This window comes from Hyperoodon ampullatus, assembly GCF_949752795.1.
Source record: "Hyperoodon ampullatus genome assembly, chromosome: 6".
Taxonomy (NCBI): domain Eukaryota; kingdom Metazoa; phylum Chordata; class Mammalia; order Artiodactyla; family Ziphiidae; genus Hyperoodon; species Hyperoodon ampullatus.
Window position 1 is genome coordinate 115,327,802 of NC_136919.1, and position 72,089 is coordinate 115,399,890.

The 72,089-nt window shown below is 42.7% G+C and overlaps 1 protein-coding gene across 1 annotated transcript; it reads right to left on the bottom strand.

Annotated features, from left to right (window-relative positions):
- Positions 1 to 20,621: 20,621 nt before the first annotated feature.
- Positions 20,622 to 24,574, bottom strand: NEFL (neurofilament light chain; the record flags this gene model as incomplete). The annotated part of the gene is made up of 4 exons (XM_079706452.1): positions 23,285 to 24,574; positions 22,140 to 22,264; positions 21,384 to 21,748; positions 20,622 to 20,764 (listed from the first exon to the last, which is right to left on the bottom strand). The coding sequence occupies exons 1-4, from the start codon at positions 24,329 to 24,331 to the stop codon at positions 20,622 to 20,624; spliced, it is 1,680 nt and encodes a 559-aa protein (XP_079562578.1). The 5' UTR covers positions 24,332 to 24,574.
- Positions 24,575 to 72,089: the final 47,515 nt, after the last annotated feature.

The window sequence follows — 72,089 nt, forward strand, 5'->3', positions numbered from 1 at the left end:
AGTCGGCTTGTTTATTACAGATAACAAAATAACATAGACTGGCGACTTCGGAAACAGAAATTTATTTTCTCACAGTTCTAGAGGCTAGAAATCCAAGAGCAGGGTGCCAGCGTGCTCAGGTTCTGGTAAGAGCTCCCTTGCTGGCTTCCTTACAGACAGACACTTTCTCACTGTGTCCTTACATGGCAGGGAGAGAGAGAGAGCTAGCTCTTTCCAGTCTCTTTTTTTTTTTTAAACATCTTTATTGGGGTATAATTGCTTTACAATGGTGTGTTAGTATCTGCTTTATAACAAAGTGAATCAGCTATACATATACATCTGTTCCCATATCTCCTCCCTCTTGCATCTTCCCCCCTCCCACCATTCCTGTCCCACCCCTCGAGGTGGTCACAAAGCACCGAGCTGATCTCCCTGTGCTATGCGGCTGCTTCCCACTAGCTATCTATTTTGCATTTGGTAGTGTATATATGTCCATGCCACTCTCTCGTTTCGTCCCAGCTTACCCTTCCCCCTCCCCGTGTCCTCAAGTCCATTCTCTACGTCTGTGTCTTTATTCCTGTCCTCCCCCTAGGTTCTTCAGAACCATTTTTTTTTGATTCCATATATATGTGTTATAAGGACTCTAATTCTACCAGGTCAGGGCACCACTCTTACAGCCTTAATTACTTACATAAACCCCTCTCTCCAAATGCAATCACATTCAGGGGTTAAGGCTTCAACATATGTATTTGGAGGTGACACAATTTGGTCCACAGTGGAGACAACGAGGCAACCCAGAAATTAGCAACAGAAAGAAACCATTATCACCCCTGGGATTGGAGGGACACCAGAAGCAAATATTGTTACAGGAGCCCAGGAGGCAGGGCCATCCAGTAGGAGCTAGAACCATGGCAGCAGAGGCAGCCTGGTAAGAACTGAGACCCTGGAGGGAGGAGCAGTCCAAGGAAGATAGATTCAAGAAGGAGATGCAGCCACCTGCAGGGCCAGGATGGCAGGGAGAACTTCTCTGATTCTCCCCTCCCCTCATGCTCCACTTTTTCACTAGTACCTCCTATTGGCCAGTGCTACCTGGAATCTAGTCATCAAGGGAGCCTGGGACATGTACTTTCCTGCCATACAGAATAGAGGGGACATATATGGAGCTGAGAACAAACTGACACAGGAATGGCGCACTCACTGTGTGACCTTGGACAACTCACTTCTCTGAACGTCAGTTTTCTCATCTGTAAAATGGGGCCAATAATAAGACAGTTATTTTGAGGATTGAGGAATATAATTCTTGTGAAGTATTTAGGACAGTATAAATTCACCATGATAAGAGCTCAATAAATGCTGTTTATCATTAGTCAGGGGACGTTTACTTTAGCTCTTGTGTTAACAATGACTCTGACCAATCAGGAAGCTATGGTCAATAGAACAGGATCAATAAACCAGAAAGATCCAAAAGTTGGTTTGAACCAAGCCATTTGTAAAGCAAAACTTCTAGGAAGGTGATAACGTCTGCAAAGTGTCCGTCCCAGCTTCCCTTCTGCATTCTACTTCTTTTCTCCTTCTTACACACGTCCATTTGATGCCCCTGTCTTCCTCTTCCCTTCTTGTCCAAAGGCTGCATGATTGTGAACATGTGTGCCTGTGTGTGACTGTCAAGATCATTCATTGCTGGATCAATGGATCATTCATCTATTCAGATTCTTCCCCACTTGCAGTCTCAGACGAAGAGAATGCATAGGCTCTATGTGTAGATAATCTTCTTTATTAAATGGTTCACCTAACTCAGGAATGAGGGATTAGCAGATGTCCTTTGGTGATGAAGGACAAATAATGGACATTAGGAGCTACTCAGCGTATGCCTTGTCAGCAGGCACTGCTTGTCAAGGGGAAGGTCATGTCATTCTGCCAAGGTCACATCCCTCCCTACAAGGAAGAGACAGTGCAGCAAAGATGGCAAATGTAACGGACCTCAAGTAGTTTGTGTCTCACTCTCTGGACAATTCTCAGACCAAAAGAGGCCCAAGGCAGAATGCCACCGGCCAAGCAGAGGCTCCCAGGGTAGGCACAGGGTATTCCCCACATGAATCAAGGTGAGGGCACCTGATCAGCTTTGGAACTAGAGCAATGGTAGGAACTGGAGGCAAATGTAGTAAGTAATCAGGACACAGCAGGATCGTCAGGCACAGAAGGTCCCTAGTTAACAGATTTAAAATTCAGTTTTTACCTACTTGAAAGTGATGCTCAAGCAGGAATCCTTTCAGGACTTCCATTCCAGGAAAACCAGAATCTTGTTGAAACCAATGGTGTTTTCTTACTCCAGGCCTTCCTTTTTCACATGAGCACATGTAGTGTGGTCACCCGAGAGGCAAATGAGGCCTGAGTATTTCTGCCCCCAAAAACCACAGAAGGTCAGAAGGTATTCTGGGGAAGAGCCACACCAAAGATAGCTGTTCACGTGCATCCTCACAGCAAGGCCAATGATTAAATCACCTGAAACGCATACATTTCTCTACAGGTTAGAAAGCAGTTTCAGATACATCACCTGCTTAAGCCTCACAATATGTAGAACAAATGTTATGATTTCTCTGCAATTTGCAGAAAACAGAAGCTCAGAGAAGTGATTTATATCCATGAGAGAAAAGCTATGCAGGACATTTTTTAATGAAAAGATATTTTAATTTTTAAATTTTTTTTTCTTTTTTTTTTTGCGGTACGCAGGCCTCTCACTGTTGTGGCCTCTCCCGTTGCGGAGCACAGGCTCCGGACGCGCAGGCTCAGCGGCCATGGCTCACGGGCCCAGCTGCTCCGCGGCATGTGGGATCTTCCCGGACCTGGACACGAACCCGTGTCCCCTGCATCGGCAGGCAGACCCTCAACCACTGTGCCACCAGGGAAGCCCTAATTTTTAAATTTTAAGTGTAACAAATAGTCCTTATAAACAGTCACCCGTCTTCCTGCCATCTTAGATAACTGTTTTATTTCAATGTGTTTCCAACTTTTCCTATGCGCAAATTTGATATGGCTGTGATCATTCTGAAAATACCATTCAGCAACCCACATTTCCAGTAAAAATATGTTATAAATGTTTTCCCATTTTAAGTTCATCATCATGACAAGGTATTTCATGGACCCCTGGCATTCATCATATCCCCCCATCCTTCTGCAAACACCTCCCCCCGTCTATGGCCACTGTAACCCATTTATTCCAGTTAATTCAATAGTCTCAAAACCATAACACTACAGCCCCAAAATATTCAGATTATGAAAATAAACATGTTCGGTTAACAATAATAATCTTTACTATGATATTTATTGTTACACTTGACCCTTTCTTGAAGACCAAGCCACCAGTGTACAATCAACAGATGTTTACTGAGCATCCAGTTTATGCAGGAGACATATCAGCTCTAGGAGTGAATGAGATGATATTCGATTCATCCAACTTAACTATGAGTCAGTGTAAAGCAATCTGGGGTGAGATTGTTTTCCGTTTACAAATTGGCATTAGGCAAAATAAATATAAGCAGCAAAGGCTGAAATGTAGGCAAGATGGGTTTGAGGAAAAAACTTCAAAATAGAGAGCAATCCAAGAGACCAAAGGAGGATCAGGAGAGGCACAGAAAGCAGTTTCAGATACATCACCCTGCTTAAGCCTCACAATATGTAGAACAGATGCTATGATTTCTCTGCAATTTGCAGAAAACAGAAGCACAGACAAGTGATTTATCTCCATGTGAGAAAAGCCATGCAGGACATTGCATGTCATCATCCCCAAGGCCACATCACACCGTTAAAGCCAACACATTCATTTGACATCTACCCGCCATCAGGCTTGTTTTCTCCTCTGTTCTCATCCTACTACCCGTATGGGGACAAATTCCCCTTCTGTGCATTCCTTTCATTCTTCACTGTTGAGATTTTAATTTCAATGATTATAAAAAATTATCATCAGTATCAAGTTTTGGTTTGATCATGTGTTTTACTTTCGAAAGCACTCACACCTTTTCTCCTAACACTGAGAGCTGGGAGGACGTGTATTCCACACACTTTACAGGTAAAATAAGAGCACAGGCTTTATAGCAATGGGTTTCCTATGAGCTGCCATCTGCACTTTAATGTCTCACAGCAGTCAACTTCCCATGACACAGCCAATGTCCCATTTCCCGTCCTCTTCCTTAAGCCCCCTGAGCTTTTCTAGTCTTCTCCAATCATTCCCACCTCAATAGATGGAACCTCCATCCTTCGCATTTCCCAGGCCCAACACCCTGGCATCATCTTTGATTTCCCTTTCCTCCTACTCTCTCTAATTCTCCATCGGCAAATCACATGGAATTTACACAACTAAGGAAGGAGTCCTGAAGGGAAGAAACTGACACTGTAGTTTGGTGGGAAAAGCATGACCCAACTAGAGTCAAGGAATACAGTCATCGCTTGGGTGGCCTTGGGCAGGTCCCTTCACAGCTTCTCAGAATCCCAAGGCTGGAAGAGACATTATCATCATCCTAGATTACATTTGCTATGCATTTATTAAGTGTCAGGAACCAGGCCAAATGCTTTACATAGATTATTTTGTTTAGTTTCATCGTCATAACCAACTTATGAGAAAGGAAGTATAAAGTCCCTCCTAAGAGATAAGGGATTGAGGGTAGGAGAAGTTAAATAAATCATCCAATGTCACAGACGCAGTAAATATCAGGGAAAAGACTCAAACCAGTCCTCTCTGACACACGCTTTCTGCTCTACACTCTGATTTCCATGAAGGACATCTAATTTGGTCAAACTCCTGTGATCGTCAGTCCAGTTTATATCAAACTGCCAATATGGGAAATCCTCCAGGGATGGGGTCTACTGACTACCAAGGCAGCCCATTCCATCTTTGAATACCTCTCAACTCATTAACTCATTCATTCATTCAACAAGTATTTGTAAGCACAAATATTTTATGGGACAAGCATAGCTCCAGGCCCAGGCAATATAGGAGCGAACAAACTAAGTCCCTGCCTTCATGGAGTTTGTATCCCTGTAGGAGAAAGAAGGAAAAAAACAAAAAGAAAATATAAAGGGTTTAGAGGGTGATAATTGTTTTGGAAAAAAATTAAGAAGAGTAAGGAGGTTAGGGAGTGCAGAGTGGGGAGAAAGAGGCTGTTATTTCATACAGCGAAGTTAAGGAAGGCCTCTCTAATAAATGCATGGGGTATTTATGAGGTAACATGCACCTATCTATGAGAGCTATGCCAATATATATGAGAGAATCCATTCCCGGCAAAAGAAAAACAGCAAGTGCAAAGGCTCTAAGGCCAAACCTTGTTTGGCATACGGTAAATTCCCTACACACGAACCTTCAAGTTGTGAACTTTTAAAGATGCGAACCTGCGTTCCATCCATATCAGGCGTGAGTGACATTGCAGCTGGTCCTCCATCTCCTATTGCTGACCATCCTTCAGCTCTACCATCTCCCACCTCCTCTCCCTCCTCCAGTCAGTAACTCTTCTTGCCTGTTCACTCCATGCCAGCCCCTGGATGCCACCTGTTGTACTGTACTACTGTCCTTTCCAAGGTACTGTCCTGTATGATTAAAAATATTTTCTTTATTTTTGTGTTTGTTTTTTATGTATTATTTATGTGAAAAGTATTATAAACCTATTACAGTACAGTACTATATAGCCGACTGTGTCAGTTGGGTACCTAGGCTAATTTGGTTGGACTTAGGAAGAAACTGGACTTACAAGTGCAATCTCAGAACAGAACTCGTTCGTATGTAGGGGACTTACTGTATTTGCAGAATAATAAGGCGTCAGGGCGGTGGAAACAGAATGGGTAAGAGGGAAGCAGGGGTCATGGAGAGGTGGGACCTGATCAGTGAGGCCCTTGTAGCCACAGTCAGTGCAAAGCTTTGGAAGGTTTCTAGCAAAGAAGTGACACAGGTACATGTAGAAAGAATCACTCTGGCTACTATGTTGAGTATAGATTGGGGAACGGGTGGAGTAGAGGACAAAGGGCCAGCTCGGAAGCTATTACAATCATCTAGGCAACAGGGCTTCCCTGGTGGCGCAGGGGTTGAGAGTCCGCCTACCGATGCAGGGGACGCGGGTTCGTGCCCCGGTCCGGGAAGATCCCACATGCCACGGAGCGGCTGGGCCCGTGAGCCATGGCCGCTGAGCCTGTGCGTCCGGAGCCTGTGCTCCGCAACGGGAGAGGCCACAACAGTGAGAGGCCCGCGTACCGCAAAAAAAAAAAAATAAATAATAATAATAATAAAAATAATCTAGGCAAGAGATTTTGGTACCTAGAATCCAAAAGTAGCATGGTGATGCTGAGAAGTGCCAGGCCACGGGCCATATTTTGAAGGTAAATTCCATGTGATTTGCTGATAGAGAATTAGAGAGAGTAGGAAAAAAGGGAAATCAAAGATGATGCCAGGGTGTTGGGCCTGGGAAATGGGAAGGATGGAGGTTCCATCTATTGATGTGGGCATGACTGGAGAAGACTTTAGAGAAGCTCAGGGGGGTTAAGGAAGAGGACGGGAAATGGGACGTTGGCTGTGTCATGGGAAGTTGACTGCTGTGAGACATTAAAGTGCAGATGGCAGCTCATGGGAAACCCATTGCTATAAAGCCTGTGCTCTTATTTTACCTGTAAAATGTGTGGAATACACGTCCTCCCAGCTCTCAGTGTTAGGAGAAAAGGTGTGAGTGCTTTCGAAAGTAAAACACATGATCAAACCAAAACTTGATACTGATGATAATTTTTTTTTTTTTTTTTTTTTTTTTTTTTTTGTGGTATGCGGGTCTCTCACTGTTGCGGCCTCTCCCGTTGCGGAGCACAGGCTCCGGACGCACAGGCTCAGCGGCCATGGCTCACGGGCCCAGCCGCTCCGCGGCATATGGGATCCTCCCACACCGGGGCACGAACCCGTATCCCCTGCATCGGCAGGCGGACTCTCAACCACTGCGCCACCAGGGAGGCCCTGATGATAATTTTTTATAATCATTGAAATTAAAATCTCAACAGTGAAGAATGAAAGGAATGCACAGAAGGGGAATTTGTCCCCATACGGGTAGTAGGATGAGAACAGAGGAGAAAACAAGCCTGATGGCGGGTAGATGTCAAATGAATGTGTTGGCTTTAACGGTGTGATGTGGCCTTGGAGGTGATGACAAGCTTGGGCTACGTGCAATCTCCAAGTGATTAGTTTAAGTCTTTCAAAGCCATTTTGTTATTCTGATGCTTCATGATCAAGTAATTCCTGGCAAAAAAGATCTGCTTTTATTCCTCAGGAATTGTGATCATCTATTTGATTTCTCTAAAAGGAAATGGCTGGCTTTATTTCATGGTCCTTTCATGGACCTTATTTCATGGTCCACGGAGCCTCATGCTCCAACTCCACGTACCACATGTCTTGGGAGAAAGGGACTCTCACAGCAGACAGATCTCCAGACTCCATGTTGCTAGAGTGGCAGCTACGTCCTTCCAAGATGACAGCATTGCATGGGTATCACCACCTCGCTCTCCGGGCTGGAATGCCGGCTTCCCCTCTCTAGGGGAAAGAGCACAAAGTGAATTCTCAGTGTGTACGTTCTGATTTACTCAACTTAGTTGAGCGAATTGAAAACTAGGCAGTTAAATTCAGCTTGTGTATTTCAAAGGCAAGTATTGGTTAAAAAGAAGAAAAATTCAAGTGGTTTCTCAAACTGTGCATTTTTTTTTTACATGAACTATTCATTGTTGATCTGAAGAGCAAAAGAAGAGAGATGAGATTCACAACACTTGCAGCTGACCTGATTTTTTTTTTTTTTTTTTTTTTTTTTTTGGCTGCACCGTGCAGCTTGTGGGATCTTAGTTCCCCGACCAGGGATTGAACCTGGGCCCTCGGCAGTGAGGGCGTGGAGTCCTAACCACTGGGCTGCCAGGGAATTCCCAGAGCTGGCCTGATTCATACACTTACTTCCATTTGAATTAAGGTGACCTTTGATAGAACCATCTTATGCAGTAGCTATTAAATAATCAGTAATAAAGCCAAAAATCCCCAAAAGAGAGGAAGAAGAAAGAAAAGAATCCCAGAAAGAGAAGGAGGAAGAAAATTCCATGTTAAAAATGGTACTGATCTGTCCTTTGTTATCACTGGTGTTGCTGTAACCAAACAAGACTATTTTTCACTAAGCTACACAGTCTACTAAAATCTGGGCCATCAAAAAGAGCAGGAGTAATAATAAAAACAGTATTTCTGAGGATGCAGCACTGTACAGGGCAGGGAAAATACACTGGGATCTTAGAATCTAGTTCCGGCTCTGCTAAAATCAATATCATGTTTGGCAAGTGAATTTACCCCTCTGAATCTCAGTTTCCTTGTATTTAAAACAAGAAATGATTTCTTAGGTAGCTTCACACTTTGGAGTTCTATCATCCTACGATATTTTGCACTCATGGAGATCTTTGTTATACAGGCTTAGAGTATTGAAGGGGAAACTTCAAAACATTGGCAAGGTTTGTATCTCAAGCATTGAACTTCAGACACACATATCTCACCCTAAGCCTAATCCTAACCCTCAAACACAGCATGGCAAAACTGACCCTTGGTGTTGCCTCTCATCCAAAACCTCTTGCATCTTCAATCTCCCCCCACCTCCATTTCATTAAGTGAAAACTCCATTCTCCCAGTTTCTCAGATTAAAAACTGTAGCGCCATCCTTGACTCCACTCTCATCTTCCCACACTCAGTCTTCCAGCAAATTCTTTTGGCTCTACCTTCCAAATATATGCAGAATTCTACCCTGACTCACCACCCCCCGCACAATCCCCCAAGAACAAACCACCGTCATGACTCACCTACCTTACGTCCATAACCTCCACACTTGCCCCTACAGTTACCTTCAGCAAAACAGCCCGTGATTCTTTATTTATTTATTTTTAATGTTTATTTATTTATTTCTTTTTTTTTTTTTTGGCCGTGCTGTGCGACATGCAGGATCTTAGTTCCCCGACTAGGGATCGAACCCGTGCCCCCTGCAGTGGAAGCGTGGAGTCCTCACCCAGAGTGATTCTTGTAAAACACAAGTCACACCACGTCACTGCTCTGCCGGAAACCCACCAGAGGCTCCTCACGGCTTTCCATCTCCCCCACGGTAAAATTGCAAAGTCCTCCGCAGGCCTGCAAGGCCCCACCTTGCCTACCCACTACCTTTCTGCCCTCCCAAGAATTCCCAACGTGTCCACTTTCTTCTGGCTACACTGGCCTCTTTATTCTTATTCGAACCCACTGAACATGCTTCCACCTCAGGGCCCCTGGATCGTTTTACCGTTTACCTGGAAGGCTTTTTCCCTTGCTTGTTTCAGGTCTCTGCCCAAATGCTGCGTTCCTTGATCCACAAGATAAAATCACACCCTCCTGTCAAACTCTGTCTCGCTTACCCTGCTTCATTTATCATTATAAACTCATCACCTGACACAGCATATACTTTAAAAAAATCATCTGCCTTTGTGAAAATAGGACATTTTTATTGTAAATGCTGCACCTTTAAAGGACCTAAGCAAAGTGTCTGGCCCATAATAGGTACTTAGAAAGTATTGGTTGAGTGAAGGAGTGAATGAATGGTCTAAACTTCCTGGAACCCTCGCTAGCAGATCTGGCCCTACCATGAGCCCCTACAACCGGCATCCAGCTCCAGCATGAAGACTGGCCCAGCGGGTGAGCTCTGAGGCCTGGAGCTCTCTAGGGCCCCTTGCCTTTGTCCTCACATTGGGCCTCCCATACACCAGGGCTGCCAAGTCTGCCTGGCTCCCAGCCAGGCTAAAGCTCTTCCTGGGACAGACATGGGGGCCAGGGTGTTAAAAAAAAAAAATTTCAACTGAGTAAACTTTAAATTTCTTATTGGCTTTATAGAACGCTTCATGAATCAGGCAGCATCCCATCTAGCTGGTAGAGAGGAGCTCTGAGGGGCTGTACAACAATGAAAGATTTTTATAGGCAGAAGGGAGCAGGGACAAGGAAGGTACACTAGCAAAAAGCAGATCAGCTCTGACAAGGCCACTTTCCTTTAGGGCATGGTAGGGGGTCCATCAGGCAGATGACCTCACTTGCAGACCAGACGAATCCTGATTGACTGATTTAAGATCCCATATCTGGGAGAGGCCAAAACTATAATTGTCTCAGTTTGGTGACATGGGACTTAGCATAAGTGACTCAATTTGGGGGCCTGTTGTCTTGTTTTTTGTTTTGTTTTTTATTTATTTATTTATTTATTTATGGCTGTGTTGGGTCTTCGTTTCTGTGCGAGGGCTTTCTCTAGTTGCGGCGAGCGGGGGCCACTCTTCATCGCGGTGCGCGGGCCTCTCACTATCGCGGCCTCTCTTGATGCGGAGCACAGGCTCCAGACGCGCAGTCTCAGTAGTTGTGGCTCACGGGCCTAGTTGCTCTGCGGCATGTGGGATCTTCCCAGACCAGGGCTCGAACCCGTGTCCCCTGCATTGGCAGGCGGATTCTCAACCACTGTGCCACCAGGGAAGCCCTGTCTTGTTTTTAACAAGAGAAATTTCCTGTGCATTTTCTAACCACCACTGTCCCCCACCCCTCAATTCTGGAGAGAGGGCAAGAGAACACTCTACTGGTAACTTTTATTTGGGTTCCCCTCTGAGTTCGCATCTCTCCTCCACAGGGGCCTGGGCAGCCTCTACCAGTCAGGGTAGGTAGGCTCCAGAACATCACAAAGGCAGGAGCCAAATGGCCTTGACTCAGCAGGCCTTCAGATGGCAGTGCATGCTGGCCCTCAATATTCCCCACTGGATCTTCTGCCTAAAGTCTGTCTGGGGTACTGAGTGGATGTTTAGAAGACCAGGACAGGACGTGAGATGAATCTCTTGCCCTGCCCAGTACTTCCCTTGTTATAAGCAAAGGAAGAACACTGAGCCTCTCCTTGCTTTTGTTATGCAGCAGTGACCTACTGCCTTCTCCGCCTCCCCGCTCCACACCCACATGCATGTAGCGGCGGGGAGGGGGTTGGGGGGAGCTGCAGACCTAAACTATTTTCCTTACTAGAGCTTCTCACCACCCGCTCCTGAATCACTTGAGTATCTGGTTAAAATGTAGATTCTAGTTCAGCAGGCCTGGCGCGGGGCTAAGACTGCCTTTCTCACAAGCATCCAAGCGCTGCAAACGCAGCTGGTCCACGCTCTACTAAGGAGTCTGGACCACGCGGCTCCAGGCGCGCCTGTGCTGCGGTACCTTCTGCGTGGTACCCTCTCCCCAGCTGCCACACCTACTGCAGCATGGCCACCGCCTCAGCGTCCGGCTTCTTAACCTTAAAATCCGATTTCAGAACGCCTTGAGCTCCAGGCCAGGTCTCAGTGGGGAGGGGCCCCTGCTTAGAAGGACCGCGAGTGCCCCCTTCCTTGTTCGCGCCTGGGCTTCCGGAGACCCCCTGCCTCCCACGATCTCTCCGCTCGCAGAGAAAAACCGGCGATAGAAGCTTCCCGAAAGAACCGCCCCCCACCACCCCTCCAACCAGCCCCGCGCCCCTCCTGGCCGGGGCCGGAGCCCGGAGGCGCGCGCTGAGTTTCTGGCGATGCTCCGGGTGGCGCCCGCCCGGGGACGCAGTGGGCGCGGCGCCGCAGCGGACCTTTCTGCCGCGTCCTCCGGGCGGGGCGACCTGGGGAAAGATCTAGCAAAAAAGAGGATTCCGGGCGCCTCCCCCCTTCTTTTCCCCGCTCCATCCCCAAATGACTAGGCTTCCTGATGGGAAAAAAAAAAAAAAAAATGTGTCACCCAGTCTGCTGGAAAGTATTTTAAGTCTCCGAACCTTACTATTTACAGGGGTGGCGTGGAGGTGAGGGTCTTAATTGCGAAATACTTGGCCGCCCCGGCTTTTTGCACTTTTGCAGAGATCGCGTTCTGCAGGGTGATGCAGGCTGTCCGCAGGGCAAAGTTTCCCGCAGAAAGAGCATCCTTGGGCTCCGCCTGTTTACAAGGCGGCAGAAGCAGCTTTTCAGGCCTTTCCCCTACAGCTCCCCCGCCTCTAGCTCAGCCGGGAAGAAACTGGACCAGCGGCGTCAGGAGGCTGCGGTGGCTCCAAGGCAGAAATGAATGTGCAGAAACCCGAGGAAAATCAATGCTGTTAAAAAAAAAAGAAAGAAAGAAAGAAAAAAGTGATAGCAAAACGTTTTGATTTTTCAAAGCCCTTCAACTCAGCTCATTAGATTCTCACAGGCTAGGGAGGTTTGTTGTTGTTGTAAAAATGTTTTAATGTTACACATTTCCAGTGTAATCCTAAAACACCATCAGATGCTCACAATCCTGTCTGGAAGCACCCCCAACTCTCCACAGAGGGGGCCCCAGCTTGGGCTGGCAGGAGTCCCTGGCGAGGAAGAAATGGGGGCCGATCCTGGAGGCCTTTCTTCTTCCCACCACACCGCAGGCAGGGGTGGGAGTGTCAGCGCATCTTGCTGCCAAGGGGGTCCGTCCTGGGACGATGAGAAAGATACCTTAATCTACAAACAGACCTCCATCTCCTCAGGAAATTGTTTTGCCAGTGGGTTAAAGGAAACACTCTTCTGCTCATTTTGTTTCAATTCTCCCTGAGTTTGAGCAGCGTTGTTTTACAGGTGGGCAGGGGAGGGGTGCAGGGCTGCAAGGCTCTGAGTGCAACCCCAAGATGTCTGTCTTGCCCCTCTCAGAATAACAAGCTGAGGATACCGGGTCCAAATAATATCCACCCCCCCTCAATAAAAACGGCCTAGTGATGGCTTTGCCTGAGGAGGGGCCATTTGTTGAAGGGCTGTGCCCCCCACCCCCAGAAGTGCCCCATGGATGCTGTGGAAGCTGAAATCAGCTGACTCCCCATCCTCTGGAGACTTCGGAGCGTTCTCGGTGGTTAAAACACTTGCAGAAATCACACTTCCTGGCTTCTGCTATTCAGGTGGGGTTGGGAGGAATTGAGGGCAGGACAGAAGGGAAACAGAACAAGCTGAGTCTCTGGCTCCTATAGCCTTCCTTACCAGGTGCTCTAAGTCACCAACGTGGCCCTGGTTCACTTTTCAGATCCCTCCCGTGGGCATAGGACATCAAGTAGAGTGTTGCCAGGGCTCTTGGTCTTCAGAACCCGGCCAACCCTGGAGGCCAGCTGACAAACACTGAGCGTCTGTGTCCTGAGAAGGTGGTGCATTTTACTCTCATCTCAGAATCGCCCTCTGATTTCACACTTCTGACACCAATTTTTCTGTCTTAAACTGAGAATGATTTGTGACTTACAGTTGAGATTCTCTCTCACACATATTCTCTTGTGTGTGTGTCTAGGCGGGGAGGAGAAAAAAAGGAGGGGGGGCAATCTCTCTCCTGTGTTTTTTAACCTCTGAAGTAAAAAGGTGAGATTCTCCAGTGAATAAATGACTTGAAACAAACCAGCAAGTCAGAATGAACAGATTATTCCTTCTTCTCAAGCCATGATTAGGTAAGATGCAGTTAGAGTTTTTAATGTAGGGTTCCTGTCTTTACTAGTGCACTAGATATAGAGCAAAAAGGGAATATTCATTGTGCTGCATCAAAGCATACTGCTAGTTGCTTTTTTTTAATAGTCATATCAGGAAATGGTCTATACTCCACATGAAATTAATACGGATGTGGGGCGGTTATAGACTGAAAGAATGACACTTAGCTAAAAGCAAAGAGATTAATGGCCATCAATACACAAATGAAAATGTCTTTAGTAGCTACCAGAAACCTGAGCCTCATGTACAGCATTTCAGTTTTTTTATAAAGGCATTTCGTATTTAAGACTACTTGTAATCCATATAACTTTTGTTTATTAGACGTGTCCCGTTTAAACTCATGTGTGTATTAGAAGCTAAGGTATTCAAAAAAATCTAAGGTGCCAACTTGGATGGGTTTGACTATCTGACAGAACAGAAAACACTTTTATTTTCTATCATAACTTACCTTAAGTCATATATTAGCTGCCACTATATTTATCCCAATTAACTAGAATAATATAATACATATTTCAAATGAATTAATGCGGGAAAGCTAAGGCCTTGAAGTATACTATGAAGCTTTACAGAAAAAAAAAATGTGGGGATACATATCAGGAACTATTAAAATGTACATAATACCCTTTGAACATATAATTCCACTCGGGGAATTACTAAAGAAATCCTTCATTAGAAGGACAAACCAAAGGTATCCATTAACGAAGATATTCATTGCCAGGCTGTCTATAATTTTCACAAACATATTTTTAAACTTAAATTGGGACACATGATCAAGTAAGAATGAGTACACAGATGAGAACAATGGGGAAGAATATTTGAAGCTTAAATGGTTTCAGAATCTTTTGAGTGGATTATTGCTGTTCATAAAAGAAATAATCACATGCCCACGATCTTATGGTAGCCTCCAGTGATCTTCATACTTGATGTTCATATCCCTGTGTAGTTCCCTCCCACAAAGAATCAGACAGACTGGTCTCTATGACAAGTAGAATACAGTGGTACTGATGGTGTGGGTCTTTCTACACTAGGTCATCAGAGACATTGCAACTTCTGCCGTGCTTTCTTGGATGCCTCACTCCAGGGGAGGCCAGCTGCCATGTTGTAAGGATCCTCAAGCAGCTCCATGAAAAGGCTCACATGGAGAAGAAATTACCAGTCCAATGGGTGAGCCACCTTGAAGTAGTTTCTGCAGGCCTAACCAAGCCTTAGGATAACAGTAACCTCACACAGCATCTGACTGCAACCCCTTTAGAGACCCAGAGCCAGAACATCCCAACCAAGCCACCCCCAAATTCCTGATCTGTGGAAACTAAGAAATAAGCAATTGGGATTGTTTTAAGCCACTAAGCTTTGGAGTTATTTGTTATGCAGCACTAGGTAACTAACACATGCTGCATGTTAATTTCATGAAGTTATGTAGTTTTCAAAAAAAAATACTGTTTACACCTTCCCCCCTCCATGCGTTCATTCTGTCAGTAAAAAAAATACCTCAAAAATTTTCTAAATCATCCCACATCATGCCATCTCTACTGCTACTGCTCTAAGTCATCACACCATCTTCTCTTATTGGGACTAAAACAGGCTTTCAGTTAGTCTCTCTGCTCTGATGCTTGCTTCTCTAAAGTCCATTCTCTGCACAGGAGCCAGAGTGGTCTTTATAAAACAGAAATCAGATCATGTCACCATCTGCTGCTTAACCCTTTCAAATTGCACAAGGAATAGGACCTAAACCCCTTGACCTATAAACCCCTGCAAAATATGTCCTTTGCCTGCCTTTCTCAGTTCTATCTCCTACTCTCTCATTCTTAATGCTCACCAATGAGCTTAAGGCATTTTTCTGGGTTCAAACAAGCCAAGCTTCCACACTTGCTGTTCCGTCTACCTGGAGCGTTCTTTCCCCAGATCATTGCATGTCTGGTTCAGAGCTAACGTCACTTATTTATTTGTTTATTTGTTCATTGCCTGTTCACACACACACACACACACACACACACACACCCCACTTTAGTCCCTGAAAGCTGGGATATTGTCTGCCTTATTCTTTGTGCCTAGAACAGTGCCTGGCACATAGTACATGATTAACACGTGTGAAATGAAAGGACAAGCTATGTCAAATATACATAAATAGAAATAAAGTCTAAAGAAGAACATATAAATGAAAATAGTGATGACTGAATGGAGAAAATATGATTTTTTCCTTTTAAAATTTGTTTTTAATGTTGACGTTTTATTTATTTTTTAACCCTCCATATACAAATAATTATCTATGTGGAAGTAGAATTAAAAGGCTACCAATAGTCACCTTCTGGGGCTGCTGAAAATTTTTTACTTCTCATGATGCTTTACCTTTTATTTTTTTAGCTCTCATATAAGATTCTTCACTGGGAATTTTCTAGGGGATCTTAAACTGAAAATGCCAGTTCTGATGAACATTTTCCCAAGAGGAAAACATCCTGAATTCTGCACTGGAAGACCTTTCAAATATGAATCATGGCTGGAGCAATTCTGATCATTTACACCCAAGGGAGAAAGAATAAATTGTTCATCCTGGCCATGTGCATGGAAAGTTCTCACAAATATTAAACCTTTGCCATTCTTGAAATATTTATTAAGATTCCCACTAAATGCAAGGCACTTTGCTAGGTATGGTGGGAGGAAACAAAGACACTTATTTGTTTAGTCACTCTTTACTCCCTTCCCAAAATGACTTGAAATATCTTACAACAAGAAGATATGCAAGAAGGAGTATGAGGAGAAGGAAGGAGGAGGAAGGAAAGGAAAAGGAGAAGAAGAAACCATTGAGGACCAGTTAAATGTGAACACAACTAGAAAATTGTAACCAGGTAGAAGAATAACACCATGAGAACTGTTACCAAACCAAACTTGGGTCTGCTCTCCCAAGTTTTGCAGCAAAGCCAATCTACTCACACCAAGTTGTGGTGAAGGAAAGTATAGCGTTTATTGCAGGGACAAGCAAGGAGAATGGCAGCTAATGTTCAAAAGACCTGAACTCCCCAGTGGCTTTCAGGAAATGGTTTTTAAAGACAGTGTGAGGGAGACGGTTATAGAATGCATGATCCACTCGTGGACCTTCTTTTGATTGGGTGCTGGTGAGGTAACAGGGTGATGTTTTGGGGACCTCAATCATCAACCTTCTGGTTCCAACTGATCTGGGGTCTACAGGCTGGTGGTCAGCAGTTAACTTCTTCCACATGGTGGGGGTTTTAGTGTCTGCAAAACAACTTAAGGATATGGCTCAGGATATTATCTGTTTTCCTTGAGGAGGTACTTAAAGTCTTTGACTTTGTTTTATGGCTAAACTATTATATTTTGTCTTGTTTGACTGCTTTCCTTTGTTTCTGCATTTTCTCACTTCTCTGATTAAATTTGTTCTTTGGAGCTCAGGGGAGACCAAGGAGGCTAAAGCTTTTCTACAAACAAGAGGTGGGGGGCAAGAAGCTCTGTCCCCCAGGAAGGCCCCACAGGGTCCTGCACAGTTTGAGAAGCACATCCTGAATATTGGTGGTCCTTGAAGGTAAATTTCAAATACATCTCTGTTTAAAATTTTTGCAGAGAAATTTACAGGGACATAAATAATCAAAGGAACTAAAGAAAAACTTAAGCATTCTAAGTAACTTCAATGGAACACGGTGAATGTAGAGGTGTCCTTGAATTGTACAAAGACTGTAAGAATTCCAATAATTGTGTGAAAATCCCCAGGCTGCTGTCACAACACAAGCCTGTGAAAATATGCTCTGATTCCATGAGGATGCCTCCCAAGCTGGACTGCAAAGGAGAGTCAATGCAATATTTGGTTAAGAGCATGGACTTTAGAGCCATCCATCCTGGGAGGTTTGAATCTCATCCTGCCACAAACTAGCTATGTGACCTTGGTCAAGTCACCTAAAAATTCCTCATCCATAAAATGGGGATGATAATCATACTGGACTGATAACATTGTCATAAGAAAGAAATTGATGAGATAATAGGTATAATGCACTTAGATTAGTGCCTAGGACACAGCAACTATTCTGACAGCACTAGAATCTCCATATAGGGAAAAAAGCTATCAAATTAATTGCTTATCAATTTAATGCTAGGAATGAAACTTTACACGAAGCTTAGCAATTCCCTTTAAGTGATGGACTTTAGTGTGGACATAATAGTGATATGCATATTTCCTATTCAGCCATTTAGCCTGATCTTCTAAAAGTTTTTCAGTAAATTTTGAATCATGAATCTAGAGTGGATTTGAGAACTCAAGTGCTAAAGCCTTATGTAGCTAAGAAGATTGAAGCCAGAATGGGCATGGGGGTGGGAATGGCCAGCCCTCCATAACAAACAACACTAGAATCCAGAATAGACACTTGATTTTTGGTTCTCTGCCTTTTCCACAAAGTGTTGACTAGACCAGGACTGATTATTGAACACTCTTGGCTTTCTAGTCATCCCGAAGGCATTTTAGTCTATCAAGAAGTTATTCATTCAGTCGACATTTATTGTGCTCTACCATGGTAGGAACAATGCTAGATGCTGGGAAGCAGGAGGTCTGATTGCCATGCTTCTGAGGATCACTCTACAGCAGGGGACGCAGACACTAAATGATCATGGAAACAGATGCCGATTCTGACTGTGTAAAGGTTTACATGTTCTTCTAAACACATTTAATAAAGGAATTTGGCTCAGTCAGGGAAGGCTTCCCCAAGGGAATGACAACTGAGCTGAAATCTGAGCAAGTTCAAGGGAAAGATAGAAAAAATGAGTGCTCCAGACAGAGAAATCAGCCAAAACCTTGTGGCAGGTGGGAGAACAGAGGGCCAGGGTGGCTGAAACACCAGTAGTAAGGGAGGGGTAAGGGGATATGCATAGGATGAGGTTCGAGATGTAGTTTGGGGTCAGATCGCTCCAGGCCTTGAAGATCACCTTAAAGATTTTGGTTTTTATATTAAAAGAAATGGGAAACTATTGGAGGGGCATGATCAAAATTCACTTTTCTAAAGATTAGCTTACTCTAGTGTGCTGACAAGGAGGACAAGACACTGGGAGGTTCCTTAGAGTGGTGGCAGTGTAAACAGGAAAATGTGGATGGATTCAAGATACGTAGGCAGTAAAATCAATAGGACTTGGTGATAGATTAAACCAGAGGGATTGGGGAGAGGAAATGGGAGATATGATGTCATGCCCAGTCTCTGGTCTGCAGAATTGTATGGCTGAGGAGTGGCGTCATTAGCTAGGGGAGAGAATACAGAACGAGAACTAGAGTGTGGGGTGAGCAGGAGGGAGAGGGAGACTGACCAAGGTACCACATTTGAGGAAATTGTTTTTAAAGACTTCAAATCCATTTAGTTTAGATTTTTCAATATTTTATTATGGCACACAGGATAGAGTATGGTACAGTGTTCTTACTTCAAGAAATTCTCAAACCAACCAGCTCTTTCCATTTGGCTACTTTTTTTACATGTAATTTGCATATATCTCAGCTTTACCATGTGCAGCATCCCATGTTTAATGAACATAAATGTGAAAAGCTTGGTTTCTGAGGCAACTCCTAGTCTTTACAGAAGTAAATGTACTGAGAATCTTCATAATTCAAATCCATAGCATCATGGTAGATAAAGAAATATTTTACCTATTTGCTTTGGTGAGATATATTTAACTAGAAATACATAGTGTGATGTCATCAGGTAACTTTAAGTGGAAACCACTTTGCTTTCAGATTAAATTCATTACCTTTAAGAGTTGTCTAAACAATAAATATTGAAAAAAATTAGCTGACAAAGCAATTGTGTAAGAACAGAAGCAGAACAGCGGATAATCAGTAATTTCATCAACATTCCACATCAAATGCAAGTGCAAGAGCTTTCATAATTTTACAGCGAACAGGGGGGACGGATGGGGGGTGTATTTGATGCAATGTCCAACCAGTTAGAGCTATCATTGAAATCCGAATATTTCCCAATAAAGACATGCAGAGCAATGGCAATGCAACATACAAGTATATAATCCCCCCTTCAGTGATTGATCACAATTTCATTATCTGTATCTGTAGTGCTTAAAAAGTTTAAAATAGGTGGCATAAAGGCTATTTACTTGAGGCAACACAATTAAGCTAACAACACACTCAGTCATAAGCTCAGGATTGCAGGCAACATGTTTGCAATGGCAAATAAACTTTGATTTCTTACTCCATCCAAAATTATTGAGATAATAAATTATTCCTTCTGATTGTATCATTTGCTTGGGTTTCAACTGCTGCTCATGACAATATATTTTAAATGTGGTTATAGTGCTAGGTGGGTTAGGGTTATGGGATTCATATTCTAGCCATACTGCATTTATTATTTTATACTAGTGTTAAAGTTACCTGTTTACCATAGAAGGTATATTTATCACATAATTTCAGAATGGCCTCCAAGAAAGCCACTCCCAGCATTATATAGGACACTTATGGGGCATAGTATATAGCTATTTATCAAAGAAAACCCCAGAGATTCTCATTTACTCGAGCTTATTATCAGTAAAATTTTTGAGGGGAGAGATTTCATGAATGCTCATGACCTAATTGCATCCTCAGAATTACCAATTAAGGGGGGGAAATGCATTGTAATTGTTAAAATTTTGACTTAAAAAAATTTGGAGGTCAATAGCCCCCTTCTATGTGTCTTATATTGGTGCCTTCTTTAAGATATTCGAATTAAGTCAACAACCACAGCAAGGAATGTCATTCAGTGTAACTTTATTTACTATTTATAGCACATAATTCAAGGTCTTTAATTTCTAACCACCAAAGGTTCGAAGGACTATTTTTTTTCCATGAAGTTTAACATTAACATTAGTGAATTCATTTATTCAGGGTTTGTTTTTCTTTTATTGTAAACATCTGAATTATTCACATTGCCATAGATCCTGAACTCATAAGCGTGGACCATGCACAGGCTGGCAGCAAGCCAGGAAGCCACTCTGCAAGCAAACAGATACTCTGCGGAAGGAGAAAATTCATAGCACAACATTTAATGCCCAACCTAAGTCATCTCAGAATTATACATATATTGACTTCTTAATTCATATAGTATCTGCAACTCAACTGGTTGGTTGGTGATGGGATTGACCTGATTTCAGGAGAATTATTCCTGGAATAGTTAAGGAAAGGGGGTTCAATCTTTCTTCTTAGTGGCTTGCTCTTCCCCAGCACCTTCATCTTTTTTCTCCTCCTCCTCAGCTTCTTTGGTTTCTTCTGCTTCTTTGCCTTCACCTCCTTCTTCTTCCTCCTTCGCCTTCTCAGATTCTTCCTTGGCAGCTTTAACATAAAAAGCAAACGTACACACTCCAAATGCAGCATGAGTCCAATCAAAACATTTCTGCTAGGGTTTTGTGGAGAAACACAAATGTCAAAATACTTCCCCCAAACCTCTCAGCTCCTTTCTCCCAAAATACATGCAACTGACAATGCTTGCCGGGAATAATTTGCCACTGAACGCATATTTAAATAGAATGAGATTATGTCTAGGTACTGGATGCTCTGTTCTTCTCCAGGACCTTGGTTTTCTTTTATTGTGTGTTTGGTGTTCATTTTTGTTCTTTAGGACACCAAATGACTGAGTTAAATGAATGGATTTTAAAATGTTTAATTTGGAATAAAAAGACAGCAGGAGGAGGATTTTTTTTTTTTAAGTTCCTTTCAAAAAAGTACCAAGCTAATTAGAGATGTGTGTCTCTGGGAGGACAGCCGATCTGAGAAATGAGGTGCTTATTACTAAAGGTCTGTTGAAGCAATAGATCAATGTATTATTTAAGATTCTAAACTCCCTGGCATAAGCAAGGCTTCATTTATCTTATCAATCTCCTAACAAATATTCATGCCCCGGCTGAACCTGGAGTTGCAGGGTGGGTTTGGTTTGGTTTGGTTTTAATCCTACCTTCTTCCTCTTGGGCTCCCTCCTCTCCCTCAGCCTCAGCCTCAGCCTCAGCCTCAGCCTCAGCCTCAGCTTCAGCCTCGGCCTCTTCCTTCTTCTCCTCCTCCTCAGCTTCTCCTTCAGAGGGGGGCTGGTCCTTGGCTTCCTCAGCTTTTGCAGGCTCGATGGTCTCCTCCACCTCGATCTGCTCCTCCTGGACGTGGCTGGTGTAGTAAGATGGGAAGGAGCGGGCGGACATCAAGTAGGAGCTGGTCTGTAAACCACCATAGGCAGATCGGCCAAAGACCTGGGAGGTCTGGGAGTAGCCGCTGGTAATGCTGCCCACGCTGGTGAAACTGAGCCGGGTCTCCTCACCTTCCAAGAGTTTCCTGGGGGAGGCAGGGAGAGGGTGGGGTTCACAATCATGAACACAGGAAGTGTGCTGAGCCCACCACCCAACACCTACCCAGTGCCACCCTGAAAGCCAAAGGCAGGGTTGGAAATGATCAGAACTTAATAACTGGGGATGTTGTGACTGAGACCAGGAAAACAACAAAAACCAAAAAAACACCTAAAATAACCCTGTCTGTTAGACTTTAAATGTAATGGGAAGCTAAGAACAGGTCTCATTATTACAGGATAAATTCTTCTTGGAAAAGGCCAAAAGGTGAACACAATTATTTCAGAGGACTATTTTTGAAGATTTCTGATTCAACAGAAAGGAAGTCTGGTTTCCTTCCTAAGGTTGAAGTGCTGCTACCTTTGCCCCTCCATTTTTACCTGTAAGCTGCAATCTCAATGTCCAAAGCCATCTTCACATTGAGAAGGTCTTGGTATTCCTTGAGGTATCTTGCCATTTCACCCTTTGTGGTTCTCAATTCATTTTCCAATTTGTTGATTGTGTCCTGTTGGAAGATAAAAAAAAAAATACAAGCGTAAATCCTTACTGCTATTACTTTACTATAGCTGCAAGGGCATAGGTTTAATTAAAATCAAAGTGCACACCTTAGATAAAACCTCCCCTGAAACAACTGCCTTTTCTCTTTTTAAACCTTTCTTTGCTTGCCTAACAAAATCCAGCTTCATAAAGCATGAGATGACAGCAAAAAAATATTTTAAAAAAAACTAATAGAAGAAAATTTTTTTTGTTTTTGTTAATTACTACAGTCAAATGATTATCATAAAATGCCTGCAAGGAACTAAACAGATTTGTTTTTTGAAAACTTTGTTTCTCATGCACTGACTAACTTTATCCAGGTTACATACAAGAAATCTACTTCTTTATAGGAGAAGGAAGTAGATAAATTTAAATTTTTTTATTTTCTCTAAAATATTTTCTATGTATCTATATTATTTTCTCTTCTCTCCAGAAGATGGAGAAAAAGAACGTTTTACTATGACCATCATTACCTACTACAATTTTGACTGTATTCCTGTCTACCTGCTACGGGAAGGGAGCGGCTGGTAAAATTAGTCTGAAATCATGCTGGTCACAGAACTAATGGGAGTTCGTCGATGTGTTTATTAATCAGATGGTCCAATCTGTGCAGCAAAGCAACTTGTGGTGAATTCAGGATAGCAGAGAGGCAGGCCAGAGGCAACGCCCTGCTCGCATCCCTTCTCCCACCCCACCCAACCCCCTGCAGGGCTGGGCAGCTTTAATGCGCAACAGAGATTCAACTGCACCCTGCACATCTTCGCAGACTGCAGTGGCGCCCGCACCCCGCCCTCCAACTGCCCCACCCGCTCCCACACAGCCTCCAAGGAGCCAAGTTCTACCCCGTAACAGCTGCATGCAGATGCCTCATTTCTGATCTCCACTTTCTAGGCGCGCCCTCCACTCTCCCCCCACCCACCCCCCGCCCATCCTAACTCGATTCTGCAGCCCCCTCCCCGCCTCCACAGTGTTTTGCCCGGTGCCATACCTGCATAGCACTAATGTCGGCGTTCTGTTTGTCCTCCAGCTCCTGAAGCTGCTTCTCCAGCGCTTCGTTCATGCCCCGGCATGCTTCGATCTCCAGGGTCTTGGCCTTTAGCAGGCGGCGGCTCTCGGACACCTCGTCCTTGGCGGCGCGCACCGCATCGGTGTTCTTGGCGGCGCTCTCGGTCAGCACGGTGAAGCGGCTCTTGAACCACTCTTCCGCATTCTGCATGTTCTTGGCGGCCAGCTTCTCATACTGGGCGCGGATGTCCTTGAGCGCGGCGGAGAGGTCGGGCTTGGAGGACACATCCATCTCCACGGAGATCTGCGCGTACTGGATCTGCGCCTGCAGCTCGGCGATCTCCTCTTCGTGCACTTTCTTCAGAAAAGCGATTTCGTCCATCAGGCTGTCGATGCGCTTTTCGAGCTCGGCGCGGGCGAGAGCCGCTTCGTCGGCCCCTTTGCGCGCTTCCATCAGCCGGCCCTCTGCGTCCTCACGGCTCAGCACCTCCTCTTCGTAGCGCGCCTGCAGGTTGCGCAGAGTCTCCTCCAGCCCTTCGCGCTCGCCCTGCAGCGCCTGCTTCTCGTTGGTGGCGTCTTCCGCCGCCAGGCGCAGGTCGCGGATCTCCTGCTCGTACAGCACCCGGAAGCGGGACGGCTCGGAGTGCTTCTGGCGCAGCACCAGCAGCTCGGCTTCCAGGACCTTGTTCTGCTGCTCCAGCTCGTGCACGCGCTCGATGAAGCTAGCGAAGCGGTCGTTGAGGTCCTGCAGCTGCGCCTTCTCCTGGGTGCGGATCGACTTGAGGTCGTTGCTGATGGCGGCTACCTGGCTCAGGTCGAGGTTCTCGAGACTGGGCAACAAGGAGCCGGAGCTGGAGGAGTAGCTGCGGCGCACGGACAGCGAGGAGGAGACGGGCGCCGAGTAGCTGGAGTAAGCGGAGCGCGCGGTGCTGTAGCCGCTGCGCACGCTGGAGATGTGCACCCGGGGCGACTCCACATAGCGCCGTTTGTAGGAAGTCGAGTAGTACGGCTCAAAGCTGAAGGAACTCATGGTGGCGGTCGGTGCCGCTCTGGCCGGCGGCGGAGATGGGGGCCTAGAGAGAAGAAGAACGGGGGAGAGAGGGAGAGGGAAGGATGGATGGCTGTGTGCAGCTCGGCTCTGTCCTGCCACCCCTATTTATACTCGGAGAGGATTCTGACGCAGCCTTAGATCGATCACTGCGCGCCAGGCCAGAGGGGGCAGAGCGCTGCTGCAGCCGAGGGGAGGATTCTGCGCAAAAGGAAGGCGGGGGCGAGCCACAGGCCGCGAGGATGCTGCGGCTTCGTCCTCTGCACTTTTCTCTGAAGGCTTTGTTTTCTGTGAGACCCCGTACCCCCTCACTCATTTCCTTTCCCTACCCCCACCCCATCCTACTTATTCCTTGATCCCTGTATCACTCGGATTCGATCGTGACCCCAATAACAAGTTCTCATTCCCTACTGACACCTTAGTTTTCCATATGCCGGAACCTCGGAGACACCCTACCCCTCCCCGTCGCTCCTTCCCCACCAAGGGTCATCATCCCCCTGGTGTTTACGGTGACATTGCAGTGCCTCCAGGGCATTGGAGATACAAAAGATTGTCCCAGGTTTCATGTATGCGGCATATATGGAGGAAAGTTTTATATTTCTTTGTAGCTGTTTCTGGCACTTTCTTTAATTTGTGTTCCTTTCTCCTGGTTATTTTTCTTTTTCTTTAGTGCGCTCCTTCTACACACACACGCACACACACACACCTGGAACTGGGGCACTGCAGGTGTTGATTTTAGCATTTCTAAACCCTTAGAGCAGTTCATATCAGCCTTGTAGTGTTACTAGATTTTCTCATTTCTTTCCGAGGAACGAAGCCTCTCATACTTTGGGCGTGTTGAAGCGTGAAGGTGGAGGAGTTTGAACTAGCTGGGGAGAAAACCGATTTGCAAAAAGACAGCAGCCAGCACTGCAGCGGGGAACTTCAGACTGTCCCACGTTGCCTGTATCTTCTTCATCAAGCTAAATTCCTGCTCGACACCGACAACTCCATCACATTAGAAGCCCCTTTGCCTCTTTTTACACCCGTGTAGCGCCCAACCTGATGATTTCAACAAGCCACGCAGGTGGCTGATTTTCAGAGGGAAGCTGCTGCTGCCTGCCGGAGCGCGGAGCGCGGAGCGCGTCTCCAGGGAGCAGAACTCGGACCTGAGACGTCTCGTTCTGGGGCGGGCAGAAAGTAGCCGTGTGGTTCTTCCCCCCGAGTCACTCTGATAAACACATAACAGGCCCAGTCCGAAATCCATGGATTTCTTTTAGGGAACACCCAGGGAGCTGAAACAGTGTGCACGCCGTAATGCACATTGATACAGCCCTGCGGTTTACAGAGCGTTTTCACGCACTATGTTAGGGAGTCCTCCGGTTGCAGGGAGGGATTGCAGAGAAATACGCCTAAGATTTTTCTAAGCAAGCATTTAATTTTTGTTTTCTTTGGGTAAGAGTAGCGTTTGAGGTGCAGCATACTGATATTTTTTTAAAAGAGGCAAACGAAGGGGAGACATGAGAGTTTTTAAACAGAGAAGCCGGCATCGCTTTCCCTGTGATGCTGAGCGGGCGAAGGACTTGGAGCGGATACCACAGAAGCTCCCGGAGCAACTGCAAACCCCTCCCCGCGACAGGAGGGTGGGAGTGGTATAAGGCTTAACCCCTGAGGTCCTTTGTAACTAAAAAACCTTTCCTTCTTCGTGGTAGAGGAAAAGACTGCAGCAGAGAACTTGCATGGGGTTTCTAAAGAATCTTTAAGGTCTCAAATAATGAGACTTTAGAAACATTAACATCGGTAGTTTAAGTCTATCAGGAGGTCCATCCACACTCAATCATTCTCGGATTTCAAGCTGAGGCTGTCCTGCATTTTGCTTGGCCCTGGCAGCATGCATTCTGATGACTTTTTACAGTCCATACATCTTTGGTCTTCACGTTGATCAGGGATTTAGCAGAGGGAAAGGCTTCTCGGGGTGGTGGGAAGAACCTAAGTAAGCCATATTTTTGTCTGCTCCCAATTCCCCATATGTGGATGACAAGTGGCAGAATGGATTTTTTTTTTAACCCGCCCCATTAAAACCACATTGTTTCACACTCGCTCTGTGTGAGTCCAGCTACACCACACTCTTAGGTATTCACGAGTTCATTTCTTTTGTGCCAGCTCCCTTCCCTCAGTTTCAGGTCACCCTCAGAGATCTTAAGTTCGTCAGTGTTTTTGCCAAGGCTCCTGGCTGAAGATTGACTGCAGAGGAAGCTGCTCAGAAAAGAGGGAGGTGGCTGATGGATGCTGCAGGGGCCGTGAGATGCTGCAGAAAGAAGAAACCTGTGGGCCTCTGCTGCTGTCCTTTGGGCAGCTGAAAAGAAAGGCACCCTGGAGTGTGCAGGGTAGGAATGGGAGGGCAGGGACCCTTGCCTTTGTTGAACCTGGTGAACAGGGGGTGGGGAAAGGGGCAGATCTACTGTATTTATGAATATAGACCTGTGGTCTTTTTCAATAGCTCCACTACAGCCTTGCTTTAGAGGAGCTCCCGGACCCAACCCGGGTCTGAGTGTTGGTGACCCTACCTTCAGCCTTCCTCTGCTAGGTACCTGCTTCTTTTTAAAATATTCTGCCCAGTCATCCTCCTTTTTAACTCTTTTCTCTGAATACCCATGTGGCATTGGCCCTATGTGTCAAAGCAAAGGTAAAATGAACAACTTTAGAAAATCTGCTTAAAAGAAGAATCTTGACTTTCCTTCCCTTACCACAAATGTTTCTGCATTCGTGTTTTTCACAGGGGTGTCGTTATTTCTTTAGAAGGCTTTGAGGTCTTGTTACACACTTGTGCATTTGTTCCACTTTAAACACATTCTCCAACAACGTGAAATTGGTTGAGGGCTGCCAACAAAACACACTCCTAGGAAATAAAAATTATGTTAAAAATAAATAGGCAAGTTTGTTGATGAAACTCATTCATAGAATTTCTACTACTCTGATTATCCGTAATAGCTCTGTAATTCCCCTAAATGACTGTTCGAAGCAGTTTAGTTTAAAAGTAAAATGTATTAACCTTACCACAGAGCTCATAAAATATAACTCTTAGAACCACCGAAAAAATCTTCCTCCTCTAGTGCCAAGAGAGTCAGAAGCTTCAGATGGATAGGACCTGGTGACTTTCATTTCATTATTCTAAAACACTTTGGCACACAGGAATTCTGTATTGGCACTTGTTTTGAAAAGCTGAGCTCTAGGCTGAAATTCTTATGAGGCAGATCTCGTGAGAACATCAGTCCTTGGGTCAAGAGAGCAAAGTTCTCCCGCCACCAGTGAGCTGCGGGAATAGCCCTCATCCAGAACAGCAGATGGGTCGCTATACTCTTCCCCATCGGGTAGATACATCACTGTCAGCAAAGTCGTCATCAGTTTGTCTGTGCAAGGAGGGATGAAGGAAATAAATACATGCAGGATGCCTGCCCTATGACAGGCATTTGGTATCTATTATTTAATAACCTCCAGGTCCCCATGAAATGGGTTATTGTTTATTCTGAGCAAATAGCTGAGTCCCAGAGAGGTTAAGTAATGTGCCAACTCACACAGCTACTCCACACCTAAGCTCAGTTCGCTTCCAGCCTGAGTAGGGCTCTACTCATTACACATGCTGCAGCCACTGGCATTTGCTGCTTCCATATGTTTCTGTGGAATTTGATAATTGTATGCTGCAGTCTCTGTGCGTGTGGTAAACCACTCATGTTGGGGAGAGACAAATGTGAACTGATTTATACCATGAAGAAATTGTTAATGAGCGTGTTTTATTTGGACAGCTAGTGGTGGCAATAAACTGTAAAATTATTGTAGGTTTCTTAAGAGTTCCAATGTAAAATAAAATGAAAGCTATCAGTAGAACGTGACACATAACTGGTCATGTGACTTTTTAGACACGCCTCTAAACATCAGTTTACAAAACACCCTTTCTGGAATGAATGACCTAAATGCAACCTTAGCTGATTTAAACTCTTTAGAATAACTATATTATGACATCCACCTTTTTATTAATTAAAATACCGTCATATTCCACTCCTGTAAATAGGTTCTCTTTAGCAAAATGACCTTAAAAATTGCTCTAAAGAATAAAAGAACAAATGCTGGCACCCAACATCTCATCACTGAAGTTTATCATGCTTTCTCCAAATCTTTACCTTTTTAGAAAGAAATATGAGTAAAATCAACAGATTATATAGTGTGTGGAAACCACAAATATATTTCCTCTCTGCTTTTTATAACCAGTTTATTTCTTTATATATTATGCTCACCATAGGAGTCATAATACATGAATCTCCCCATCTCTTGGGAAATATATTTGAAAGAAAACTTTCCCCTTGTAATATAAAATATGACTAATTTTACAGCATCACATTTTGAAGTAATGCATCGTAAAGTGTGCTATGCAGCTATATAAAATGTAGAAGGCAACGGGAACGAGAATGTCATTTGAATAAATTAAAAATGAAAAGCACATTTACATTTAGAACACATGCAATATTAGAAATGACAGGAAGTTGCTGCTGTCCAAGCAGAAATGGTGGTGATGGGTTTAAACTCCTAAATGCTTGCTGCACGGAACTGGCCAAGGTAATGTATGATCTCCCCAGAGGCCTGTTCCACAGTGCCTTGCCCTTAATCACAGTCACCAGCCGCAGATGTTAGAGGGTATGGTGGAGACCTTAAAGGGCTTCATCTGCGGTCATTTCAGGCAGGTCACAGCCCTATCGGTCTGAACCAATAGTACGAACCCTGTTTGTTGAGCTGTGCTTTCCTGACTGCGAGGAAATACATGCTGCTTCTGCAATTTGAGTACCAACTAGCCACAAAAACATGCCATGTGGCACCTGGATTTCTTTGCTGACCTTTACAGTGGTTTAATAAATCAGTCGGAGGAATGTGAGGTTTACTGTTTGCAAAGACAGTGTATAAGCATTTCCATCGGCAAGAGACAAAGGCCCGAGGTTGGCTCTTTCGCAGCCAGGCTAGAGCCCAGCCAGAGCAGCGGTTCACTTCACTGCTGCAGGAATGCAGCAAATGCTGCTGCAGAGCTGCTCGTGGGCGGATCCCCCGGTTCCTCCAGTACAGCAGACAGGCTGCTGGCACCAGGATATATAACGTTTGGTGTCTGGTAAGTTGAACATATAAGAGACTGTCCGGATTAGAAAAGCAAAACTGGATGGTGTCTAAATGACTTATTGATTGATCAAATAACTCTTTGTGTTCATCCATTGAGTCACCGAATGCCACTGGAACACTTGTAATGTGCACAAGTCTGTCTAAGTGCCAGGGGAGGTGGGGGAGTGTAGGGACTTATAGCAGAGTCCTGTCTCCAAGGGCTTGAAAAATACCTGAGCACAATAAAAAGACCAGCTACTGATACACACAACATGGACGAATCTCAAAACCAGCATACTGGGGGCTTCCCTGGTGGCGCAGTGGTTGAGAGTCCGCCTGCCGATGCAGGGGACACAGGTTCGTGCCCTGGTCTGGGAAGATCCCACATGCCGTGGAGCGGCTGGGCCCGTGAGCCATGGCCGCTGAGCCTGCTCATCCAGAGCCTGTGCTCCGCAACGGGAGAGACCACAACAGTGAGAGGCCCGCGTAACGCAAAAAGAAAAAAAAAAAAAACAGTATACTGATACTGAGTGAAAGAAGTCTTAGACAAAGGATACATAGTGTATAATTCCATTTACATGAAATTCTAGAACAGAGGAACTAATCTATGATGGAAAAAATTCAAAACAGTGGTTGCTTCAATGAGTGTAAGGTGAGGAATGACTGGGAGAAGGCACGAAGGAACTTTCTAGGGCGATGGAATTGTTTTAGGTCTCGAGAAGTTTGGGTCGTACAGGTGTATGCATTTGTCAAAACTCAGAATATAGTAGGATTTGTGCATTTCATTGAATGTAAGTTTTACATCAAGAGAGAAAAATGTAAACAATATATATGTATATACATATATAATTGTAAAAATAAACAATATAACATAAATTTACAAATAAAAATATATAACAAATCACTTTTAAAATAACTAAGCAGACAAAGCCCACGCATGTGAAATTTCAAAGAACTATGCAAAAGTTATTAAGAAAAGGTAAAATTCTAGGTGATGTCTCGGGGAAAGGAAGGAAGGTACAATGATTGCCATGATCTTAGAGAAAAGAGAGGTCACGTGAATGAAATGAACCAACATTCTGAGGCTGGTTACTATGCCAGATGCTTTGTGCAGGTATCAGATTTAAGCTTCACAGCAGCTCGATGAAGTGGATGTTCTTATTGTTGTTCTAAAGATGCATAGGTATTGTATTTCTATTAGTCCATCCCAATATTGCATTCAAAATTTTTAGCCATCTTACATTGCTGCCTCATACTGAATTTGCATCGCCTTTAAAAAAAAAAAGACTCTGAAAGCTAAGGCTATTCATTTATACTGCAGCTTTTATAAAAACCTAAAAATACAACTTTTATTTAAAACCTAATCTTTCATATAAATGCTTTGGATCCATTGTTCAAATCTGCTGTAATCGCTTTAAAACCTTCCAACTTTATGTCAAATTCAATAATGAGTGAATTTCCCAATGTTTTAAATTAATACCATTAGAAATGTGGTTTTCTGTGCTGTGCTTCACAGACTCTTGGGATTGGGAAGTAATTTAAATGTTTCCACTCAAGTCCTCCACCGGCTTCTTCATCTTCAGCAGCTCTTAACCTTTCCTTTGCTTATTCCGTTTTGCAGAATGATTATCCCCTCTTACCGCCCCTCCCCACCGTAGCCATTGAACATTATATCTAAACAGAGCAGAAATTTCTAGGGAGGCAGTGGCATTAGTGGCCCAAAATGAGCTTTGGTTTTTCACTTTCTGTTTCTCACTATTCTCAAATTTCTTTTCCACATGATTCTTAAGGCATCCTCACATAACAGAGATGACAGCAGTGATGTTTACATGGAGAGCGGAGATCTCCCAAGCATTTCTGCATGATATCACTGGATTCCTGCAGCAATCCTGTGAGGCAGAAACAGATCAACAGATGTTACCGTCCTCACTTTCTAAATAAGGATGCTGCGAGATCTGCAGAGGTAAAGGATTTACCCCAAAATCATATCTCCTGTTAACAGTGGAGCCAGGGCTATCACTCAGGTTACCTTTCATCAAATTCACTGGAAATTGTTTCTCTAAATCTTACAGTTTCATATGTACCAGGCCTATCCTTTTCCAGATCCCCTTGTGGTACTCTTCCAGAAAGACAGGGAAGCCCCACTTGTCTCTTGCTTTCAGATTAGATTCTTGATACATAACTACTCAAATCAAAGCTTCAACTCTTTAGCTTGAATGCCTCTTAAAATGCCAATATCAATAGAAGAGGAAAGAGTTAAAACCGATATTAGTCCTTTATACCTAAGATTGAATATGAGTTAATAATTCCTTTTGAAATAAAAGAGTGAAAACTTGAGAACTTTGAGCAGTGAGGAAATGGAAAAAGACAATAAGGCCACTGGGAAGAGGAGGCTGATCAGAGAATAAGCCAGAATGTTGGCAGGGCTGAAAGCAAAATATCCCCCATAGACTCTGAGTTCATGCCCAAAGCAAAGGCTTCTACCTTCCTGGTATAACTTGACTGGAATATAATTCATATTAGTCACAACCAATTAATTCTGAGATGACTTGGATGTGTTTAAGTCAGGGAACAGCCCCAAATCTTCATTTTGAGATGTCTTCTCCCACCTGAACTTTGGCTAAAGAAATTCTTGCATTGTCTGAGCTTTTTCGCTCTTACATACTTCAAGAAGGTGCCAACCAACTAGGAAAAGGCCAAACGGAGTAGGAGATGGAAACCGAAGAAGTGAAATAGCATAAGAATGTGCATACCAGGTACCCAAACCTGAGCAAGGAAAGGAAATCACAATCCTATAATTTAAAAGGATAAGGAAAAAGGAAATTTTGCATTTATTAAGCATAATTGCGTGCAATAATATGAATAAAAGCTTTATGTCAGGCCCTGTGTTAAGTCTTTTCATTGGATAATTTCATTTAATCATCACAAAATCCCATGAGTTGGCTAATTAAATCATCCTCATTTTAAAGATGTGGAATCTAAGGTTTAGACTAGAGCCTACACCGTATGCCTGGAGAACTCAGGGATGTCATTGATCTCTAATGAGTTAAGTATTATAGTTACTCCATAAGGAGGAAAATGAGGTTCAGAGAGCTTAAGAATATTGGTCAAGGTCACACAGCGGGGTCTAGGTTTGTCTGAATTCTCACACTTCCTGTTATGACCAAAGTGCAAGAATGTTCTTTAGAGGTGCTAGGCAAATAGAATCTCTCACTCTTTTTTTCCTCTGCAGTTTAAATTTGTAGACTGCTACAAGAAAATGCTTCAATAGAGTTGAGGAGGCTCAAATCATGAGCAAGTAAAGTAATCCATATAATGGTCATTTAGACAGAGCACCACAGACACACACCAAATAAATACGTCAACACTTGGCTTCATTAGCAGGTTCTAAAAACAGCCATCCATCACTACAATCATTTATAAGAACCAAACTCATTGGAGCTTTTCTCTCTAGACACAGGCTCCCTACCTTATTGCTAACTAGCAATTTCTTTTATTATATTATCTGGAAGAGAAAGAAGCACACTGAAAAAGATTCCCTGCACCTTTCAGTATCACTTTATCCTACAAATTTAATAAACCGCACTACCAGATCCCATTACAACAACAGATATGCTTTGGAATAGGCCTGAGATATTTCAATTTGCAAAGTGTTTTCTTTTTCTTATGCCAAAAAAGTTTTTGCCCATTAACACTGATTAATACTTACTTTAGAAGTTATCCAGATTAAAATTTTCTTCCAAATGAATTCCCCAATTTAGAAAGATCACTTAAGTAAGACACACAGCTGTGTCTTAACAGTAAAATGTATTTAAATGTACAGATGGGTGCAAGGCTCGGTGGAAGAGATTGTTCCCCACACAAAGTGATAGCAGTTCAGAAGGGAAGCACTCCACCTCTGAGCTGGCCTTGACCCTAGATGGCATCTTGGGTCCTCTGACAACCTGAGATTCTCTGATTCAAAAGTATTGAAAAGGCCAAAAGCGTTGGATAAGCTAGGACCAAGGAGAACTCATATTTTAAGTGACCATAAGTGAGAGTTCAAAAGCACACAGCGTTACTCCAAAAACGGAGACTTGCTAGTATCTTAGTTCAAATATGAGCCAAAGACAGAATATAAGCAAATGCCGATAGAATGAGATTTTTGAGGGAAGAAAGAAAGCATTATTAATTGAAATTTTCAGGGAATATGTATTTGCTTATTTGCATTAAACTCCTCTTTCCTACAGAAGAGCTAATAATAAACAGCTGAACAGCTGTCAATATTTTTATCAGTTGAATTGGTTCCCATTCACCTAAGACAATAGAATTCATTTTCTCTCCTCTGATGTTCACCTAACACAATAGAATTCATTTTCTCTCTTCTGATTTTTTCTTTTCATGGGTTGGTTATGAAAGAAATGAGAGGAAAAATCAGATGCTTCTCTTACTGTTGCTTCAAGATTAAGTGTTGAAACCGAGCATAGATTAAGGCCACTGACATTTCTCTCCTAGGACCCAAACCCCAGAATGAAGAATAGAAACAACTTCTCTCACTCTCTCTTCCTTTCTCCTTTTTTCCATCTTTGGTTCTTTCTCTCCTCCTAAAATGTGTGTATTGCTGGTTTCCCTTTGAAGACAGGAACCTAAGAATTTGAGCTCAATGCCCAGGGAATAGTAGACTGTGGAGTCTGGGGTTTAAGAGAGGACAGGCAAACAATCTCTAGGTATCACTATGGTAACCATCCTAGATGGTGAGCGGAGCCTGCTGTTACTTAAAAAAAAAAAAAAAAAAACCCTAAATGTATCAAACATTATCTTTTCCAGATATTGTAATGAAATTTTTTGGGTGTGCTGTTGCTCTGTAGATCATACTGAAAGTCCACATGGTTTTGGGAAACAACACTAAAGAGTGGAAAAGCACTGGATTTGAGGGGCTGAGGTGTCTGATCCTAGATCTAGCTCTGGGGGTAACCAAGCACAAATGCCTTTGAACTGGCCACCTGTTCCCCTGAAGGGATTGGAGGACTTTCTAAGGGGTTCACAGGCATAAATAGTGCTAAGGGACTCTATTTCCAGATCCCCAATTGACATATGTAGTCTTTTGTAAAATCTATCTGCTTGCGAACTTGTGCTGATTCTGCTTTCCCACCTTCGCTATAAATTGAATGAGCTAAATCTGCATCAACGAGGTTTTGACAAAAATGCATTTAAATCACATAGAAAATAAGATAATCTCATTTCTAACATTGTATTGATAAAGATGTATTGAAATTAAAATTATACATATTCCAACTCTTTCTAAGTTATGTAAGGTACCTCTAAGTGAAAAATAAGCAGGTATAATTAATAGTTACTTGATAAGACTTGGTAAAGCCTCTTTTGGTATTCTTCCCAGAAATAGAGTGAGTAAATTACTTTAACCATGAAGAGCTAAATCTTTATGCAAGCTAGGTGCTTTCCAAGTCTTTGCTTTCAACAAAATTAAAGGAATAGTTAACCAATTAATTAGCTGATAGATTAAAATATTTATTTAATTTTTATTGAAGTATAATTGACTTACAATGTTGTGTTAGTTTCAGGTGTACAGCAAAGTGATTCAGTTATATATATATTCTTTTTCAGATTCTTTTTCATATAGGTTATTAAAGAATATTGAGTATAGTTCCCTGTGCTATACAGTAGGTCCTTGTTATCTATTTTATACATGGTAATGTATATATTTTAATCCCAAACTCCTAATTTATCCCTCCACAATATTTTTACAATAGGTCAATACGTGCTTTCTGGCTTTGGAAAGATTTCAAATATTGAGTGATATTGGTAAAGAAATATAAAACAACACAAAATTTTCTATTCCTTATATATTATTACTTATATATTTATTACTTTGTACATATATGTATACTTTTATACTTATTTAGGTAAGTTTTATATATGTGTCTGTACATAATTTTAAAAAAGAAGGGATAAACATGGCGGGGAGGGGAAGTTGGGACGAAGTGAGAGAGTGGCATGGACATATATACACTACCAAATGTAAAATAGATAGCTGGTGGGAAGCAGCTGCATAGCACAGGGAGATCAGCTCGCTGTTTTGTGTTCACCTAGAGGGGTGGGACAGGGAGGGTGGGAAGGAGACGCAAGAGGGAGGACATGTGGGGATGTATGTATATGTATAGCTGATTCACTTTGTTATAAAGCAGAAACTAACACACCATTGTAAAGCAATTATACTCCAATAAAGATGTTTAAAAAATCGGTAAGAAAGAAAAAAAAATAGTAAGCACCAAAGGAACTAAATATATATATATATATATTTCATGGGTCATATTTCAATCTGTTTCCTTTCAGGATTAAACAACGGTAATGTACCTTTTAAAATGTGAATGACAGTTTTTTATTGAAAAACTTCTAGGTAGACATGACCAGCCCCAGAAGGATCTCTTTTTATTACATCTCGTAGAAAAATGTAAAGAACATTATAATAAACACCATATATCTCTTGCTCATCTTTAAAATCTTAATATTTTATCAGATTTACTTAGAATCTTAAAACAAAAATTATGGGTACAAAGACTCCTACATAGCTTTCCTCTATCTCTTTCCCATCTTTCTTTCCCAGAGAGAAGCAGCAGACTGAGTTTAGTATTACTCATTCCCTTGCATGCTTTTGAAATTCATATCTATAAATAATATGGATATATCTATAATAACATAGACATATCAGCCACTAATAAACACAATCATATGTCCTTTTCCTTTATTCTGTAAAAGTGATCAATTAGATTAATAGGTTTCTAATGTTAATTCATCTTTACGTTCTTGCAATTAGATAGATAAACATAGATATACATATTCATGTACACATACATACATTCATTCTTAGGTTCAGTTTATCTATATGTATTTAAAATTTTTGCATATATATTCATAAAGTGAGGTTAACCTCTACTTTCTCCCATATTCTTTGCCTGATCTTGGCTAACCTAATTAACTGACTTTAGTAGTTTCCTCATGTTTTATTTTTTGGAAAGATTTACGTAACTTTGGATTATCTGTTTCTTGGATGTGTAATAGAATTTGCTTATAAAATCATCCATGTATGGTGTTTTATTTTATATAAATTTTAACTACTAAAAAAATCAATATCTTAATGGTTACAGAATCATTAAGGTTCTCTATTTCTTCTTGAGTAAATATTAGGACTTAATATTTTTACAGACAATTGTACATTCTAAGTTTTCTGTTATGTTAACATAAAACTATTGGTATTGGTGATAGTCCTTTATTATTTTCATGTCTTGGGGGTTTTTTGAAGTTATAAAATTCTATAAATCCACTTTCTGGTTTGTTTTCTTTCTTGTAAAGAGAAAGAAAAAATCTATACTTTTCTCTTTTCCTCACTTTCTAAACATACACCCTTGTGTATGTTTATGTTCAGCATAAACAGCATGCTCTGTTCCCTCTGCCGGAAATGCTTCTCTCCCAACTCTTTTCATAGATGCTTATTTCTGTTCTTAGGGTCTTATTTTATCTTATTTTATTATTTTTAATGAGGAATATAGTTGACATATAAAATCATATTAGTAGCAGGTGTACAACATAATGCTTCAATATCTGTGTATATTATAAAATGATCACCTCAATATGATGTCTTTGTTTTATCCATAGTTATGTCTCCTTTTTCATTACTCATATTATTTGTTTGCATCTTTTCTTTTTTTGTTGAAGTATAGTTGATTTACAATATTGTGTTAGTTTCAGGTGTACAGCAAAGTGATTTGGTTATAAATATATATGTAAATATCTATATTCTTTTTTTGATTCTTTTCCATTATAGTTTATTACAATATAGTTCCCTGTGCTATACAGTAAATCCTTGTTGTTTATCTATTTTATGTATAGTAGTGTGTATCTGTTAATCCCATACTCCTAATTTATCCTTCCCCCTTGATAGCCATAAGTTTGTTTTCTATGTCTGTGAGTCTATTTCTGTTTTGTAAATAAGTTTGTCTGTATTTTTTTAGATTCCACATATAAGTGATATCATATAATATTTGTCTTTCTCTGTCTGACTTACTTCACCTAGTATGATAATCTCCAGATCCATCCATGTTGCTGCAAATGGCATTATTTCATTCTTTTTTATGGCTGAGTCCATTATATATACACCACATCTTCTTTATCCATTTATCTGTTGATGGACATTAGGTGGCTTCCATGTCTTGACTATTGTAAATAGTGCTGCTATGAATATTGGGGTGCATGTATCTTTCTGAATTAAAATTTTCAGCTTTTCTGGATATATGCCCAGGAGTGAAATTGCTGGGTCATATGGTAGCTCTATTTTTAGTTTTTTAAGGAACCTCCACGCTGTTTTCCGCAGTGGCTGCACCAATTTACATTCCCACCAACAGCGTAAGAGGGTTCCCTTTTCTCTATACCCTCTCCAGCATTTATTATTTGTAGACTTTTGCATATCCTTTTTTTTAATTTAATTATAGTAAAAAATTACATAACATAAAATTTATGTTAACAATTTTTCAGTGTACAGTTAAGTGTATTCACATTGTTTTACAACAGATCTCTACAACTTTTTTCATCTTGCAAAACTGAAACTCCATAGCCATTAAACAACAGCTCCCCATTTCCCCCTCCCCCTATGCCTTGGCAGCCACCATTCTACTTTCTGCTTCTATGACTTTGACAACTTTAGAGACCTTATATAAGTGGAATCATATAGTATTTTTTTTTCCTGACTGGCTATTTCCTTTAGCATAGTGTCCTCTAGGTTCATCCATGTTATAGCATATGATGGGATTTTCTTCTTTATTTAAGGCTAAATAATATTCCATTGTATGCATTATATTATGTAATATTCCTACCCAGACAGTTGCAAGTGGGTATGTGTGCCCAATAACATCATTTCCTCAAAGAAAATTCCCATGTAAGTAGCTGCAGTGTGGGGAAGGGACCCTGGATTTCAAGTCCAAAGACTTGCATTCACATCTCAGTTTCACAACTTACTAACTGGAGGGTCTCAAAGAAATAACTCTTCTGAGTTTTAATTTTCTTTTCTGTACACAGAGTCAAGTATGCCTATCGATATGTTGGGAGGGTTTAATAAGATAATGTATGTAAACTATCTATTATGTTACTTGGGTAATAATTGGTGGACAATAAATATTTGGTAGCTTCTCTGTTGATTTATTGTCAACGTCTTGACCTTGAGTCCCGAAAGACTCATTAACTATACATGATTTTATGTTTTGATTCCTTTGTAGGTAAAGGTATATTGTTGTTTTTTGTGGGTACTATCATTTTTTGTTGTTGTTTTGGTTATAAGATTTCAGCTAGTTTCCAAGCTGTAGACTTGCCCATCATCTTCTAAACAAAGATGACTAATTGATGCTCTCTTCTAAACTGGACTGCTAAATTTCCCCAGCTTTCCTTCAGCTTGCTAAGTTTTCCTGGAGCTATATACATGTAATTGCACAAGCATTTTCCTGATGGACTAAACATTCAGGTCAATAAAGAAGCAAGAGACAGATCCATTTTACATTTCACTTATTTTTGTTGTTGTTCAACTTGGTTGCGGAAAGGAAGCAAGAAAAAAATCAAAAGGCAGTCTTATTAAATGAACTGAGAATAATTTAATTCAAATAACTTAAGTGCCAATTAGCTCATTGCAAACCCCATGCTCCTAAGTCAGAAGATCTTAGCTTCTGGGCAAACATGCAAGGCTCAGTTTTGAAATCAGAGGCTTAGATTCTGTTAAACCCACAGTAGGTCATCCAAGAAACTCATGCACAGAACTCTAAATGAAGACACAAGTACAGCCTTAGGAAGCACTACCTTTCAACGTTATCAAAACGGCAAGACCAACATCTAGTGGTGAAATAAGTATACTGCAGTATGAATTTAGACCTTTAAATGTTAGCAGTACTTCCAACTCTTCCAGAAAGAGGTTATGCTTTCAAAAACCAGGATACCTAGAGAGTCACCCCCAAAAGACCGTTAAAAATGTTTAAGAAGATAATATAAGTGATTCAAACTTTATTTAACACATCATGAAGCAGACATTCTCCGATCAGAGAACCGCAAAATGGGATGAAGACAGGAAACTTTTATAGGATAAAGAATAAAGAACAAGGAAGAGAAAAATAGAAATAGAAAGCACAGAAAACATGTTGGCTGAGGCCTTGATTAGGCTAAGAAGGAACAGGAGGTAAATATAGAGCCCATAGTTGGCTTGGTGTTTGGAGATTGGCTGACTGGATATACTGCATTTCTGGTCAAGTGGAGGAGTATTTACAGGGACGCAAAAGATACCTAAGTTTTGGTTTGCTGATGTAGCACCCTGAGCAGGAGTGACTCCATCTTGGGCCTAGAAATCTATTTCAACAAGACTAAATCGTTAGCGATAGAATTCCAGGTAACTGAGTGTTAAGCAGGGGAGATCTTTGGGGAAAAGATAAGGGTGGTCTTTTAGTGCTACTTTGTATTATAAAGGCAAATGATTATCCAACTTATTTTTAAGAGCTCTCCAAGCTGAAAGTTGCTGCACCAAATTTTAGAGGAATTGTATATCCAGTGTCGATGATGTAGTTTGAATATCATTTATAATTATTACTGACGTTCCTAGTATACAGTAGAATCATTACTACTTTAAATAAACTTCTAATGTAAAAGTTAGCTTCTTATCAAGTAGTTAATTACTTTATACATTATTTTTACAACTAGGCTGCCTCAGCAAATAATTGTTTCTCCTGAATCTGTAAAGGTCATTAGGAGCACTTATGCAGTGTACTCTTTATAATTTGCATCTCAGGATCATTATTATTCTGATGCATGAAATTTTCCCATGGGGGCCATGGAAGGTAATGCCTAAGACAATCACTCTGAGGCCATCAGAAGATCCCTAGTCATGCCAGCACGTTGTCAGTGGTTCCTTCCCACCTATTCACTCCTCTTTCACCCTGGGTCTTTTAGAATGCTTCTCCTTGCTGAGCTATTTGAGGGCCCATTCTCTGTTGGCCATAAATACAGACAAAAGCCATCAGAGCCAAACTAGCCATGATCCCAAGCCAGCTTAAGTAGCTGTGGGATGTTACAACAACTCTTCTTGGCTTCAAAACACAAATGCAAACCTCATCTTCCAGCTAGCCAGCTCTGAATGGTTTCCTGTGAAGAAAGCATCCCTTTTGTTTCTTTTAAATATTTATTTATTTGGTTGCGCCGGGTCTTAGTTGTGGCAGGCAGTCTCCTTAGCTGCAGCTCATGGGCTCCTTAGTTGCGGCTTACAGGCTACTTAGTTGCGACTTATGGGCTACTTAGTTGTGGCACACAAACTCTTAGTTGTGGCATGCATGTGGGATCTAGTTCCCTGACCAGGGATCAAACCTGGGCCCCCTGCATTGGGAGTGTGGAGTCTTAACCACTGTGCCACCAGGGAAGTCCCAAGAAAGCATCCCTTCATCCAGGTATCTATCTCTGCCCGTCCTTCCCATGAACAGATGGAGAGGTCCACTAAGTAGATTCAGTGGGGTTCTAGGCACTGGTCCTGATGTTGCTTCTGAACTGAGCCGGGTGTGAAGGCTGGCTCACCTCCATTACCCCATCTTTTTTTTTTTTTTTCATTACCCCATCTTGAATTGCCCTTCTCAACCTCACAGGAATGAGACTGTGACAATGCTTCACCAACGTTGCTGGGTAATGTTTAAGGGTTGCTGGTTAACAAATCCTCTTCAGCTTCATTACGTGTGCTTTGTTTAGCCTCCACATCAAGAAAGAAAGGGGTAGGGGGTATTGTAAACAAATGGCTCTTTTCATCAAGTTAATGTTATTTACTGGCTTGGTGCCTCTTGCTTCGATGACTCACTCAGACTGAGCTTTGTGCTCTGACTTCAGCCATCGTATGACTTTTCATCCCTTCTTTAATAATTTTCTGTATCTGGATTTTGATGCTAAAATTAGCACCAGGATTCAGGACAATTCAACAGAAGAACCGATGGCTCCATAACTGAGTGCAAAACACTTAAGAGAGAAGAGGCACCCAGGGTCCTTGATTTTTGAAGCAACACACTCATCCGAAGTTCCCTCTGCCTCAGTCTCCGCCCAGCCTCAGTCCACGCAGCCACTGTTGCCGAAGCCTGGAGGGCAGATCTGATATTGTCATCAGCCCCTGATCAGCACCGTCGTTGGCTCTTCATTGCCTGCTCTCACCCCTTCCATGAGCTGCCCCAAACCTCCCCTTGCCGTCACTTATACTGTGCCCTTTCACTGCACTGCTTGTTCCCGACCCTTCAAGGCTGAATTCAAATGTCTGCTCCTTTCTCTCCTCTGAACTGCAGCAACTCAGCTCCCACAGACTTCTGTTTTGTCTTCGAATATTTCCTTATTCACCTCATTTTCCTCTTATATAGCTATTTGCTTGGGAGGTTATCCAGTTTATCTTTCTCACTTCTGAACTCCCCAAGTCTGGTGCTTACTAGGAGTTAAACAAATGATGACTCAATAAGCAAAACATCTTTTAAAAGGTGCAGAGGTCCAGTGACTAATTTTGGGAGCCTCTTACTCAGCGTGTGTACACTTTGAATCCCTGGATGCAGTATGAGAGCAAAACACAGGGCTTCATCCTCTTTATTGCAGGAAGTTGGATGTCTTATTCTCCCATATCCTTGACAAATGATTCCCACCTTCCGCTCCCTCTCCGAGTGAAACGTAGCAGTAAGAGCTGCGCTGGAGATATATTGGCGAAACCGTCAGTGACTGGGATAAATTAAATTGCTGGGACGTGAAAGATACCGCAGTGCACCCGGACAGCACCCTTGTACCAGTGAACTAGGCAGTATACAGATGAGAGTGGGGAGACAGTGGAGAGTGACAGACTGTCCTTTTCTTTTTTTTTCTTTTTTTTTTTAACATCTTTATTGGAGTATAATTGCTTTACAATGGTGTGCTAGTTTCTGCTTTATAACAAAGTGAATCAGTTATACATATACATATGTGCCCATATCTCTTCCCTCTTGCGTCTCCCTCCCTCCCACCCTCCCTATCCCACCCCTCGAGGTGGTCACAAAGCACTGAGCTGATCTCCCTGTGCTATGCGGCTGCTTCCCACTAGCTATCTATTTGACATCTGGTAGTGTATATATGTCCTTTTCTTTCTCCACAGCAAAGTGCCCTGGTTTGGGGGACGGGACCAGCACCCACTCACAGGCTCATCTGGCTCTCTGAGATTGGCTGTTTGGGGGTGACGATGCATTCTGTGGGATTCGGCATCTGTATGGTAATGAGGGACTTCAGTTTCATTCTCATAATAATGGCCACCATGGACCGCGCTCTCACGATGCACTGGGACTGGGCTGTGCTCTGAAAAAGCACTGCAGTTACCAGCATTTAAGGACCAGGAAACGGTTGATTGGGACATAAAAATAAATTGTCCCAGGTCACAGCTGGTGAGTAGGAGAGGCAGATTTTGCGATCAGGTCTGGCTACTTCCAAAGCCCATGCTCTTCATCTGTGTGCTCCTCAGCCTTCCCTGAAGGAGCACCAGACAAAGAGTCAGGGCACCTGCAGTTCAGCCCAAACTCTGTCGCCCATTTGCTGTTGATCCTAGAAAGCTCATTTCATTTGCTCCTCTGCTATAAAATATGGTTTTCTGCTATGCCTCTCTCATGTGATGCCCAAATGAGATCATGGTAAGTAAAAGGTCATACATAAAGGAATAAATGAACTATAAGAGGTCAATCATCCCTTTACTTATTAAATGCCTAGTATATATTAGCTACTGTACCAGGCATCTGAAACGAAGAATTTAAGCTCACGGTCCCTGTCCTGGAAGAGTTCAGTCTAAAACAGGAGAAAAACAATCTGGCAATAACCAGTACAGTAACTGCTATGCTGGAGCTGGCACACAGACAACTGGATCATAAATAAGAGGCAGCTTCTTTAGGCTGAGGGTGGGAAAGGAAGTGGCAGGGAGGACATCCCAGCCGACAACAGGCGAAGAAGCCAACATTCGCCAAGTGCCTAGCTATGTGCTCCTAATTATGGTAAAGGTTCGAATGAATTATTTTATCTCAGCAGCTGCCCTATGTTGAAGGTTCTCCTCTTGTACCCATTTAACAGATGGGAACATGGATGCTTCTTGAGGTTAGGGTGCTTGTTCAAAGTCACAGAGGCAGGAACACTGAGTGAGGTCTGTCAGATATGGAAGTCAGCGTGCTCAGCTGCCGCACTACTACAGCTCTGCCTTCCTCCAGAAACCAGGAACAACCCGAGTCCTGACAGACTCATATCCAATGGCCAGACCAATAACCAAAGGTATTTTGGATAGAAGGAACGGCATGTAGATGACAGCAGGGAGAGTTTGAGGCTCAGTTTGCTGGAGCTTAGGATGCATTTGGGAGAAGCAGCCGGGGTGGGGGAGCGGAGATTAAGCAGATGCCTGGTTGTGAAAGACCTCACATATTCCTCTTTAAAGCTATCAAACTTGGCCTTTCTGATGGCCCATTGAGAGTGTCCCAGTTTCTCAGAAAGAAATGAGATTAATTAGATGACTCTAGTACTGTTGATAGATAAGTCAAAAGACTTTGCTCAAAAAAAAAAAAAAAAAAAAAGACACTGTGTTCCCAGAACAGAGGAGAATTAGCGAGACTCCTGGTGTCTCTCTCTCCTTGAGTGCCTAACAACATAAAAGCAGTCACTAGAACTAATTAAGGTGTGAAGAAAAATCCACTGGAGCCAAACATACCATTTGCAAAAATTGCATGTAGAGTCATAAAATAAAATACTGGATCCCTGAAGCATTCGTTTTGGGAGCAGAACTTGTGACACATTTCTCTGTTAATGCACTTTCCCACTCCCTGGCCAGCCTGGGAGACGCCAGTGGCCCAACACTCAGTCTAGGGCTTTATGTGAGCGGGGGTGCAGCATGCTGTTGGGTAGGGAGCCTGAGCTTGGAGGCAGCCAGGCTGGCTCATAGTCAGCCTTTCCCACTTGCCCTTGCTGTGACCCAGACCAACTCACTTAATTGCTGTAAGCCTTTGTTTCCAGGTCCGTAGTTGGAGCTAACAGTCCCGCCTCCCCCCGAGGGTGGTTGGGGGAGCTAACAGTGCACAGATGCCCAGAGCAGTACCTACCACGCTGTTAGGCCTCCATTAATGGCAAACATTATGATAATGAACCATGACACCTCAGTTACAATGCGGATTCCCAAACCCCACCGAATGCATCATGAGCGTCAAGTCATGCTCCACAGAGAAGGAGTCCAAAAAACTGGTCCCATCCCCAAACCTGCATCACAGGGCACTTCTCCTTGGAGAAGGGCAGGGACTGCACTACTCTCACTCCCGCACCCCTGGCTGTAATCAGACTCATATATGCTGAGTTCAGTAGCTGAAAAGTGTGCTGTCAATCTGCACTGCAGCTACTTTCCATTGCACCAATCATTCTATTTTTCCTAGTCATGGACGTAATTGTTCCAATGTATCTCAAGTTCAGCTCTTACTGCTCTCATTTTAAGCCAACAGTGGTGGTATTTGGGGGAGGGTAGGGGCAAGAATCAGTCCTCAAGGCCATGGGAGAATGCCAACAAAGTAAAATTATGAAGCATTCTGTTTTTTCTTTAATATACAGGCAGCTAAGGATTTAAATTGAACATATATCCTACAAGTGACTCCAGAAATGAGTCACTGGATATTACATATTCTGTTCAACATTCCCTCAGCATCCATCAGCATCTACCATGTGCCTGGGTCTCTGAAAAACAGATATTAATAAGATACTGACATAGCCAGTTTGGGCTGCTATAATGGAATATCATAGACTGAGTGGCTTAAACAATAAACATTTATTTCACCATGCATTTTGCACTTCAGGAGGCTGAGAAGTCTAAGATCAAGGTGACAACATATTTGGTGTCTAGCAAGAGCCCACTTCCTGGTCTTCTTGCTGTGTCCTACATGACAGAGAGAGAGAGAAATGGCTTCTCTCTCTCACGTCTCTTCTTATTAGGGCATTAATCCCATTCAAGGGGGCTCCACCCTCATGACCTAATTACCTGTCAAAGGTCCACCTCCAAATATCATCACAATAGGAATTAGAGTTTCAACATAAGAATTAGGAGAGAACACAAGCAGTCAGTCCAAAGCAGATATCCACACCATCCACCAGCAACTTCATCTATAGAGGACTTACAGCATGTAAATAAATTAAGTCAAATAGAAAACAGTGAATACTGTAGGGGAGATAGAACCACATTAAAGGAGTTCACAGGATTGAGAAAGAGATTGTTTCTTGTTGGGGACTCCAAAAAGGTATCCCAAAGGAACCAACATTTGTGTTAGGCTTTGAAGGAAGGAAGGAGGACTGTCTGGGAAAAGGGAACACTGCGTGGAAGCACAGAACTGGAAAACCCAAGAGCAACAGTTTGGTTGAGGCACAGGGAAGGTTTGGAGCAGCTCATGGAAGCTTCATCAAGAGCCAAGGACTACTTTTGAGTAGGTGTCCAAGCTGTGCTCCAGGAAGAGATTTTCGGCACCAAAGGATGGGTTGAACTGGAATTGGTTGGAGAGGAAACTGAGGCAGAGAGACCATTGGGAGAGTGCGCTGCCTCAGGAATTGAAAGACCGCAGATTATCCAAGCTTTCAAAAGTGTTTTGTACTCATTTGTGGAATCAGGTTCCTGTCTTCTATCATTGGTTCTTGTGATGCATCATCTAGAACTTTTGTGTTAATAAGAACACCATCATCCAAATAATAAATCAGTGGGAGGAGAAATGGAGAGCCAATCTGAGGACTCTCCAAAGTTACAGTCCTCTGCCCTAGAGTGATTAAAAAAGAGATATGAACCAGTTAAATGGTATACAACAAAATGAAAGGAGCCATTTGTTTAAAATGTCCCCTATTTCATTCTTTTGTTTGTTTGTTTGTTTGTTTGTTTTTGCGTTACGCGGGCCTCTCACTGCTGTGGCCTCTCCCGCTGCGGAGCACAGGCTCCGGACGCGCAGGCTCAGCGGCCATGGCTCCGGGCCTAGCTGCTCCGCGGCATGTGGGATCTTCCTGGACCGGGGTACGAACCCGTGTCCCCTGCATCATCAGGTGGACTCTCAACCACTGCGCCACCAGGGAAGCCCCTCTATTTCATTCTTGAAGAAAGGGCTTGATATAACAGTATGTCTCAAAGACTGAAATGACATTACTAAACAGCAACCCTCAATATTGCTCAGCACTGCCCTTTTAAGGGACTTGAAACACATCATACATTGGCTACAGAGGTGATGGCAGACTATTAAATAACATGGGACAACTACTGTGCTGAGAATGATGTGGGAACTTCTTGGAAACTAATTTAACTTGATTTTTTTATGTCTCTTAAGTCACTCTCTTTTAAATTTGGTAAAGCAAACATTAAAAATTTACCATTTTAATCATTTTGAAATGTACAGTGGCATTAAGTATATTCACATGGAGGTACCACCATCACCACCATGATGGTTCCATCTCTAGAACGTTTTCATCTTCCGAAACTGAAACACCATGTCCATTAAACAATAATTCCCCACTTACCACCCACGCCACCCCCAGTCCCTGCTAACCACTATTCTACTATCTGTTTCTATGAATTTGCCTATTCTGAATACTCATAGAAGTGGAGTTATACAGTATTTGTCCTCTTGTGACTGACTTATTTCACACAGCATAATGCCCTCAAGGTTCATCCTTGTTGTAGCACATATCAGAATTTCCTTCCGTTTTAAGATTGAATAACCCTTTTTATGTACATACCACTTTTGTTTATCCATTCATCTGTTGATGGGCTTTTGGGTTATTTCTACCTTTTGGCTATTGTGAATAATGATGCAATGAAAATTCGTGTACAAATACCTGTGTGAGTCCCTGCTTTCAGTTTTTGGTGTATATACCCAGAAGTAGAAGTTCTGGATCATCTGGTGATTCTGTATTTAATTTTTTGAGGAACCACCATATTATTTTCCACAGCAGCTGCACCATTTTACATCCCCATCAACAGGTCACAAGGGTTCTAAATTTTTCACATCCTCACCAACACTTGTTATTTCATGGTTTTGTTTTTTGTTGTTGTTGTTTAGGGTTTTTTTTTTAAATAATAACCATCCTGATTGGTATGAAGTGAAAACTTGATTTTAAAGTGGGGTGCAAGTGCCAGTTCTTCATAAGGAAGTGATCCGATCTGAGAAGTAGATTCAACCTTATAAATGCTTTCTAAAATCCACTTCCCCTGCCATTTGTCCCCTCAAGACATGTTTGCTGATAGACTTACAAATGCCTTGGAGCAGTTTCCTACAAGGTATGTTGTGTGGGGTGAGAAAGATCCTGCCTTCTTTTGTCTCAGGATGTGGCACTTAGGATAGTCAGTGGGGGGGGATGGGCGGGCTGGGAGAGCACCACACAGGAAACAGGGGTGCCACTCACTTGCTGCATAACCCTGGGGAAGTCATTGCTACTCTCTGCACCTACAGAGACCACATCTGAATATGAGGGAGATGGCCTTCATGTATTAGAATCTCCTTTGGGGCTAAAGATCTTTAATCCAACTTGAGTTGGTTTTTGCGTGTGGTATAAGATAGGGATGCAGTTTTATTCTTTTGCATGTGGCTGCCCAGTTTTCCCAGCACCATTTATTGAAGAGACTATCCTTTCCCCATTGTATATTCTTGGCTATTTTGTCATAAATTAATTGACAATATATGCATGAATTTATTTCTGGGCTCTCTGATTCATTGTCTGTTTTTATGCCAATACCATACTGTTTTGATTACTACAGCTTTGCAATACAGTTTGAAATCAGAACATGTGATGCCTTCAGCTGTTTTCTTCAGTTTGTTGTTTGCCTTTCAATTTTATTTAAGAGGGTTTTTTACTATAACAGTTTAAAATATTTTCTGTATTCAAACACTTAATTCTCCTCTTCCTTCTAATCTTTGTCTTTTAAAAATTAATTTATTTTATTTTTGGCTGCATTGGGTCTTCATTGCTGTGCGCAGGTTTTTTCCTCTAGTTGCGGCAAGCAGGGGCTGCTCTTATCACGGTGCGCAGGCTTCTCATTGCGGTGGCTTCTCTTGTTGTGGAGCATGGACTCTAGGCACACGGGCTTCAGTAGTTGTGGCTCACGGGCTCTAGAGCACAGGCTCAGTAGCTGTGACGCACAGGCTTAGTTGCTCTGCAGCACGTGGCATCTTCCTGGACCAGGGCTCGAACCCGTGTCCCCTGCATTGGCAGGCGGATTCCTAACCACTGCATCACCAGGGAAGTCCTCAACATCATTTATTAAATAAACCATTTTTTCCTGAACTGACGCAAACTACCATTGTTTTTTATCTTATACTGAAACACTGTATACACTAGAGTCTATATATGTACTTTTATTCTCTTTTATCTCTCTGCTGTGGTATCTGGTATGGTAAGTCCCCATCATTATTTTCCTTTTCCAAAATATTTTCAGTCATTCTCAAGTGTTTATTCTTCCAGATGAACTTTAGATGCATTTTGTCAAGTTAAAAATGTTTTGATTGGTATATGATAGGAATGTACTCCATTTACAATTTATTCCTGGTAGAATAAACAGATTTCAATATTAATAACACCATCAAGGAGCGCTCTACACAGTGTGTCACAATGAAAGGGCAAGACAGACATGCGTACTTGACCCCTCTGAGCTTCCGTTCCCTCAGCCTCCCAGATCCTGGCATTAGGCTGAGCATCTGTGTTAGTTTTGGAGGTGGTATATTTTCACCTATTAAGTGAATGAATCTTTTTAGTGAAAAGGTGAGAAAGATTGTACTAGAGGTGGCTGGCTAGATACGATTTTTAGGAAAAAGTGCCGGAAAGAAAACTTTTAAGGCTAAAAGGAGAGATATCATTATTAGGGGGTTGCTGCTAACACAGTTATGATTCAAACTGAGAGCAGAAGCTAAAGTCCTGAGCATCAGAGATCAAGGCTCCATGGGAGTCCAGTTCTAGACATGCTTTCTAACACAAAGAGGATTTTCTAGGAGCTTAAGGATGGAGCTTTGGAAGGGTAAAGTAAAATGTGTTGGGAATGCAGAGCCTTACTGGAATTCCATTAGTTAAAGTGACAAGAAAGAACGGGGCTATCTTTTCAACTGGGGGCAAAGAAGTGCTCCTTGAGCATCAGCGCCCAGAGATGGGGATAGAGTGAGGAGAGGTACGGAGAAACTCCAGGCATCCTCCAGACCAGGTGCTTAGCGCCTAGCTCCTGGTCCAAAGGGCTTCGGACATTCAAGTGCTCATGTTCACACCATGAATGCCTGAGAACCATCTGGGCTAAGGGATGGATGACATTTTAATCTAAACCAAGTTACTATTCTGTGGCTGCAAACCATGTTAGAGGACAGTGGAGGGCTACTTCTAGGGCTTCTGCTTTTGAATTGATGGGCAATATGGAGGCTGAACTTGGTATTTTTCAGCATCGGGGTTTACTATCTAGAGAGGAAATACTAAAGATACTTCTGAGAAAAAATGGAAGCCCCTGCTATCTGTTTAGATTTTGCATCTTCTGGCTGGATTTATGTCATGTGGGTTCTTGCTCACAGTGGAACGAGTCTTACAGTGTGTCTGGGATCAGGATATTAGGTGCCCTCTAATTACCTAAGTATCAGTCTCCCTGCTGTGAACCACAGAGGGCAGAATAGAAGTAATAAAGCTCCCAGGATTGCATTTTCAGTCAATTATTTTTAATGGTATAATAGGAGCCAGGTCATCAAATTGAAATCCCTCTGTGTACGGTTGAAATGTCTCATAATGCATTCTGTGAGATCAGGGCAAAGCCTTCAAAAAGACACACATTCTGTTTCAACCAATTCTTCTTTTCTGGTTGCAGAAATGATAGATGCCTACTTTAGAAGCTACAAAAATGTATACAGAAGAAAATATATTATGATTTTCATAAATCTTCACACAGAAATAATCACAGTTCATTTTGGTAGGTTTTCTTTAAATATATGTATATTATAGTCAGCTAGAGCTATTTACATAGCCTATTTACATAGCGAGCAAGTCTATACTATCTATGTGTGGTATATTCACTTGACTTCTTACCGAAAGTATTAAAAAGGAGTTTATTTAGTACTTGAACTCTAAAAAAAGAGTTCAAGAGAAGATAGCATTGAATTGAATCGCCTAGGCTCTCCCATGGATACTTGGATAATACAGTATTAAACTCATCTTAACCTTACTGGCACCGGAAAGTAATAAGTCCAGATACAGCACCGGCAGGCCAAGAAAGTGGCCCCAGAAAGAGTGATAGATCACCACTGTTTCAGTACAGCTGGAAATATCTTCCGAGCCTAAAAATAATGGGCTGCATTAGCTAATGCAGAACAGTTATTTGGCTAAATTAAACTTCAGCTATCAAGAGACATTCCAAAATGGGATTTTTTAAAAAGTAATAATAGTAGTACCTTATTCATTATTTATAAAGTAATTATATTTGAGCCCCTACAGTTTCCATCCATCCAAATGATACCAAAACTGAAGGTGAGGGGAAAAGAAGGAGATAGATATTATATGTCCATTTTTTCATCAAAGATAGTAGTTTTCGAGGTTGAGAGTGGTTCTCAGTAAAACATATAACCTGAGATTTTTATAATGTTTATATAAGTTTCTTTTATAGAGATGGTGTTTCCTCATATGTCTGACATTCTATGATGTCACAAGCCTTTCTTAAAGTTCATAAAGTATACTTAGAGCAAATGAGGCTGAAGGCAGAAAAATCCCAACACATGTAATCACAGGATGCTATTAGTTATGACTTCAGTGACAGCAGACAGCCAGTTGTGTGTGCTGTAGCTGAAAGTACCATTTACTTTCTCTCAGCAGAGACTCAGGACAAAGGAAATACACAATCTCCTACAGACAAGCCCTCTAAATGAAGACGTCATCAGGTCTCGTGTCTAGAAAGCTCAATAGTAAAAATCTGGAAAAATGAATGCCCCACTGAGGCACAAAACCAACAACAGCAAGAAAAAACAAACAAACAAGCAGCCAGCTCTCTGAACCAGAAATAAGGCCCAGGTCAGAAGCTGGTGTAGGTGTCACACACATACACATGCCTAATAAAAACTAAGTGAATGGTCATGAAGATCCTTCCAGACTCTTTCAAAGTTACAAAGGATGGTGAGGGGTGAATGAGGAGGTGGGTGGGGGTGGCTTCAGGGTCAAACATGCCTAGTGTAGAAAAGCCAAAGCAATTTTACACTAGTAAAATCCTTAGAAAATCACCGAAGAAATTTGCTGTTAATATCTTAGCATATTCTGTTCCAGACTTTTCAACGCATGCATACATGTTCATGGGACATTTTACCTAAATTGGGATCATGTCTATGTAATATTACATCCTGTTTTTAATTGAATAGTATATATTTTAAAAGCATACTTTCAAGTCATTAAATATTCCACGACTCATTTGAAAAACTTCTTAATATTCTTTCACATTTATGAATTAGAATGTGTTTATCTCATCTTGTTGGACATGTGAATAGATTTCCGGTTCCTTATTATTAGTATTAATAATATGGCAACAAATATTCCTATACATAAATTTTTGTCCCTTACTGTAATATTTCCTTAAAATATGTCCCTGTGACTTCCCTGGTGGTCCAGTAGTTAAGACTCTGAGCTTCCAATGGAGGGGGCGTGGGTTCCATCCCTGATTGGGGAACTAAGATCCCACATGCCATGCAGTGTGGCCAAAAAAAGAAAATATGTCCCTATACCTTATTTTGTTCCGTGTATATGAACAATTTTTAAGACCACCCTCCCTCCATCAGTGTGACAACAGCCAATTCTCCAGATCTTCATTAATATTGAACATAATCATTATTTAAATCTTTGTTATTTGATAGGCCAAGTACATATTGTCACAGCTTTGACTTGTAGTTGTCTGATTAATAGGAAGCTAAAGAGTGGTTTTTTGTTTTGTTTTAATTTTTTGGCCATTGTGCCTTTTTTTCTGGAAAGAGTGCATTTGTGTCCTCACCCTTCTCTTGGATTGCTAGCTTACGTCTTATCAAGTTCTAAAGTTCCTCTTATATTTGTGGCAAATAATTAACTTATAAATGGACAAGTATTTTCCCTTTGCAATTCATTTTATGGCTTTTACATTCAGGATGTCCTGCCTCACGCTGAGATAAGATACATCTTTGTGATTACCTATTAAAAGAAGTATATGTGCGCGGGCACGCCCGCGCGTGCGCGCGCACACACACACACACACTGACTGAACCCAACGAATCCAATCCTTTGGTATTAACTCCTGCTTGCTTTGGAAATTGTTTTCAAATGAGCAAAGACTCCGTTTCCCCATCCTTAAGAAGCCGAGATAAATGTGTACCTTTCCCTCCCCTTTGAGGCTTAGGCAAGACCTCAGCATGCGCACTCGAGCACGCACCTACATCTCCATCCGCGGGTAACTGCGTGCATCTAGGGGCGTTTTCATTCCATTAAACCATCTGGAGCCAACTTAATGCGGTACCACACTTTGCCATGTATTCCCTCCTGTGTTTGGATATGATACAATGAGAGATCGTTTTTATTCTTTTGAGAACTAAAAGATTGGGGGAAAGTCAAGTATTCGAAACTGGGAACTGGTCTTCCAAGAGAACCTTAAAAAAATCAATGACTAGGTTTCAATCTAAAGAAAACAATGCCTAAGTTCTCGGTCTTAACCAAATACTATTGGGTGATTTAGACAAGGACCTCAGCTCTTATTAAGCTTGGTTTCCTCATTTTAAAAGTCCAGACAATAGGGCTTCCCTGGTGGCACAGTGGTTGGGAGTCCGCCTGCGGATTTAGGGGACACGGGTTTGTGCCCCGGTCCGGGCCCTAGGCCCGTGAGCCATGGCCGCTGAGCCTGCGCGTCCGGAGCCTGTGCTCCGCAACGGGAGAGGCCGCAACAGTGAGAGGCCCGCGTACCGCAAAAAAAAAAAAAAAAGTCCAGACAATAATAAATAAGTATTTCTTTATTTTTGGCTGCCTTGGGTCTTACATTACTGCGTGATGGTTAAGCGAAGTAATGTTCCTAGCCTAGGACTTCAGTAAACAGGCACGTAATAATGTGTGCTGAATTTGAAATTAAGGGAGGGTGAATAAAAGTAATGGCAGCTACAAGGCTTTAAATTCCAGCCTGGCAAGACTAAGGCCCTCTGTTCTTTCCCTAATCTTAAGGTCCTTCCCTAGAGTGTAATTTACTGCAGTTACAGGCACAAGCACTGGGGACACTGTAGTGATATTTTCCAAATGACTTGAGAAACTTTTTTTTTAAAACAACTTGCCGTGCAGCTTGCGGAAACTTCGTTTTCCAACCAGGGATTGAACCCGGGCCTCCTCAGTGAAAGCGCAGAGTAAGACTGGACCACCAGGGAAAACTTTTTTTTTTTAAAATAAATTTATTTATTTATTTATTTTTGGCTGCCTTGGGTCTTTGTTGCTGCCCACGGGCTTTCTCTAGTTGAGGCAAGCAGGGGCTACTCTTCATTGCAGTGCACGGGCTTCTCACTGCAGTGGCTTCTCCTGTTGCGGAGCATGGGCTCTAGGCACACAGGCTTCAGTAGTTGTGGCACGTGGGCTCAGTAGTTGTGGCCCATGGGCTTAGTTGCTCCACGGCATGTGGGATCTTCCCGGACCAGGGCTCGAACCCGTGTCCCTGGCATTGGCAGGTGGATTCTTAACCACTGCACCACCAGGGAAATCCCCTGCTAGGGAAAATTCTTCAATAAATAAAAACCAGGCAAAATAAGTATATAAACAGGAAGCCTAGTCTCCTAAAGCCTAGGTTTGTGTTTACTTGTCACAGGAAAAATAATAATGGTTAAGATGTACTGAGGGCTGACCATGCCCTATACACTGTGCTAAGCATGCAGGATATTTTCTCATCCTCCCACCAGCCTGGATGGTGTTGGCACCATTATGAGTAACTTATTACAAATAAGAAGACAGAGTCTTGCCCAAATTCATACAAGTACACGATAGAATGGGGACTCTGCAGCTCTGACACCAGCACCCAGGCTCCTAACAGCTACACAGATATAGCCATGCATTCATAATAACTTGTCCTCAGATGAGACCCCACTTCCATCACTTGCCCAGCCTGGATTATTTCAAAGGTGTTCTGGAAGGAATTTCTGCTCCCCAAATACCTTCTCTATCTCCTCTTATGATTCAGAATATTTTGTATTTTGAAATCCAAGCCTTTTCATTTCAAACTCAGATATGTCTTAAACTGTCACTGCCCCTGGTGGAGTTTCTATTTTGACGTATGTTCCCACGAAGGTGTAAGTGACAGTTATCAGATTCTTTCCAGGGAAAAGTTTTGGCTGGACGAGGGGAGGAGTGTGAGGGAATAAAGGGCAGAAGAAGGACAGATTAGAAGAGCCAGGGAACTCCAAAAATTAAAAAACACCTTGACAAGTCCACAAACGTGCTTTGAACTGCCCTGAAGAGGATATACCATTTTTTAGGGTGTATTAGAACCAAATTGACAACTTGCTGTATGAAGAATTAACAGGGAAAGGCTTCCCTGGTGTCACAGTGGTTAAGAATCCGCCTGCCAAGGCAGGAGACAGGGGTTCGAGCCCTGGTCCGGGAGGATCCCACATGCCGAGAAGCGACTAAGCCCGTGCGCCACAACTACTAAAGCCTGTGTGCCCTAGAGCCCGTGCTCCGCAACAAGAGAAGCCACCGCAATGAGAAGCCTGCAAAAGCCCGTGTGCAGCAATGAAGACCCAACGCAGCCATAAATAAATAAATAAATAAATAAATAAATATTTTTTAAAAAAAGAATTAACAGGGAAGAGAACATCTATTTCTACCTTATTTGGCTTTTATTTTTCCTCTTAATTAATAGGACATTGAACACTTAAAATTTTTTTTAATTAAAAATTTTTTTTATTATAGTTAAATTACAATGTTAGTTTCAGGTGTACAGCATAGTGAGTCAGTATTTTTATGGATCATACTCCCAAACTCTTGAATTAGATTCCTTAATTAAAATCTTTCACTTCTTAAAAGTGGCATTTTTACTAAAATTAAAATATAGAGAAAAAAGATTTGATTTAATATTCCCTCTTCTTTGTGCTGCTCCCGACACACATAATTTTCATTTCTTGATGTTCTTTCTGGAAACAGTCATAATTAAGTAGGTTGAGTCTCTGGTTCTATGTTTGAAAACACAAAATCATCAAAGGGCTTTTATGTTTAACACTTCTAGCCCAAACCAAATCTGAACAAACTTAATGGCCGTATTATACATTCAACTTGGTTTATTTGTTTCCCTTCTCCTCCCATAATACAACCTATGCATTACAAAGCACGGAATTATGGTAAAATTTAAGACATCATTCAGGGGCAAATGTATTCTTTTAGCCAGAGGGGTGACATTACAAGACTCAAGGGGACTGCAGGAGCCATGACTATGGGATAAACATCTTTGATTTATTGGTGTACTGTCTTTATGCTTATTATTTAAAAAGAAAGAAAAAGTAAGTGGTCAGGGTGCCACTATTTCTTAAATTATGAGAGACTCTCACAGTCTCTCTTTGATTCCATAAAGTCACACGGCTGACAGCGCATTATTGCACGTAAAACTCTAATTCGTCAAAACAATGTAAAAGTACACAAAGGACTAGGAAAAAGTCAGCAAAGGACTAGGAAAAAGCCCAACTGCCATTTTCCTCGTTGGCCCACTGCAGCTGCTCTGCGTAGCTCCCATTTTGCAAATCTAGACACAACTGCGTTTATTCCGGCAGCGCCTCTTAGCTCAGCTCACCCCCTTAAAGCTGACAAGTGACGGCCAGCAGCCGGCTCATTTCTGAGGAAATCTTTTAGATGGATTAAAATGTCAGACACTCAGACAGTTTAAATTGAGAGCTAGGGCTGTTTACCTAAGTGTGTAGCTCCCTGCCACATAATGACGGCCCACTCCACCACTCGACTCCTCAGCGGCCAGAAGAGAGACAAAGTGGGTGAAGGATCATAAGCAGTTCATCTCAGCGTGTCTAAAGCAATTGTCTGAGCAGTACACAGACTGGAACGGGGACCGCTATGTGTCTGCTTTCCAGCCAGACTGCACATTAGACAGGACGGTCTTCCTGACTCTTGACCTACCAGCTGCCCCCAGTTGCCCTGAGATGTCAACTGGATACCCAAGAGGCTCCACTGCGGCGATTTTTTCACGACTCCTCCCACTCCCACCCCCGTGCAGCTCTTTCCTTCCTTCAAGACATTTCCTGATGATTAACTTACTGACTTGTAATATAGTAAAAGAATTCACATTCCTTAACTATTAAAAGTATTAAAAGATAGGGTTAAAAAATATTAACGCGGGCTTCCCTGGTGGCGCAGTGGTTGAGAATCCGCCCGCCGATGCAGGGGACACGGGTTCGTGCCCCGGTCCGGGAGGATCCCACATGCCGCGGAGCGGCTGGGCCCGTGAGCCATGGCCGCTGAGCCTGCGCGTCCGGAGCCTGTGCTTCGCAACGGGAGAGGCCACAACAGTGAGAGGCCCACGTACCGCAAAAAAAAAAAAAAAAAAAAAAAAAATTAACGCATCAATCTTCCCAAAGATATGTGTGCGTGTGTGTGAGAGAGAGAGAGACAGCAAGAGAGACAGAGAGAGAGAGATAAAAGAGCATCCTGGGCCATAATTGGGAAAGAAAAAACTGAGTAGTAGAAAAGACACAACACAGAGAACGGAGAGTCTTAGGTCCTAAAGCTAGAATTAAATAAATTTAGCAAGCCCCTTAACTTTCCTGGCTCTTGTTTCCTATTCAGAAAAGGAGATAATTGGACCAGTTCTCCAAAGTCTTCGGGCATATTTCAGGCTAAAGGGAGGCGTATTAGAAGCCCGGAGTCCTTTCTGCAGTACTTTGTCTTCACTGTGTAGCATTGGCAAAGGACTTACATGTCTGCCTATGACCCAGGTGCCTGGTCTCTCTTGAACTTCTGATGGGTCAAATTTGCAACTTGACTGTACTCAAATGGCACATCTTTTGATCAGACCCGCATCAGGAGAAAGCAGACACCAATGTGTCTCAGAGTTGTGCCAGCAAGAGTCCACAAAGAGATCTGAGGTTGGTCCGGCCATTAACAGGTTACAGCCCAAGTTCATCTTTTCCGCCAGAGACATTATCTCATTGGCAGGTCTCGCCAGAGGCCCAAATTCTGTCTCATTAAGATTCTCCCAAGCACTGAGAATCTGCTTTGTCACTGACACCCATTTAGTTTATAGTTCTGCTATGTCCTTAGGCAAACTTTCCAAAGAGACACAGGAAAGAAGAGTCTTCGATTAACCAATTCAAGGCAGAAAGGAATGAAAACAATCATAGCACCACAGAATACCCAAGGTAGTGACAGAAAAAAAAAAAAAAAATCCACATTTCTATATTGTAAAAGGACTTGAGGGTATGGATTGCAAAGGGAATGCCCAATGCATGTAAAAATGAGTGAATAAATCACCCTTTCCCTGCTAGGCATAGGGCGAAGGAAACAATACAAAGCATTAGAAGGCAACTCGTGGTGGAGGGGTGTCATGAGGCCTGAGACCGCACCCTGAAAGAAAGGGAGAACAAGTCATAGGAATGGGGTAGGGGAACACACAGGGATCTGGATAGGAAAGGAGTTAATAGACTTTTTCTATAGATTATTGGCTGCACCAAGAATTTGGGATAAATATTTAAATAGGTTGGGATACAAAGTGTCATAATTTAGAAGGAAAGACGTGGCCCTTATTTACATATGATATTTTCTATTAACTGGGCTAATTAAACTTTCAGCCTGACAGCCAATGAAAATCAAAAAGACAGACTTAACTACTTGTCTCCAGGGCCTTTCTTTTGGAAAAGCTTTTCAGGTTCCCTCTTCCCTGAAGCCGTGCAGTTGTACAAAGAACGCTCTGGGCCACGCTGGCCGCCGCCCTTGTTTAGAAGAACTCGAGGCCGCAGCAATGTCGGCGGCCCACTCCTGGGGCAGCGCTTTGCCCGCTGCGACAGCGCCTCTGCTGGTGAGACGGAGCAGCGCGCCGAAGCGGGGACAGCAGATGCCCAAGGCGAGGACCGGCCTCCTAGGGCGTCCCTTCCGTTTGTGCAGTGAGTTGGGGTCCCCAGCATTGCGCTGTTCCGTGCAAAATATGTGCGAGAAATCTTCGTTTCACACTACCTCCCCCTTCCAGCCGGGTGGGAGGCCTGCGTGGGTACCCAAGCCTTCTCCCCTGCGCGGGCCCCCCGGCAAGCTGCCATTGCAGCATCCTTTCGGGCACAAGTTCAATACTGCTGCAACTTTTCTGGAAAAAAAGAGCGGAGAGCAGGCGGATGGGAGGGAGAACGAGCCAGAGGGCGCCGCAGAGGGGTGAAGAGCAATCCCTCGAACAAGAGGGGCATTCGTACTGTATTTTAACTCCCCTTTAGTGACCCGGGGTGCAGACTGCAGCAGGGCGGGGCCAGCCAGTTTGCATCGGACCCAGGGGCGCAGCGTGGATGATCCGGAGGCTGCATCCGGAGCCCGTGGTGTGCAGGGCCAGAGGGAGAAGAGACGTTCCTTAGTCAAAAGAGATATCGAAGTTAGGGGTGGCACCCCAAAACGCCAAGCGCAGGGGCGCTCGTCTTCAGGGCGGTGCCTGCCCCCCTCCCGCGTTCCTGGCCACGGAGGACGCTGAGTCATTCCTCCTCCTCCGCAGCGCGAGCGCGCCCCCTCTTCTTCCCGTTAGGAGAGGGAAAGGCGTCCCAGCTATCGTCCAGGGCCCCGCCTTTGCATCGTAGGCCAGCTGGGGGGCTGTGCAGGAACCGCCTGAGAATGCGCCCCACCTAATGTGTGTTCGTGCACTGGCGCGTTTGTCGGGAGAAAATACCGAACTTTCATTGCCTTCTAAAGGCGTTCTTGACTCCAAAAGGGCCTCAGATCTGGCTGCTTGGAGCAATCCATTTGTTTCACAGTTTGGCAAACGGTGCGCAGAAGGGGGAAAGGGCTTCCCCAAGCCCCGGGTCTCCCGTGCGCTTTTACACTAATGCTCTAGCTTTTGCATTTTGACATCGAGAAACTCCCTGGACTCTGTCCCTCTCCCCATCTAATTACTTCCCTCCATGGTTTGCCAGAAGCATCTTCCCTGACCATTTTAAAAGTTATTTCTGCGATTTCCCTATAGAGAATTCCTCTGCCATTCCCAGACCCTCTGTTCTCTCTTCAGAGTGCCCCACCCTTTCGCCACACGGGTTACTGCCGCAGGCACCGGAAACAACCTGGAAAACGTGTGCTGTTTTGTGCAAAATGCTGCGGTAACGAGCCCGGACACACACCACACACACACACACACACACACACACACCTTCTTCTGGAACCTCTTAGTGGTTTGGCTTTTAAGGAACTTTGTGGAGTTTCTACTCTTCCTGATGGCAGCTTCCCGTGGCGGAACAGCGAGATGAGGACTGTGGGTGGAACGAAACAGCCGGTCCTAAAAGCACTTGTATTGCATATATTACAGTGCCTCGTTAATACGGACGTCGCAGCCCAAGCGCCAGGCCTGAGGGTGACCCTACACTTTTTGAGCAGGGTGTGGGTAGACTCTCTTCTTGGGTATCCACGGGCGACGCGTACTGTCCTCACTGTATCCTAAACTGCCCAGCCCTTCCAGATCAGCCGGATCCTTTTAAACCAAGGAGCAGTGCCCACAGCAGAGAGCGCGAGCTGCTGGAGCGGAGGTAGGCGCTAGGGGGCAACGGGGTGGGGCATGCAGCCCCAGCGTTTCCAGGCTCGCGATCCCATGTCTCCACTATTCCACTTCTATCCGGTTGGTCTGGTCTTCCAGAGCCTTTGCTTCACTTTTTGCTGGTCGATTGAACAGGGCTCGATATTAATCGCTCATCCTCGAAGCTCTTTGGAAGAAGATCCATACTCTCGCGGTTTAAAGCTCTTCTCTCTGTTCCAGGAATCAGTTTTTCTGCTTTTCTTATCAGACTTACACAATTGACTTTACATTTTCCCCATGGGTTTTTTGCACAGCCCCCAAGGCAGGCTGTATTATTTACTTTGGCATCGTGGAGGGCAGGGCTACTCTTCAGCTGTGTGTGGTTGGTTGCCTTATCTTTGTTCTTGAGCGATTAGGCGGCCTTATTCCATAAAACGCGAAGGTCTTTTATCTGAGAGCAGAGACACTGGCGCATATCAGCCAGGGGTAGATAAAATAAAATAGAGGGTCATAGCTGTATCTTCAGGACGCTTGCTTATTACTGTAATCATACAACTAATGAACATTTGACCACTGTCTCTGTGCTCACAAGTTTTTAACCCTCACAGCCCTGGCAAAAGAGAAATGATTTTCTTCAGGGTCTTTGTTTGTTTGCTGCACCTCAGCTTGATGGATAGTTCCTGGACCCGGGACCCCTGCTGTGGAAGTGCAGAGTCCTAACCACTGGGCCCCCAGTGAATTCCCCATTTTCCTCAATTTTATAGAGGGTACCAAGGTCTGGATTTGAACCCAAACCTATTTCAAAGCCTCTGCCATTGTCTAGGAAGAGAGTTTGGGGCATGGAGGCTAAGAGGTCAAGACTATTAGGAATTATTTCTAATTCCAGGAATTCTGGGATTATGGAATCAAATTGTTTAGGGGCAGTTGGAAATGTGTACAGAGTAGGGGTTGGAAGTACAGACTGAAGTTTTATAGTCTGGGTTAGACTCTGAGTCTGCTAATTACCATCTGCTAGAAACTGCTTATCTCCTTAAGACTTTATTATTGTAATGTGAAGATGAGGCAAAACAGTAATACACACCTCACAGTTTTGCTGAGGGAATTTAATTAGATGTGTTTCCAATACTTAGGACGGGGCAAACAGAAGGTGCTTAATTGATGTTAGTACTTAGAAGTATTAAGATCAAAGAAGGGTGAGTGAACCAGAAACTAATGCAACATTGTAAATCAACTATATTTCACAACAGTAAATTTTAAAAAAATAGATACAAAGAAGGGTGAGTGAAAATTTGGCTTCCTAAACTAACACTTCTACTCTTTCCATTCTTAGCTTCTCCTCTTCGACGCAGATAGGCTAATTTCAGTCTAAGGAAAATCATACTGTGTACTGTTTCCCCTTCCCTCAACCTTTGTATGCAAGTAAAATCAGTTTAAACCAAGGACAGATTTAAAAGAGTAAGCCACAAACGGTTAGCCCTGTAAATTGTGCACCTATAAGAAGGCAGAGGCCAGGTCTCCTCTTTGGTGTGGCTCTCTGTTTTCTGGAAAAGAATTCCAAAGTCATGCAGACATCCCTGGCTTCAGGGCTTCACCAGGGACTGATGGGAGCTGGCACAAACTATTTAATCTCTCAAAGCCTACCATTTTTTGTTTCTTCAAAATGGGGATAATAATACCATCTCTTCAAGGTTGCAGTAAGAATTCAATGACATGATATATGTGAAAGTGCTTAGCAGAGTGCCTGACCCATCACCGTTACTCCATAAATGAAGGTTTACTTTCCCTCTTTCCTTTGTCATGATGAGAATTGACTGGGTTATCTATTGATTATTTGGTATGTGAGCCTGTGGCCAATTCCTCTTCTTCTGTACATGGAAATGTGCATTCAGATTAATGTTAATATAATTTTCTGTTGTAAAGGGTCATTCTAAAACCCCATAACCATGAAGGGTGAGTGAGCATTGTCCTGAATCATCCTAGGGAACAAAAGGTGGTGGGTGGAGCTAGTTACCAGAGTCTAAAAGGGCTCTATCCCTCACTGCATTCAGGGGGTGTTGGTTGGTTTATTTTGCAAATGGGCTGTGAACTGCAGGTGTCCCTGAGAGAGAAAATAGAAAATTACTAGCAGATCCCAAAGAGAACCTGGCTTCTTTTTGAAGAAGAGAAATGCATTAAGCTGAGAGTTGGAAGAGCAAAGAGAAATGGAGCCACAGACTCTGAAAGTTATCATCTGCCAAGAGGGTGATAAGATTTTCAAAAGAACTAGAGAGATTTATACTTCTGGCCATGATGGAGTAACTGGTACCAGACTAGTCCTCCAGCCGTAAACAACTATGAAACTGGGTAAAAATATTTGAGGCAGCCGTTTATAGGCAATGGACCATAGGCAGCCCAAGACTGTTTATCCCTGACAGACAAAAACTTAAAGGTAAATCCCCAAATCATCCAGCTCTCTACTGGGAGACAAGTGTCTAACTACAGCACTGAAGTCCAAGCAGTTCTTGGACGGAGAGATGAAGAGACAGAGAACAGAATGTAGCAGAGCTGAAACAACTGGAATCTGCATGATAGGGCATCAGCAAAGAGGGAGCTCTGCAGAGAGGGCTTCCCAACAGTCTGTATGGGGTAGGGGTCAGGGGGAGGGGGTCCCTCATGAGACCACGACTGAGAACTGGGCTGTAAATGAACAGGAAGAGACCATCAGGGGCTCATCAGATAGCAGCTACTATGGGGTTGAAAATGAACAGTTACTAGCAATGCTGGTGGAAAAGCAGTTCCCAAAGACTTTGGACTTTTGAACCCAAAGTCTCAGTAACACTTTGTTAACACCCCTGGAATCCAGCTAAGACACCAGAAAGAACTTTTCATAGGAGTAAAGACTATACTCTAAAGCAGGATTCAGTAAACTTTTTCTGTAAAAGGCAATAGAGTAAGTCCCCTACATACAAATGAGTTCCATTCCAAGCAAGCGTTTCATAAGTCCAATTTGTTCATTAAGTCTAACAAAATTAACCTAGATACCCAACTAACACAATCAGCTATATAGTACTGTACTGTAATAGGTTTATAATATTTTTCACACAAATAATACATGAAAAATAAACACAAAAAATAAAGAAAACACTTTTAATCTTATAGTAGAGTACCTTGGAAAGTACAGTAGTACAGTACAACAGCTGGCATACAGGGTCTGGCACCGAGTGAACAGGCAAGAAATAAAGATACTGTATTACCGTACTCTATACAGTACTGTGCAGTAAAGTATACAAAACCACAACCACTTGTAGAGGTGGTTGTCACATATATGTGTGACATGTATGCCAGACACGTGAACTAAATTACGTGACTGGACATGCGAACATACATTCGCATCTTTGAAAGTTCGCAACTTGAAGGTTCGTATGTAGGGGACTTACTGTATGGTAAATATTTTTGCCTGTGCAGGCCATACAGTTTCTACTGCAGCTACTCAGTTCTGCCATGGTAGCACAAAGCCAGTCCTAGACAATATGTAAATGAATAGCATGACTGTGTTCCAATAAAACTTTATTTTCAAAAACAGGTAGGTAAGATTGGCCCGAGGATCCACACATGCACTATAATAAGACCTATTCCAGACCTTCATTAACAAAGCCTAAAACTAAACCCTGACAAAATCTCAGGGGAGACAGAATTTGAAGATTGTGGCCTATCAGGGTAGAGGAGCTTGGGAAATACCTTGTGCTTTCCACAGATTCTATAACAAAGTACCAGACTAAGGTTATTCAAGTTAAAGGTGATCAGCCAGTAACCGAGCTGCCTTCTAAAACAAGAATTAACACTCTTCAGAGGAAGATAACAGAACTCAGACTCTTTACAACATACTATTCAAAGTATCCAGTATTCAATCAAACATTACTAGACAAACTAAAACGTGGGAAAATGTGATCCAGAACCAAAAAAAATAGCAGTCAGTAGCAACCAGTCTGAAGTGGCTTAGTTGTTGGATTGAGTAGACAAAGGTTTTCAATCAGCTATGATAAATAGGTTCAAAGAACTGAATGAAAATACGTGCAAAGAAGGAAAGAAAAAACATGGTCTAACAAATGAAGGGATAGGAAATCACAGCAGAGAAATAAAAACTTTAAAAAAAGAAGGAAATCAAAATTTTAGAACTTAAAAAATACAGCTGAAATGAAAAATTCACTAATGGGTTTAATCACTTATTGGAGATGGCAAGAAAAGAGAAATCAGTAAACTTGAAAATGGATTAACTGAAAGTATTCAATATGAAGAAATAACAGAAAAAAGATCGAAGAAAACTGAACAGAAACTCAAAGGACCTGTGGGACAATATCAAACAGTCTAACATGCATGTAATTGGAACTTCAGAAAGAGAAGAGATTAATGTTGAGCAGAAAAAGATATTTTGAGGAAATAATGGCAAAACTTCTCAAAATTAATGAAAAATATTACAGATCCAAGAGCCTTGGCAAATGCCAAAAGCAATAAATATTTTTAAAAACCACACGCAAGCATATCAAGTAAAATGGCTGAAAATCAAAGATGAAGAGAAGGTCTTGAAGCAGGCAGAGAAAAAGACACATTACTTACACACAAAGATAAGGATGGGGCTTCGCTGGTGGCGCAGTGGTTGAGAGTCCGCCTGCCGATGCAGGGGACACGGGTTCGTGCCCCGGTCCGGGAAGATCCCACATGCCGCAGAGCGGCTGGGCCCGTGAGCCATGGCCGCTGAGCCTGCACGTCCAGAGCCTGTGCTCCGCAACGGGAGAGGCCACAACAGTGAGAGGCCTGCGTACCGAAAAAAAAAAAAAAAAAAAAAGGTAAGGATTATCACTGATTTCTTGTCAGAAACAGAGGCCAGAAGACAATGAAAGGACATCTTTTCAATGTTGAAAAAAAAGTCAAGTTATTTATAATTCTATATCCAATAAAAAGTTCCTTTAAGAGAGGGGGTAAAATAAAGACATGTCTGACAAATGAAAGTTAAGAGAATTTGTTGCCAGCAGACCTGCATTATAAGAATTGTAAAGAACCAAGGGGGGACTTCCCTGGTGCTGCAGTGGTTAAGAATCCACCTGCCAACGCAGGGGGCATGGGTTCGAGCCCTGGTCCGGGAAGATCCCACATGCTGCGGAGCAACTAAGCCCGTGCGCCACAACTCCTAAGCCTGCACTCTAGAGCCCGTGAGCCACAGCTACTGAGCCCACGTGCCACAACTACTGAAGCCCACGTGCCTAGAACCCATGCTCCGCAACAAGAGAAGCCACCGCAATGAGAAGCCCGCACACCCGCAACGAAGAGTAGCCCCCCAGTCGCCAAAACTAGAGAAAGCCCGCGCGCAGCAACGGAGACCCAACGCGGCCAAAAATAAATAAATAAATAAATTTATTTTAAAAATAAAAATGTGTTTTAAAACTAACACAACACTGCAAAGCAAATATACTCCAATTTTAAAAAAAGGGCCAAGAGCAAATGATACTAGACAGAAGGTGTCTAGGAAGGAATGAAGACTCTGAAAATGGTAAATAAATAGATGGATATAAAAGTGAACTAACTATTAACAATAGCCAAGACATGGAAGCAACCTCAAAGTCCATCAACAGATGAATGGATAAAGATGTGGTGTGTATATATATATATATATATATATATATATACACACACACACACACACACACACACACACACACACAATGGACCATTACTCAGCCATAAAAAAGAATGAAATAATACCATTTGAAGAAACATGGATGGACCTAGAGATTATCATACTAAGTGAAATAAGTCAGACAAAGAAAGACAGATATCATATGATATCACTTATATGTGGAATCTAAAGAAATTATACAAATGAATTTACTTACAAAACAGAAATAGACTCACAGACACAGAAAACAAACTTATGGTTACCAAAAGGGAAAGGGGCGGAGGGGGATGGATAAATTAGGGATTTGGGATTAGCAGATACACAGTACTACATATAAAATAGATAAACAACAAGGTCCTGTATAGCACAGAGAACTATATTAAATATCTTGTAACAAGCTATAATGGAAAAGAATCTGAAAAGAATTTATATATGCATATGTATAACTGAATCACTTTGCTGTACACCTGAAATGTAAATCAACTATTCTTCAATTAAGAATAATAATTAAAAATAGACATAAAAGCTAGGAATATAATCTAGCATTTTAAAATGAGTATAAAACTCTTACAAATCACTTAAGTGCAAAAGGGACCATTTTAATGTAATTTGGAAAAGGATGAACAAAAATTAAAGTATTTCTTGGACTGTGAAAAATAAAATAATAAAAACGGAGCTAAGGTTCCTTGCATTCTCACAGAAGCCTCCTTAGAGGTAGTTGCTATCCTTAGTGTCCGGCTGGTCACAGTGCTGCGGGGTGGGGGGCGGGGGCACTAGCTTTTATAGAGTGCCTCCTATGTACTAGGCAGCAGGCTAGATGCTTTCTATTTAAAATCCGATTTAATTTACACATCAACACTCTGGTAGAAATTACTATTCTTAACAGATGTGGTCCACAGTTGAGATTCAGAAACAGGTCCTAGCAGGTTATTGCATGAGTCCTCTGGTTCCAATCCAAGTCTGCTTCAGATCTACATAAGACTAAGCAATTTCAGCATGACCCCATAGCTTCTGAAATCATCTAGCTAGCATCTAGCAAAGAATTTAGGATTACTTATTCACTGAGTACTTACTATGTGGTAGACATTGTGGCATACATGATTTCATCTCAATCCCTACTACAAACCTATAAAGTTGGCATAATTATTCCCATTTTACAGATAAGGAAACTGAGGTTTTGAGAAGTCAAGTAACTTCCTCATACTGCTGGTGGTATTAAAATCCATGTCAGTCTGATACCAAAGTGCATAGCCACTAAATTACAAAATCATCCTAGGAAAAAATAAATGAAAAGTTTTCATATTTCTGAAAGTTATTTATATTATTTTTGCTATTTATCCCAACATACATTGTCTTTTAATATTAGCAGTAAAAGTATACTGCTATTGGTGGAAGAGGAGGCAAGTCACAGAGGATATCACCTCACTGTAGATCCATGCTTCGGAAGGCTTGAGGAAGATGACCCTGTAAATGTTTGGTAGCAGCTCTAACTTGCAAAGAAATTTAAATGAAATCCACACGGGCCTGCGTGAAGAGGGGAGAAGACAGATCACACTGAAATTGCCCCAATTAGAAGAGTCAACGGGGGCTTAAACTGGAAAAGTTTCCAGAACTTCTGGTCACTTTTAACACCAGCTGTTTGAATCATGAGATGAGCCCTCAGGATGGTAGTGAAGTTAGCAATGCAGACTTTCCATGGACACATCACTTACTGATTGTTTATTTGGAAAGAGTCAGCTTCCATCTGCTGAATGTTCCCCAGTACACTTCATGCTCGCCTGGGTTTGGCAGTCTCTGTCCAGAGGAGGGGAAAACGTGTCATTTGCTGCTTCCTAATGTTAAGGGAAAATGTTGCATCTATCAGAAATTGATCATAGCGGGGAAAAATTGTGTCTTGGGTAAGAGGCATACCAGAGTCCTTCTTTCCTACCCAATGCTCTGGAGATACAAAATTGAAGAACACAACCTACCTGCTTTCAAGGAGCATATGATCCTTCAGGAAGACAAGACCCTTGTGAATGAAAAGAAAACACACCTTCTAAGAGAACACAAACGAGCTGTGCAGGTGGTGAGAGCTAGAGGTGTTTAGATGGGGGAAACCGTGGAAGACTTCATGGAGGAGGTGAGATTGAGTGTAAGTGGAGAATGAGTACAGGGGAGGGCAGTCAAATCTGAAAAACAGAGAGATGGGTTGGCTTCACAGGTGGACTTCGAGAGATTTGTGAACCATCTGAACTTACATACAAACTTCCCTGCATCTGTGCATTTTTCTAGAAAGAGGAACCATATGTTGCATATGATTTTCAACAGTCTTTAGCGACCTCAACAGTCAGAACCAGTACTGTAGGGGCTTGAGAATTATCAACAGCTATATCATTGGTCTCACAGTGAGGCACCAGCTGCCTTGAGTTCTTTTTTTTTTTAAATTACCTATAAGTAATTCAGATGCAAATAATTTCAACACTATAGGGAGGGTGCCAAGGCAAGCAGTGGGAGAGACTCTGAGGACAGAAAGCTCTTTTGGCACTTCTAGCACATGGGGTAGTGGCTGCCTCTTTGTGGACCAGCTGTGCTCATTCATTCTGGAATCAGGACATCTGGGGTCTCCAATAGGGAGCCACGTCTCTTGATTTGGGAACTGTCAGCTATGGTAGTTTCCTGGTGTGTTTACATGGATAATACTTGACCTACGTGTGGAAATGTAAAGGTTTTCATCTTGCTTCCTCCTTCCACTGGGGGCACCCCCTGGAGGACTGCAGTGGCCCCGTAGCTCCTGGACCTGCCAAGAAACTTATTTAATGTTCTTGCCCTTCCTCCCCCTACCCATAGCAAACCCATCTTCCATTCCAATTCCAAATTTCTCCTGTTTCGAGGAGTATTATGGGATATTGCATCTCCTTTTCACCTTTCAAGAATATTTCAAGAATCATCTAAAACCTGAAAGCTTTTTTTCTTTAAATTTAGATCAAAGCAGAGAGAAACTGATCTGCAAATATCTTTACCAAACTTGACATGTTATTTTAAGCTGGGAACTGATTGATTAGAATTGACTTTTGTAGTCAAAATGAGGCTGGAGAATTTTCTGGCATGAGTCGTGACGCCCAGTTACAATGACACATCACTTCAGACAAAAAGAGTAATTTCGATTCTATGAGAGTTTTGCTTCACTAGGAATTTTATAGTTCTTTTTTGTTCTAGTTTAGATGCCAACAACAGGCAACCTGGGCTTTGCACAGGTATCACGTTTTCTTAAATAAAATCATACCAAGCAAGTCTATTTTGATTTTCAGTGGAGGGGTTTTTTTCCCCTCTCCTTTACCTCTTTTTGAGAGAAAGAATCTTCAGACAGAAAGCCTTGAGCTACTCATAAATTCTCTCTACCACTGCAAAAATATATTTCATTCTAAAACAGTGTGGAGAACAAGAAGAGCCTCTTGGTTGAGGGGCGGAGCAGAGACATCCTGAATGGTTTAGGAGTTTAATCTCCCACCCTGATACAATCCCAAGAATATTGCGCTCCTGGGGCTTTCTTTATTGCCATCTACTGTTGAATGCCAGGACAGAAGGAATAATTTGGTGATGAGCAAGGGCAGCACAGTGTGCTGTTCCTGCTGCTTTTAAGTTTCTTTCTGTTTTTCTTTTGTTTTTAAATGAAAAAGAGAGAGAGAGAGAGAGAGAACTCAAAATGTATCTGGTGCAAAATGGAAGCTATTTACTGCCTCGGGCTATAGAGCAGACCCCGTGATATTTAAGGCAGCTTGGATGAAAGGAGTTCCCTGCTTCTTATGTAGCTAACAAAATGATAAAAGGATCCTGCCTGGGATACTTGATTCATTCTCCCTTGGGAAAGGAACATACCTTATTCTTAATTGCTGAGTTATGGGTCTGTTATAATTAGTTTCTTACTAGGGAATAAATGACACCAAGGGAGAAAGGAATGGCCAACCTGCCTACAAGGGAAAATGTCTTGGTCTAACTCGAGCCAGGTTGTGAAGTAACACAACTTTTGCTTTCTTCATCCAACTTTCTCCTCGGCCTAGTGAAAGCTCATTGGCTCCACTCTTGCCAAAAGCTTGGTCCTATCTCTCAACCTTGCTACCTGTGTCTGGGTCACTTTCTATCTGTGGGGAGAGAGACTAAGTCTCTTCCCTTTGGGATGGAATCTGAACTCTAAGAAGGGTAGAAAATTCCCAAAATATACCAAGAGCAGATTGGCTTCATTTTCAAGCCATTATACTCTCAAAAGAAAGAAAAAATGGTGGAGGAGTATGTGGCCCTCTTAGGTTTGTGGCTGGACCAATGGAGGAGTTTATTTGGGTAGCTGGAAAAAACATTTAGAGACCCTGGAGTCAGCTGACCCAACTGGTTGACCACGTCTCAGGAGAAAGGCAACCCTCCAGGTACCGATGTTCACATCCAGCAGATCTCAGGGTTCCTGTGTTTGGAAGGGACCTTGTGACTCCGTGGAGACCATTCCTCTGCTTTACAGGCATTTATGTATTCTCAGGCAGCTAAGAACCACTCCACCTTTATGAAGGCTTCCAGAAAGAGAGGTTCTGCAGAAATCTTATCTCCCCAACTAAAGTGTAGGTGCCTCCAGGGAGGAAACCATATATTGGATATTTTAAAAATACCAACAGTGTGTAGTAAAGTTCTGTGCACAGAGGAAATTTTTGTTGTTGTTTTTAAATTTGGGGTTTTTTTTGGCCACGCCGCGAGGCATGCGGGATCTTAGTTCCCCAACCAGCGATGGAACCTGCACCTCCCTGCAGTGGAAGCATGGAGTCCTAACCACTGGACCACCAGGTAAGTCCCCAGAGGAAATGTTTAACGCATACTTAATGACTAATTGAACATATTCTTTTGACTTTCCTTCTGGTACCCATTGTCCCTTCACCCACAAGTTTGCAAGGCAATCGGGAGATGGAAGATGGTCCAGACTTCCCACACCCCTCTCATTTTGCAGCAGGCCATAGTAAAGTTGTGGCTTCAGGAATATGTATCTATAACCCTCCAGCCTCCTCTTCTTTTTTTTTTTTTAACGCTTTTATTTATTTATTTGTTTGTTTGTTTGTTTTTGGCTGTGTTGGATCTTCATTGCCACACATGGACTCTCTCTAGTTGCGGCGAGCGGGGGCTACTCTTTGTTGCGGTGCATGGGCTTCTCAATTGTGGTGGCTTCTCTTGTTGCAGAGCACCAGCTCTAGGTGCATGGGCTTCAGTAATTGTGGCACACGGGCTCAGTAGTTGTGGCTCACAGGCTCTAGAGCACAGGCTCAGTAGTTGTGGCGCACGGGCTTAGTTGCTCCGCAGCATGTGGGATCTTCCTGGGGCAGGGCTCGAACCCGTGTCCCCTGCATTGGCAGGCAGATTTTTAACCACTGCGCCACCAGGGAAGTCCCCAGCCTCCCCCTTCTTTGATGTTGCCTCTTACCATCAAGTAAATGACGAAGGCAGGAACAGGTACGGAATACATAATATGGACTGAGCATCAGTCCAACTTGCCTAGGCTTCAGCTGAAAAGAGCCTTCTTCCTCTCTGATCCCTTAGTCATGCTAGGATGTAAGTAACTTATATTGAGATTTAGGGAAGGGTGTGTGTATTTTTAATACATGGATGAAACAACAGTGGTGACATTTCAACAGTCAGACAACAATTTGGAGCAAGATGCTTCCATTCTTCAACATTTTGCTTTTGCACATGTGTTTTTCCCCAAGTCTCAGAAATAAACTGTAATTGATGGATTTTTATTTTAGGCCAATATTTTCGTGTAACTTACCCCATTGAAAAATTGTAAAACCTCACACCCAATTCATACCTTACTCAATAGGTATGAAGTATCTGGCTTCAAATTTGGAGTCATGGGGCCATTCCTAGGGGATGTAGAAGAGCAGGAGAAGGCGTGAGGACACGCCTCCTCTGCCTTTGGTGTGAATGATTTGTTGATAAGGTGACTAACTAGGTAAGGTAACCACTGAGGTGGTGTGGAGCCAGCCCACAGGGCTCCCTGAGAACAGAGGGGACAGTTAAGCATCTCAACCCCAGATTTGCTTGAGCATCCCCCTTGCACCTCCAAGCACTGACTTCTGCAGTCCAGGACCACAGAGCTGCTATTCTTGACCCCTGGATGCATTCCACAGAGAGCCCGACAGGGGTATTTGTACTGCAGGCTGGAGACAACCAAAACCCCTAGCAGTTCCGTTCAGAGATTCTTAACAGAGGAGAATTGTTACCGAATGCATTGGGTCCTG